Source organism: Odontesthes bonariensis, chromosome 1 (genome assembly GCF_027942865.1).
Source record: "Odontesthes bonariensis isolate fOdoBon6 chromosome 1, fOdoBon6.hap1, whole genome shotgun sequence".
NCBI classification, from domain to species: domain Eukaryota; kingdom Metazoa; phylum Chordata; class Actinopteri; order Atheriniformes; family Atherinopsidae; genus Odontesthes; species Odontesthes bonariensis.
In genome coordinates, this window is record NC_134506.1 from 40315142 (window position 1) to 40387230 (window position 72089).

The window sequence follows — 72089 nt, forward strand, 5'->3', positions numbered from 1 at the left end:
CGATTCATCACCCTGAATAGATTTCTGTGTGTTAGTGTGTGTGTGTGAACAGAGAGTAAGAGTTTCTGTGTGCACACTACAGACCTCATACCTTTTATAGTCTTCCTACAATACGCTCATGTAGAAAAAGATATTAAACATTAAACTGTGTTTTAGGTGATTGTGTTTGTTTACGCACCATATATGAATGTCCAGGCTCATGTTTTACTGTAAACAATGTAGGACTAGCCTTTAAAGTCTATTTCTACTTGACGTAATAAAGCTATGAATATATTAGTCCACTAATAAGAATTAAGATCTATGAATCATGACATGAAGACACATCTGAATGTTGGTGGTTTACTTTATCAAATAAGAGAAGAAAAGGGGGGTTTTCGCACATCAGCTTGTAGGATGGGAATTGTTAAGAATTTAGAAATTCCGGTTCCATTATCAATATCAATTTGGTTCCTTTATCGGTTCTCTAATTGAGTTATATATATATATATATATATATATATATATATATATATATATATATATATAGTACAAATGACTTTGGTTGCAGTAACGCTTCAATTTCAAGTTTGCACCAACATTTGATCTATTTTCACCTCTGTCATTTTACTTGTCCCTGCTTCGATGGAAGGTGTATCTACAGGTATATGGGAGCCTGCCTCTGAGCCTGCTTCACTCTCGCAGTCCTCGTCAACAAAATATTAATATCAGATGGAAATTATTCATACAGCATGTCTCTAACATTATTACAACCAACCGGACCTGGAAGTTTTACGTTACCTGGGACTTTTGAGACAGAAGACACTGTGCCACCAGCTCCCCCGCGACAGTCGCCGCCATCACTTAGCAGCGAGTCAAAGACTTTACATTTGTGCAGAGTAACTGCATGCTGTGTGGTCAAATGTTTCAGCATGTTGGAGGTATTTCCCCCTTTGATGTGATCACAGCTCTGCATGTGTTGCAACTGGCCCTAGTTCTGTCCTTTTTGGTGAAATATAACCAAACTTTGGAGTGCTTCTGCCTCGACGCCATGTTGGAAACATTCTGAGCCAAAATACGAAGCGTGCACATGACGTCATCGCGCAAATGCGTCAGACGTTAGCAGAACCTATAAACGGGATCGTGAGGCAGGCGGATCAACGATTCCACGGAATCGAACTACTGGAGTCAGCTTGTTAATGCATTAGAAGGTCTTGAGCAGGGTTCATGGTTTCAGTGTGAGCGTACGCATCTGCACATCTGAGTACCAATCAGTTTGTGCAGGTGGATGTGGAAAAGAAATAATCAGCAGTTCAGTTCATACAACCTTTAGGGGAGGTATGGAGGTGTTTAAAGTGCATGGACATGTAATCGGTTTGCAGTAGATTGTAGAGGTGAGGACAACAGCAATTCTACAGCACAGCCTCTCCTCAAAAAATAATCCATGAGGTTCTTCTGCAACTCCTCTTTTTTGTCTGGTATATGTTTTTCTTTCTTAACTGAGAGTGATTCAGGCACAGGTGTTGGTGTGCTCAGCCCACATTGTTACGAATATCTGGGTTGCATTTGAAGACTGGTGGGGATAATATTTATGTGACGGAGACCTCACTGCTGAGCAGACACAGAAAACACGCATTGCCTTTTGCACACAGTCACCGTAAAACTGTTCATGAGCTTCTGGGGATTTCAAATTTTCATACACATGCAAAGTGAATCTGTGCACTCAGTTCAAAAACTTAATTTGCAGGAATCTGAGCAGTGGTACACCATCAGGGTCAGTAATCTTATTGCTTGGCAGTGCAATTCAATTTCCCTCAGTAAGGTCCATTTTCTCTCTCTTTTTCGGTCTTCGTCTCTCCCCTTCTCCATCAAATTTGACCATTTGACCAATCTTCGAGCTAAACTAAAGACAGACTTCAGACAGTGGAATACCTGCTCAGGGTTTTAAAGGAAAAACATGGTCTGGCACTAAATATAACACTTAGATAACCTGCACTTTCCTCATACATCATAATGTCACGTGGTGGCAGGGACACTGTTCTCCTTTGGCTGAGGAATGTAGATATAATGCATAATGGTTGTTTCCAGAAATGTAAGAAGGGCTGCCTAATTATCAGGGGACTGAGCTGTACTTTTATTTCTGGCAGTGATTCCTGATGTTCAGGAGCAGGTTGCAGAGATTCTTTGAGGTATGAATGTTCACTGCATTGTGTTGACATCACAGTTTGCACGTGTAAGGACCAATATGTTAAACATCACCAAAGCTTAAGCAGCTTAATGAAGTTGTCAAATCAACTAAAACTGGTTCAGACAACTTTTCAAGATATAATTTATGCATTACCTGTGTTTTATGGGCTAAAACGCATCAGACTGACAAGCTCTTACATTTCGAAGTTACATTATTTATTCGTCCACGAAATAAAAAGATTGACTTGCCTGAAAATTTCAGCCCTTATAGAATTCATAGAAACCTTTCATGAGTGGTTCTGTTTCTGGTCAGTTGTTGAGTCAGAGTGTAAATCCATCTGCAGATCCTCTGAACTAATTTGGGTTGTGTGTGGTGTTGTAGTTGTGTATACTTTTAACTTATAAGATTGCAGTGCAGATTGAATGCCCGTAATGCTGTTATTCATCTAATTAAAGGAACTGCTCATTACAATAGCCATAAAATGTCAAAATGATTGAAAATCAGCGGTACCCTGGAACAAAATACATCCATATTTGTAGAGGAAGAAGATAAATGTTCAGTTGTTTTGTGCAAAGGATAATCAGCTTGGGATAAATAGGATAAATCATGCAAAACTGGGCAGGTTCTTTCAGCATTTCTTTGTGTGAATGTATTTGTTTTTCTCTTTTGATCACAAATGTGTCCACCAAGGGCATCATTTATCCACCAGCCCAGGGGCAAAAACAACCTGCTGCCAGTATTGATGGTTGCTCCTGCAGTACCTGTGTGGATTGGGTTCAGAGGTCAGCAGTCACAGGCAATCAGGAGTAAATGGAGCCTGTGTAACACTAGACAAACGACTAAGAGCTTTAGAACAAAGCCAAGGCCATCGCTCTGTGTGTGCTTGTGTGTGTAACTGCAACACACCCTTATTTCACTCAACCTTAGCCACTGTAACAGGATTAATTCTTGTTTATTTCTGAGTGTCTGACCTTGCTGGCGATCCTTTTATCTGGACTTTTACTCCAGACTGGAAAGCTCACCAAAAAAGTTGCATCTTTTTTTTTATATTTAACCCGACTGAAATGACTGCTGGATGAGGCGCCCGCAACACGTTTTCTGATCCTTTTATCTCAGCTGTAAGGTTTAACACCATCAGCTCTTACAGTCAGCTCATCCAACAGGCTAATCCAAAACAGTTTTATTGTCTTATTGACCCGCTGGAGCTGAACACTAAGATTCATAACAGCTTGTGGGAAGTGGAGCTGCTGGACTCGGCATCTTGGAGCGGGACGAGTCGAGGACGGGCTCGCTCGAGGAGGACACATCGAAAAAGATTTTAAATGCACTGATCCGCATTGCCTTAACTCACTCTTACATCATCATAAAACACCATCCAATTTACCACCACTGCCAGAGAGGAACCATAACACATTTGCATAATGCAGTGTCTTCACTATGTTAATTCTTGCTCATGCAAAAGGACTCTTCTTTCTTTTTTTTTTTGTGTGTGTTCAGACTTATTTTATCTCTTCACTCTGTCCATAGAGTGTGCATGAGTGCATTACACCATGCAAGCATGTCGAGGTCTGTGAGAGATTATGGAGGTAAATGAGGCTCTCCAAAGCCCTCCAAGCTCTCCGTACAGCGGTGTGATGGGCAGCGATACCGCGGGGCATCGCAGGAGGAGCAATAGAAACGCATTACTGCTGAAATCACATTGCTCTCCTCCACTGAGGGGTGTAAGTTACAGGGGAAATGGATGCAGTAATAGGGGGGAGGTGAGGGTGATTAAGGTGTGTGTGTGTGTGTGGGGGTGGGGGGGGGGGGGGTGTTGAGGTTCAGCGTCTCTACAATTTGCACTGACACATGTGATTTCTTTTTAATTTTCCGGCCAACCTGAAATATGGAAGATGACTTGATTAAATTCTACCTCAGCTGGATTCAGATCCTCACTGACTGCGCACCCACCTCCGGTGAGTTTGCGAGTTCAAGTGTGTAAAAAGGAAAAAAAATGCTCCTTCAGACGCTCTGACGCCATTTTATAACGTTGATTTATGACTTTCAGTGAAGAGCAGGAGTCATTATGGGATGAGTTATCATCTTTTTGCCATGCTTTCCTCAAGGTATTGTCATAGTTGTCTGTCGGCTACTGATGAATATGGGGATTCAAGTGTTGACTTCCCATTACAAACAGGATCGTTTTGTTTTTGCGACATCACAAAAGCAACCTTTGTTTTATCATTTTGATCTCTGCTTCAGTTGCAGATTGAAAGGGAGACAATACTGATTAATGTGAGGGTATTTCTCCAAGGTCATAGCGCTAGTAGGTGAGATCGGCTCTACGTGAATGTCTAAATATGTACAGTTTTGCAGCAGCAACATGAGGGAAATCATTTTCATGAAAAAGAGGTTCAGGAAAAAATGTGTTTGTGATGCTCAGAGGTCAAATCTGGAGGACTTTTGTGAATTTGAAATGTTTCTGCATGTCTTCAACTCAAGGTTTTCTCCAAACCTCTTAGTTTGCATAAAAATGTGCCTGGTCATGCTTCCCACAGGAACTTATATCGTGGCTGAGATTTGTTGAAGGGACCTATCACACGAAGTGTTAAATGGATTGCCACCAAATTTGGTAGATTTGTGTAATAACATTAAGTTACGCTGCCTTTTCGTTAAACATCACCATGTGAGTGCAGTCTCAGAGCCAGCACCATGACTGTAGTCTTCTGAGACATTTCAGCTCAAACTGACTCGACTCTTCGCTGCTTTGTATAAAGCTCTGAATGGTCTAGGACCGGAATACATCAGTGACCTCCTGACCCAGTATGAACCTTCCAGACCCCTCAGGTCATCTGGATCCGGTCTTCTATCAGTTCCCAGAGTCAGAACCAGACATGGAGAAGCTGCATTCAGCTTCTATGCTCCACATGTCTGGAACAAACTCCCAGAAAGCCTCAGATCAGCTGAAACACTCAGTGTGTTTAAGTCCAGGCTGAAGACACACCTATTTTCAGCTGCATTTGAATAAAGCTCAAAACTTAATCACATTTTAACTACTGATTTTATATTGTTCTTATTTCTTTCTTTTTGTTTAAAATTTAAATCATGCTTTTCATTTCTACTGTTTTAATGTATCTGTAAAGTACTTTGAATCGCCTTGTAGTTGAATTGTGCTATACAAATAAACTTGCCTTGCCTTTGTTTTCCACCTCGGACAGTTTCCCCATGACGGGGCTTATGCAGGCTGATCGCTGTGGAAGCTGGAGTGACGGAGACTAAACTTTTCTTGGGTCTGGAGTTGTGTTAGTGCGTCACTGGCTCTGATTACGGAGATGTCTGACATATTTGCAGATGGAGCGTGCCAGCTGTGCAGAGCAGAGCTCACCTCTGGCCCGTTGCGAGTGAAGAGTGATCTATAAATACGTGTTGAATGGTGGGTTGCAGTCGTGTATTCTACTAGAATTTAGGCAAGGCTCAGAGCTAATAAAAGGGGGTGGGGAGCTCACCTGGGTCTTGTTCCTGAACCGCTGAATCAGGCTGATATCTGATTCATTCTTTGTGAGGAGCAAAGACAGAAAGTTTGCCAAACAGAGAATCATAAAACATTTTTTGCAGATGTTCCTTGAATATTTAACACTGACTCTTATACAGATTGCACCCATCTGTATGTCTTTGAACAGTTTTAACAAGGCATGTGTATATTTTATTTATCTTTTTTTCTGTTCATTTGTTTCTATTCATTGTAGCTCTTGAAAGGAGACAGCTAATCTCCCCCTGTTTTCATTTTAATGTGCTTTTAGCTCATCAAATATGTTTTTTTTGTGAGACTTCCTGCTATATCAAGGGGAGGGACTGAGGAGAGAAATCATTGTGCATGCGTTTACTTGTGATTTAAGGTACTATTGCTCACTGTGAATCGAAGATTTGTCCCGTAGACCAGGTTTGAACCAGTCCAAACGTGTTTGTGTTTAGTAGTGTTAATTTCCTAATCTGCATGTATGCTGATAAGTTTCTTCTGTAACACATGACTTCCTGAACCTCACTGATAGCCCTGTCCAGTCCTACATTGTTTGTTTCCTGCTTTTTTATATATTTGTTGCCCTTTTACTTTGTGCATTCTGATCAAATACATAAATACATACTTGGTTGGTTTATGATTTTGCTCATGGGTCCATAATTAATACATATGTTCGTGCATGTGCTCAGATGGAATATCTTTGTCTTATGTTATGCAAATGATTTCTCTTCTCTGAAAACAAGTGTGTTCGGGACTGTAGTGCTGCTGCAGAAGCGTTTTCGCCCACAGGTGAAGATTCATATCACCATTCAGAACCAGCTGAGGTTATTAAAACAAAGTACCAGATAAACATTACAACTGAAAGGTAAAAAGTCACCATTTAGCTGCAGAATAAAGCTAAGTTGTTGGCAGGTAAAAAGTCTTTTGTATATAGAAAACTGAATATTGGACAGAAATACGAATCCTTTTATGCGGCTTTGCATCTGCCGGATGTGTAAATAAGCAGCGGTTAGTCTCTAAATCAACAATATTGTTTCTACAGCTTCACCAAAACAAATACTTTGGTGAACGTTTGGTTAAATAACGGATAACTGAAACTTTAGAAATATACAAAGCTGTATAAAATTTACAAGGACATTTTTTTTTGAAGATTTGACGTTTGGACAAGAATTTCTAATAAAGTTCTGTGAATTGGAGCGAGGCTTGTCATCACAACATGCATTTGCAGAGACTGACCCCTGGTGGCAGAAATAGTCAACTAATGGGGGGTTTCTAAAGGACAATGCCAAATATTTCAGAGAGCAGGGGCCTCATGTACAAAGCGTGCGTACGCACAAAATAGTGGCGTACGCACCTTTTCACGTCAACGATCAGATGTATCAAGAACGAAAAGACCGTGGAAATGTGCGGTGCCTCACGGCAGCTTCAGGGCTGGCGTACGCACGTTTCTGCAGCTGTTGATTCTTTGGCGACACCTAAGGTGATGTTGGGAAACTGTTATAATAAATACATGTGAAAACAATTTGTCGTCAGACAGTGATGTGCACATTTGAGACACATGAACAATTAATACTGATAAACAATTAATACACCCATGTGTCTCCATTTACACGAGTGGATATAAAAGCAGCGCAAAGTGGTGCAATGCATACCATTAAAAACAATGGCTGCTTTAGCAGTATTAGAAGACTTTGCAAATGGTGCAATTAGAAGAGAGCGTGTGTTCACTACAACAGAGAGGATTTGTGGCATATGATGGCGACTGGCTCATCAGCCGTTTTGAGGGAAATCCTCCTGGAACTGTGCGCAGAGCTGCGGCCGGCGTTGGAGCGCAACACAGCGAGGAGCCATGCGCTGCCTGTGCTCACAGGTGATGTGCACACTGGGGTTCCAACCGGAGCATTCCAGAGGGAGCTGGCCAACCGATTGGGACTGTGCCAGCCGAGCCATGCCAGCCGAGCCATGCCAGCCGTGTGGGACAGAATTATCCGCATCTGAGCCACGTATATCAAATTCCCAACAGGCCAACATTAAAGCTCAATTTGCAGCGAGAGCCGGTTTTGTAATCGGGGCTATCGACTGCGCACACATTGCTATAAAAGCGCCATCACATGATGAATTTGTATGTTAACAGGAAACATTTTCATTCGATCGATGTACAGATCATATGTGATGCATAAATGCAATTAACCAACATTGTGGCGAGGTGGCCTGGTTCAACGCACGATTCATACATTCTGAGTAACAGCATCGTTGGGAACAGACTACAGGGTGGCACTGTGCGTGATGGTTGGCTTCTTGGTGTGTAACTTCATTCTTGTAATGGTCCTAATATTATTCCCGTGACGCGCATTGAGTATGTGCGCCCCCAGTTTCTATCCCGTCTTCACAGCATCATTATTAGGCTATATTATATATATTAGTCGGTGGTTAAAGTTAGTTTCTTGCTGTTTTTTGCTGGTTAAACTTCAGCTTAAGATCTTTCTAACAAGCCCCTGATCGTCTCTGTGGGCATATATCAATAACCCCGTGCGTAAAGTGTGAAATATCTCAATCAGCCTTTTCCCCGGCGCACTTCTGCACGTTACTGTATGAACACGTTGTTGTGAGTTACACAAAAACATCGGTATTTACCTTGGGGGTAATCAGAGTGACCCACATGAGCTCCCACCACCCCATGAGAGAGCAGTGTCACCCATAGTTGCGCCGACTCTCTGTTCAAACCGGGTCGGTCACCCCCCCACCCGCCTGTTTTGGCCACACTGCAACGGTGGGCAGCCAGTCTCCGCTTCACCTCCACCTTAATGTGGGACCACTTCTTCTTCACCTCTGCTTGTGAGGCTTCTCAGACCCCCCAGCATTAACAGCCTCAGGCTCTCCCACCCACTCCTCTTGCGTTTGCTGCTTATGCCGGATGACAGCGTACCAAAGAGTACATTTTTGCGCGCCTCCACTTCGGACAGTAGCACTTCCAATTCACTTTCAGTGTAATTTTTCTTTTTTCCCGTCTTACTCATGTTTTTTTTCTTTATTTTCTGATCGTACACAGAGGGGAATCGCAGGTGCAGGGCTCATTTAAATATGATTTGCGTATTTAAGTAGGGGCGTGGACAGGGAGGAGTTGGGTGCTCCGACATGTGCGCTCAATTCCACGTTGATTGGGATGTACAAACGAAATGTGCTTGGATACATGCGTGCGCACATATTCGTACATCCGACGTTGGAGGTCATTTTGGTTTGGCCGTACGCCATGTTTCAGTAGGAAATCCACGCAAGTCTTTGTACATGAGGCCCCTGGGCTGTAAATGGCAGATATAAGATATTGTGATAAAGTGTTATACCGTGTGTGTGTTTGCATCTGATGAAATTCAACAGAATGATAACAGTTAATTTAAAAATATTACTGAGATACATATATCATGATCAATACATTAGGCACTGCAGTTTTTTTGCTTTAGATTAAAATAATGATTGTAACGTCAACTAAACAATCATCCCCAATAATATACTATTCTGCAGCTGCAGCCACTTAAGAGGAACGGCTGATTATTTTTGCAGTGTGATACGCTGCAGTCAATGCCATGGATTGTATGAGCACTGACGATAACCTTAAAAGACAAATAATGGGCCGGCTGATTAAACACTGATATTCAGGCGGCATAAATCCAACAGAACCGGCTGCACATGTTGGTGTCAACAGGCTTGAAGGTGGAAATGCTCTTCTTCAAAGATGTACGACGCTGCAGGCACATGAAACAATGCAGATAAAAGGCAGCAGCAAGTTCTGGAGGTAAATGGCAAAAAGAAGACAGTATCAATGTCCAAAACTCCTGAATTCTTTCTGATAAAAGAGTGAGCTAAATGGACAGACGTTAAGTTTCTCCGGACAGTCTGAGATGATGAACAGTTTGATGTGCTTCTGCATTTTCTTTGACTAAACGGATTACAGCTCACACAAGATTAAACTACTTAGTTTGTTCTCTGATAAAGCTGCTTGGTGTAAATTCAAAGCATGTTTGTAAAGAAGAGATGATGGCGGCTCCGAGTTAAAACCTTCCACATTAAAGAACTGTAGCGCCATCTGCTGGAAAATGACACAGACATGGCAGAGGATACAGAAGAAGGTTTTTTTTTTGCTCCACACGTCTTAAAGGACCATATCAATCATGTTTTATACATTAGTAAAAACACATTTTAGATTTGTTTTAGTCCAATTCTACGAATGCACTATTTGTGCAACTACTTTTTCTTTTCAGCTACACAGCTCTTTGCTTAATTCATTCAGAAAATGTCTTATTTTGTCCAAAAGACATTTTAAAGTAATTTAAATTGCATTAAAAATAAAGCGCTTTTAAAACCCATGTCAAAAACATAAATCATCAAAGCAAAGATCATGGCCCCCTTTTTAGGATAAGTGTACAAAGCCTACTGATGTTTCTATCATGGCATTTTTTTCCTTGTGATATTTGAAGGCGTTCTCTCTTCTCTTTTGATTTGTGCTAACCTGTATGATGTTATGCTTTTGCCAAATGTCTGCACATGCATTGAGGTGTAACCGCACTGTTGCTGCTGTCTTGGCTTTGCATCGAATGAACGGGAACAGTTGCTGCCTGCTGATTAAAAGCATGCCTCTCCTTTGATTAGATGCCATATCAGATCTGCAACCAGGCCTCTCTGCTGGGGAAATGAAAGGCGCCATGTCCACATTAGCAAGATGGATCAGAGGCTGCAAACTAAATGCAAATAAGCAAAAATAAGTGTACGTTTTAAACCTCTGTATAACTTTAACTGTATTTTTAGGACCCAAAGCTATCAAGGAATATTTTGATGTTATATAATGATTTGCTGCCACCTGCAGGACACAGATTGTGTTGCTGCTGCTGCTGCTCAGGAGTACATTTCAGACATCTCTGAGGCCAAATGCATTACAGGGACATCAGTTTTGTTTTATTCTGTCTGAAAAGCTGATTATTTCAGGCAATTTCAGGCAATCTCTGGCTCCAAATATCAGTGACCGGCAGTGAGGTTAAAAAGTATAGACAGAAACTTGAGTTCAGTCAGAGAGAATAAAGGCTGGACAAAGATGCAATACCAAAGTAAATAAATAAATTAAAATTATTATCATAATAAGAACTGTTGGACTGTAAATACAAAGGTATCAGTTAATACAGAAAAATGGATGCACATTTTCTCTTTTTTCATAAATGCACAACCTTTTCTTATGCCTTTCTTAGATATATTCCTTTTCTCGCTCTGTATGCATATTTCTTCACAGGCAGAGAACTACATTTCGCTGCACATTGCACAGTGTATGATTGTACATGTCACAAATAAAACTCAAGAAACAAGCAAAAAAACAACATAAAGCTCATGCGATCGTGTATGTAGGGTTAAAAAGAGCTTCAAGTGTCAGTGAGCATCCAATCATTTCATTAATCTGTCTTCATTTGACACAAAACAGGAGTAGAAGAAACTCAGTTGTCCAGATTGTGATGAGACTGCAGGCAGGCTGATGAAGACGACGATGGAGCATCAAAAAAGAGTTTAGATCCCACCTGATGACCCCAATGACATGTTGGTCAGCACTGCTCACTGGTCTTTATTGGGATTATGGGGATCAGGAGGTTCTTCATTAGGTATTGAGCCAGTATTAGAAGGTTAATTGTTGAATTTAGGGAATTATTCACTGAGTCTGGTCCATTTTTTTTTTTTGTAGCACAAGTTTCTTGTGTTTACTTTGAATTTGAATTAGATCTCTGATTTCCAAAAGGCACAAAATTCAAGCTGATGGCATTCACTGCTCCCTTTAGCTTTGTTCATGTATTTTTATTGCTGTTTAGATAAGGTCACCGCAGCAACACATTCACCTCTTAAGACAATCCGTCATGTCTGTTTAGGATCATTATTCTGATGTTGGGGCCTTTATATCTTACATCTTAAGTGTGTTTGTTTTTTTACTGGTGGTTTAATTGGCCCATTTACATGTTTCTTTCCAAGTGGAATGTTCTCCGTGCAGCTGGCTGCAACAGGAACCCCGAGCATGCTCTGACCACCGTCATGCTTTACAATTGGAGTGGTGTTCTTCTTTACGTGAAATAAGTTTCTCTGCTCATTAGCCGCATTCGGACAGAGTTCTAAGAACGGTCCACCTCGAATTTCGTTCTGATAACTGTCCTTCCCCAGAGGAACTGTTTCAGTTTGCATTCGCACATGAGTCGGGACCTGACAGGGACTGATGCGACGCAGCCGTCTGCGACAGCAACGTGTTACTTTAAAGCAGTGATACTCACTATTTTTTTCACAAGAGCCACATTGGCAGAGCAAAATCAAGGGAAGAGCCACTTTTACGACAACATACTAAAGTTCCCTTTTGCAAATAGGCATTTCTACATATAAAACATCCCACAAAAAAAGAAACAACACAGCCAATACATTTTGGCATGCATGTCCTTGACTTTCTTCATGTTGTATTTGTAGTTTGTTGTTGTAATCATAGTGAGACATTCAGGATGAGCATGGTTTTTGTGCTGGTTTTTGCCCTTTTTTAATTAAAAACCGATCCATTGTGCCTGCATCTCGCGCTGGCTAAAGGAGCTAGCGTGCTCTGCGGTCAAGTGTGACGGTGGTTTAAGCGGGCTGCATTGCCAGGTTTAACAAAGCCCCCTTTAGGAAACATCATTAAGCCTTAATTAATACTTAATAAAAATACTTAATACTACAAAAACGCAAACTTAATAAAAATACCTAATACTGGGAGGTATTTGCTGTATGTTATTTGAAAAAATGTTTTGTTATTGTTACCATATTGTTATAAGCTACTATGCGAGTGCGAGCCGCCAATTAAAGCTTGAGGAGCCGCACAATGAGTATCTCTGCTTTAGCGCCACATTCAACAACAAAACAAAACAAAACAAAACCCGGTAAAAGTAAGGAGAGAAGAAAAAAAAACACCAAAAAGCTAACATGGAGAGCGGGGAGGCCACCGTGTTCATGGTCTGCATGATGGTGATATTAATCATGGACGATCACATCGGGCGTCTAACATGGAGGCTGGAAGAGCTCACAGAGAGAGTCAGGAGACGAAGGATGGAGCGCAGGCCATACTTCTTCGTTTCATGAAGGAAGGAGAGCAGAGCGCCGCAGACAAAGGAGACCACGTGGAGGTTTAACTTATTAAACACGTGCCGGTTGTGTCCGTGTCAAACATTTCAGCCTGACAACATGATAAGGGGCGGAGCTACCGACCACCAAACACCTCCGTCAGAGGTGTTCCTATGGAAACCAGAACAGACCCAGCTGAGGAGAAGGACCTAAAAATGGTTCCAGGACTGAGGGTCGTGGTCCCTAGTTCAAGTCAAAGTCAAGTCACCTTATTATCTGATCTTAATAAAGTGAAAACACAAAGCTATAAGTAACTGTCAGTAAACATCATTGGCCAATGTGTCCAACCTGTCCACCCCGTATCATATCAAGCTAACGTTAGCTAACTACCGACTAGGCTAACAGGATAATATTTGCTAATTTGACAAGCACTTACTGGTCAGAATGGATCTTCAAATGACGAACAAAGTTGGAAGTTGTCGTCTGGCTGTCTGAGATGTTGATGCCGCATGTCTTATACTGTGCTGTTCGTCTTTTGCCGTCAAAATGGTAATTACGAAAGCCGAAGACAACGACTCTCTAATATGAGTTTATTCTCTCCAATAAACACGTAAGGTATGTAGAGAGGGCATGACTGATTGACAGGGTAGTGATCCAATCATGACGCCATTCTCAGCCTGCGCTCCTACCGGGTAATCAATATTTTTTTTTTTTAATAAATTTATTAATTTTATATTCAAACTGAAAACATGAACTGAATAACACTCAAGTCATTCAAGTCATCGTGTCTCAAGTCAAGTGCCGAGTCTTTAACTTCCAAATCCGAGTCGAGTCTCGAGTCTTTTATTTTTTGTCAAGTCAAGACACAAGTCATCAAAACAGAGACTCAAGTCGCTGTGACTTGGACCCGAGTCGACTTGAGTTCCCATCTCTGATGGTTACAGACTGCTTATGGGCTGTTCAGATGTTCATTTGCAAACATTTAACGCAGAATTTCCTGCTGAGGGCACAGGAGAGAGTTTCTCTGAAGATTCTTCTTTGAAAGTCAAATATGTGCAGTAGAACAGTGCACCACGGATCAAGAGTCTGACAAATCCCCCAGAAGGTGCCCTGCTGTCAAATCTTTGGGTCTTAATTCACATGTTTAATAATTCTAACTCTAATCTTCCTGTTAACTGTCATTTCTTCAGTGTGTTACTGAGGAAAGGGTGACCTGAAAATGCTTTGTTATGCTTTGTTATACATTTGTCTGCTTTGTTAAGGTCACGTAGAGTATTTAACTGTTCGTTGGTTGGCAGCTGCTCAGGGGAACCTGTGGTTGTTAATAGCTGAAGAAAGGCTTGAGGAGTCAGAATATCTCCAAAGCTCTGAAACTTGTTCACCTGTCCTTTTCCACTGTGAACTGTGACCAGAGCCCGAACAAACCGATTCAGGTCTAAGAGCACAGATACTTTGGGCTGCTCTTTTCCTTTTTTTCCACGGTAAAATGATGCAAAACAAAACTAATACATCCATCTTTTGTAAAACATTGGGTGTACTAATAGAGATCAGTTTGTTTTCTACTTGTATAACTATTCATAGTAACATAGGAAGGATGCTCGAACCTTTGCATGCCGGATATTTATCATCAAATCAAATCAAATTAATTTGTAGCACATTTCATGTACAAAACAGTTCAAAGTGCTTCACATAAAATAAAAGCATTGCAACAGGCAGTGGAAGAAGCATTAGAAATGCATAAAAGAATATAAAGAGAAACAAATAAAATAATTTAAATGAATTTAAAAACAAGCAACAGCCTAGATAAATTAAAAGATATCGTGCAGATTTTATGCATAGACACATGAGAAAAGAAATGTTAAAGTTATTTGGAATTAACTTCTGCAATTGAAAAAGAAAGCTGACACTCAGCCTCATTTTGGTCAGGGCTATAACAAAGCTGACTTTTTTTTTTTTTTTGTCTTTAGCCGTTAGCCATTTCTTGTAAGGCAACATTAAAGGCCGTTTCCCCTTTAAATATTTCGGGAAACGTGGATGTGGTTCCGTCCAGAGCTGAGAAGGAGCAGCAAGAGAGACCACAGCATGACACAGAGCGGCTGATGTCCACAGACAGGAGACGCACTCCGGAGCAGACACGCGTGTTTTCATCGTGTCAGCACGCTGATGCAGGAACTCAGCTCCAAACTTCAAACAGGCATGTAGTCCGGGCTGCTTGGACTGCAAACATCAGCTGAAAAACAAATCGGATTTTTCTACAGAAACAAACAATCCCACAGAAACGCAGGTAAGCTCCTCACGCAGTTTTTAATCTACGAAGGCGGAGGCGTGGGATCTTCTTTCCTCCCCGCATCAATTTTTCATGCGCGACCCTGTCTCGAGATCTTTTATCACACGACGAACTTTGATCTTTTATGTGTCAGGTTACACCGGCAGACGTGATGTTTGTGTCTTAGACTAAAGAGAGGATCCCTGCGGTTTGCAGACAGCTGGAAACAGACGTGCCTTTCAGCACCAAGGACAGAGGATGCTGCGCAGTTTGAAACCAGAAGCTCGTGTCAGCTGCACGACCTGCAGCTTCACGGCTTCTCCATGTCAAAGGCATCTTTAAAGATCTTTAAATGAACCGATTTGAGTTTTCTTAAAATAAATTATGCCGTATGCCTTTGTAAGACGCAAACAAGTCATACAGTCACAAAATCCCGACATATTTAAGATCAGGAGCCTAAGCCCTATGAGAGTTGAGATAAACGAGGTCCATCTTCAAGGAGAGTTGATTATGTTTTATGCACACATCTTTATGTGTGCATAAATGTGTGCTTTATCTCTTTCATCTTTATTATTCTTATAGCAGGATGATTTCTTTAGAAAACAAACACATTTCTGCAGCATTAGCTTCTCTTCAGCTCTCTATGATCAAAAGTTTTTTTCTTTTGTGCAGATTTAATTTGATATGAACAACATTTCTTCATACAAAAAGAGGTGAAGCGATTTTTTTTTTTTTTTGTGACTTGTTATTAAGGATAACCTATAAAGCCTAACGAGCCAGAGTTTTCATTTGGAATATTTCTATGACTTTGCAATCATAATTGGGGCCGAGTAGTAAGAAATAATCAACCAAAAGTTATCCTTCACTCTCTTCATATAAGATACTGTTTGTTTTATTTTCATGTTGCATTTAGCTTACACGCAACTTCTTCAGTGAAAAACCAAAAGCAGTAATAGATGTTTAGAGAGCTATTTTATACTGAACTATTCTATTTTTTCTATACGAATCCACATCAAGTTATAGAGCTAAAGACTCAGTTTTTAAATATATATATTAAAATACTACCCAAGGGAAATTAAATCACAGCTGCTTATAATAGACGGGGCTAGAAGTGAGACATTTTGCACTTTAAATGTAGCCTAAACCAAATTAGCAGCAGTCTGAGCTAAAATTGAAGAAAAGGTCTGTCTGCAAAGTATAAAAGTCATATTGTAACCGAGCTTTACTTTCTGTGAGAGACTACAGATAAAATGTTTGTGCTATTTTTTAGATTTTTGGCTATTTGCCTTCACAACGTGCCCTTTTGTTCGTTGTTGGTTTCACCCCATTGTGTTCTATTTGACTTTAATGCATATTAATGCATTTCTAATGAGATAACTTTACATTTGCACACATGAACATAACATTTCTAGAAATGTTGAAGTCTGATTGAATCTCTGGGTTAAAATAGTTCATGAACTTTCCAATAAAAATGTTTGATTTAAAAATCAATCAATATTCTGAGATGTTTATTTATGGCCAGATTTTTCATTATCGAAAACACGATAATGAAAATGATTTTTCTGTCTGTTTTCAGTGTTTTCTGATGAATAAGGCAAAAAAAAAGGGATCTTAAATCTCCTCTTTTGACAACAAGTAGTAACAAAAATTTTGAATGAGGCTTTTCTTTTTTGCATTCCATCCTGTTCTGGACGTGTTAGGAGACAATAACTTGTGCGTTTTTAACTATAACCTTTTATTCAATAGAATTCATATAACATCTAGTGATCATTGTAGTACTAAACAGACAAAGTTTCAAAGTTATATCTAAAAATGTGGCATTCTGCACCTTCATGCCCACACCTGTTTTCTTTTAATCTACTTTTAGCATAACTTGTGCTAATTAAATACGTTTAACATACCCATTGATAGATGGTCTATGGCTCTGTGTTACAGGAGCAAAAAATGGCAGCTACAGACATCTTCCTCTTGACTTTGTGGACTGCCACCATCTTCACTTCTGCACTCGGCTGTCCTCAGCTCTGCACTTGCACAGAAAAATACGGTCGCCATTTTGCTGAATGTTCTTACAAACACTTAACTGAAGTCCCAGATGGCCTCCCGCCCAACGTCATGACCGTGAGTCTGACTGTAAATAGGATCAGTGTCATCTCACTGGGCAGCTTTGACAACGTCACCCAGGTGACTTCTCTGTGGATGGCCCACAATGAGATTGTGTCCATCGAACAAGGGAGCCTTCTGCCTTTGGTTAATCTGCTCAACTTTGACATCAGCCACAATAAAATTGTCGACTTTCCTTGGGAGGATCTGCAGAACCTCACGGCCCTGCAGCTGCTGAAGATGAACCACAACGAGATGGCCGACCTGCCAAAAGACGCCTTCTCCAACCTCAAAGATCTCAGGTCCATCAGACTCAACAATAACAAATTTACAACCCTGGCTGAAGGGACCTTTGATGGTTTGGTGTCTTTGACGCATTTGCAGATTCACAACAATCCTTTCGGTTGTACCTGCTCCTTGGACTGGCTCAGAGACTGGGTTTTAACAGCCACCATCTCAGTTTCAGAGCAGAGTTTGATCACCTGTGCAACTCCCGAGGAGCTTAAAGGACAAGTGATCTCCAGACTGCCTGAGTCAAAGTGCACTAGCCCAAATGTCACAATACGAATTGAGCCAAACGTTCATACCACAAGTTTCTATGAGGACAGTAAACTGGTCTTGACTTGTGAATTTAAAGGAAACCCAAAGCCGCTGATCATGTGGAGCATTCACAGCAGAGGCCAAAAACAGGAGCTGGCTCTGTCGTTCACCGAGGATGGCTCTGCAGAGTCTAACGAGGACTCCTCGATGTCCTATTACTCTGTCAAAGTCTTCAATAATGGAACTCTTCTCATTCCAAACATCAAGAAGGAAGATGGCGGAAACTACAGCTGCTCTGCCACAAACGAGTTTGGTAGCGCTGAGGATTCGGTGTTGGTGGAGGTGGTGGCGACGCCAAAACCAACGCCCATAAAGCAAATAACCACAGCAATGCCTTACACTAAAACCAACCCATCCATCCAACAAAACACAGACAAAATATCTGTTTTTAAGTCCGTGCGTCTCCCTGACTTTATGAAAAAAGACATCCTGACCATGATGCCCACTTATCATCCGACTGCAGACATCAAGTCTTATGAGGACACAACGAGATATCCGCCACGTTCAAGCAAATGTGGCCTGACAGCTAATACAAAAAACATCTCCAGCTATGCCTTGAACAGGAGCCTGGATGATGTGAAGCAGTACACATTTGACTTTGGCGTTATTGCATTAGGGGTGTCAGAAACCGAGGCAACAGTGCGGCTCAATCCTCTGCTTATATCCAGAGACAGGAGCACCAAGCGTGCCGGCGCTGCCACATCTGAGAGCTACAACTCTGACAGTGAGGAGAGCTTTGGACTTCCCGACGTCTTTGAAAAAGTCCACTCAAACGGCTTGTATCTATGCATCGCCGCTGACAGCAAACACTCTGCTGTGCAGTGGACGAGGATCAAGGCGGGCGTCAACACATATCTGTTCAGCGGTTTACGACCCGGCACCAACTACTCCCTGTGTTTGACCTACAGAGGGGAGGACTGCGAGGTCCAGGTTCTTTTCACCACCAGAAGGAGGGTGCCAAACCTGCTCATCATCATCTCAGTCAGCATCTGCCTCCTTACCGTGTCTACCGTGCCTCTGCTGGGAGCAACGTGCTTCCACCTGGTGTACAAATACCGGAGCAAGACCTACAAGCTGATCCTGAAGGCCAAAGACCAGTACCACATGGAGAGGAACCTGACGTCCAGCTTAAAAATGCACGGCCCTCACACCGAGTCCCAGAGGAAGATTAATTGCAGCCAGCTGGAAGAGGAGGACAGGGAGAGCGCGGACGACGGGGAGAAAGAGGCAGACACGGAGGAAAGCGTGGTGACTGATTCTTTCACTTTGTCTCAATGCAAGGGGAATTTAGACGACTGTGAGATGGGATCCGAGTGTAGTGACAGGCTGCCTTTGGGAGCTGAAGCTGTTAATATTATAAGCAACTACAAATATCCTAATCAGTAATCTGCAGCTTTCTTTTACATGTTGTCTTAAAACAGTTATGTTTCCATTTGAGTCAGCTGTTTAGTTTCTCTTCAGCACAGCAGATGTACCGCTCTGCTTTGCACTGATATTCATCAAAGTACAATCACTGCGGGGCGGTCGGTGGCGTAGTGGGTTAAGCAGGCACCCCATGTACAGAGGCTACAGTCCTCACTGCAGCTGGCCCCGGTTCGAGTCCTGCACCGAGTGGCCCTTTGCTGCATGTCTTCCCCCTCTCCCTGCTTCCTGTCTCTCTCCAACTGTCCTCTCATTAAAGGCATAAAAAGCCCCCAAAATTTTTTTTAAGTACAATAACTGCATTCGCTTTAAACCACAAACACAACAGCCCCAACATTCAATGACTGGATGGGAGGGCGGCCACCCAGGCTCCGTTGATTGTCACTGAATGTTTTCCAGACAAACCTTGTGGAGGGAGCTGAACCAGATCTGGTTTAAAGGGATAGTTCGCCTCTTTTGACATGAAGCTGTATGACATCCCATATCAGCAACATCATTTATGAACATTTTCTTACCTTCTGCTGCGTCCTGTGAGCAGAGTTCCAGCCTCGTTTTGGTGTTGACGAAGGTAGTCCGGCGAGTTGGCTGGGGTCCCGAAAATAAAGCGTCTTGCTTCTCAAAACAATATGCGTTCAAAAGAGTAATACATTTGCATCACAAAATCGTTGGCCAGAAAAAGTCAGACCTCACAAGCACTTGGCGCTATTTTTAACTCCCTTCATATCAATGCATGCAGCCACCTGCCAACAGCCGCGCCTGTTACGGTGTTTACTGCTCGGTCTGCACTTCGGTCTACACAGCACGCAGTGATACGAAGGTAGAGAAAATAGCGCCAAGCGATTGTGAGGTCTGACTTTTCTGGATGGACCATTTTGTGATGCAAATGTATTACTCTTTTGAACACATATTGTTTTGAGAAGCAAAACGCTTTATTTTTGTGGCCCCAGCAAACTAGCCGGACTACCTTCGTCAATGCCAAAACGAGGCTGGAACTCGGCTCACAGGACGCAGCAGGGTTCATAAATGATGTTGCTAGGATGGGATGTCATACAGCTTCATGCCAAAAGAGGCGAACTATCCCTTTAAGCCCATACTTTTGAGTGACTTGAAATGCAATTTTTTTTACTGCCACAGAGAGAGAAGATGGGGGCTTGATGTCAAAAATAGCAAAGAGCTGTTAGAGCATCTCTAGAAAAGTTTGTGAACCTTAAAACTATGTGTTTCTGACTCGCTTTAAAGAAGGTTTACTTTTGTTATACACATTCCCAGGCCTGCAGAGGGCTGAGATGCCTCAGTTCCCCGTTTTGCTTTATGGCGTCTTTGTGGCATCTTCAACATCACCAAAACTAATTCAGTTTGGCTGTACATGTGCAGGGCTCACACTGAAATGAATTTTTATGACAGTGGTGTTTCATTCTGCAACTGAAGGTAAAGCCAAAGAGCGCCAACATTGGCTGAATTTTCTAGTGTTATTTTAGGGTAGAAAAGGAAGTAAAAAGTAGTTCATATCTTCTCATTTGCAGAAAACAGGCTGACGTTTCTGGAAACACTTTCATTTGCTATCTTGATGATACACTTGTTGCTTTTGTGCCAATCTGCTACATTTCATGTGTCATTCCTCTGCAATTAATGCTTTTTTGTGCATAGTTTCACAACAATACAGAGAACACGAAAATACAGAGAATCCCATTACATTACTTTACATTACGGTCATTTTGCAAACGCTTTTATCCAAAGCGACTTACAATAAGTGTGTTCCACATCGGTAGGCATAAGAACTTGAGGTCACAAGAAATCATAAGTGCATTTCCTTCCAAAACCAAACAGCCTAGAGCATAACTCGCGCTGGAGTAAATGTAATAAGTTAGGTACCTAGCCAAATGGGAAAAAGACAATTTAGGACACAGATAAGTGCGTAGGAAGCTGGCAATTCCCCTGACAATTCACACAGTAATAATACGTGACATTTTTCTTATTTCAACTGCAGATAATTAAGATCATTTTCAGATGTGTATCTTGTCTCAGCTGTACCACAACTCTCATAGTGATAGACAATCATGGGATGCGTGTACCTCAAGTGCAATAGTGGTAAAAATACAGATATGCCAACCGACAAATACTAACGTTTTGTCAAAGCCTCTGACAGCTCACACGAGGTGTCCTTTGTTTTTGGTGTTCTGACACACCGCCTGGTGAACAGCAACAAAGTACTTGGTTTTTGGGAAAAGATAGTTGTCAGGTTTAAAATACACCGCTTTACAACGTTAGTCCAGCGAATGGGATCATGTGGCCATGATATACCATTTCAAGATATCTCAAACTCATAGCTAAAAGTTTTGTTTTGCTAGTAGCCCACATCGTGAGGTTGAAAATGCCTTGTTTTCCTGGACACTGTGAATAAAAGTGAATCTGGCCATGTTCTTCTGCTCATGCTCAGTGCACAAACCCAGTTTTACAAGAACATGTGTTTTATGAACATTTGTCTAAGGCAGTAGTGTCACAATCAAAGGTTAGAAATTGTGAGCTTGAGACATATTTCCATGCTGTTGTGTTGTGTAGAACAGCTTCAGTATCACGTGATGGCAACCGTGAGTATTTACATGTCTAAGCTATAGAATTGTGTGCTTTTTTAAAGTCTAACCTTGAGCATCTAATCCTAATCATGACGTAGTAAAGTGATAAAAGTAGAAAAAAATAGGAACATTTAACCTCACAAGAAAAACTATATATATATATATATATATATATATTATATATATATATATATATATATATATATATATATAAATATCACAGTCAAGATGAAGGCTCAGTGTTACTCTGTGTATCGTTTATGATAAGCGATTTCTAATTGAACACTATGAGTTACCTGCATCCTGCTCTTTACCACCTTTTCAAGTACACAAACCATATATGACCATATACTGAACCCCAAACTGTTCATGGTGAGAAGATGAACGAACTTCCCCTTTAATTAGTACCTCCATTTCTTGTTCTTTTAATCATTGCTATTCCTCTTAGAGAGATGGTAAATGGAAAGAAGCTGATTATTTCCGCCCTCTGGCATCAGCATGAAGACTGCAACCAACATTTGACATGAAATATGGTGTGTCTTAAAAAAACAATCAAAGAATTGTGTTGCTGTTGAAATTTGTGGAAAAGTGGTAAAATCTCAAGTATAAGCAAAAGCAACTACTAGTACTGTAATTACTCATGTTAGGATAGCATTAGCTTAAATACTTAAATTTCATATAAGACAGTTTAAATGTTGTTTCAAAGACAAGATAAAACTTTGTTGTGTTCTGCTAATATGAGCTGTTTGTCCAGTATTACTGTGAAATCTTTCTGTGAACATAACTGAAAAAAATCAGTGTTGTAAACATAACCTGCTGTGGATGTAAAGTGTGTACGATTACTTCAGTGCTACCCACCATCAGCTCGAGTCTACTCCATGTGTCCTCTGCCCATGATGGGGTATTTTTCCCGCTGGGCTGCTGTGTTAGAGGACCTGCATGCTGCCCGTTGTTGTCAGTCGCAATGTCTTGTCTTAAATATTCTCGACTCAATTAACAACTCTGAGTGACTGTTTCGCAACGTTTTTCTTTCTCTTTTATACCCCTGTGATGAAGGAAATAGATGTTTTACCAAAGTGTTTCAAAATTCCTAATCCCGTGTGCCTCAATAAAGTTCGAATATAAGAAAACTGACAATTCTTTTGAATTTTTCTCTCTTTTTTCCCCCCAATGAACTCCCCAGTAAACGTTTAGGCCGCCTTAAATGAAGAATAATTTCAATTAAACATGATAATATATGATCATTGTAATTACGATATTTGCAACAAATTAGCAAAAAAAAGGTGCTAAACCATTAAATCATATGAACTGTTTGGATAATAAAATTATCATTTAATTAAATGCTTTCATGAATCAACAAATTAACTGTATAAACTGAATATTTATGGAGGACTAAAAGCACCAAAATTAAATAAATAAATACATCATTAAATAATTGTTTAAATGTGTCATTAATTCATTAAAATTCAATAATTTGATGTAAAAAAACATATATAATTATTTCACAATTTAATTCATTATTTCATGGTTCTTGTGTTTCAGTGCATCATTAATTTATTTTATCTGTCAAACTTGCCCATCAAAGTCAGTGGGCGGGGCTAATGCTCATCTAGTCTGATCCATTGCCTATGTCTGGGTCTGAAGCAGCATGCCTGGAGAGGGATGATGGAGGACCTTGATGAAATTTCTCGAGTGTTGGTGAGAGACATTTTAGAACTAGCAGAAGATGCAAATAAAGTTTTGTTTGATAGAGTATCTAAACCAACGTAGAGGTGAATCGATTTGGCTTGACTTGATGTGCAGGGTAACCAATCAGGTGTTAGGAATCCGCCCACTGACTTTGATGGGCGAGTTTGACAGATAAAATAAATGAATGATGCACTGAAACTCAAGAACCATGAAATAAATAATTGAATAGTGAAATAATTATATGTGTTTTTTACATAAAATGAATTGGTATTTTAATGAATCAATGATACACTAAAAAATTATTTATGTATCCAATTTTAATCAATTTAAGGCACATTTAAGTAATTATTCAATTATTTATTTATTCATTTAATTTTGGCACTTTCACTCTTCCATAAACATTTCACAAATGTATAGTGAACAAACTGATGAGTTGTGGAATTGAAAAGAGTCATATCTAAAATTTTAGAAAAACTGTTTATTTGGAGGAAATAAAAGGCATTGATGTGATTTGACATCCAAATATGTGTTACAGTGATACATCTGTATTTAGTCCAATGATTCACCCTTAATGTTTACACAGCTGAGATGAAAGTAGAGAGTGATAACAACAGTTATGAAGATATTACACCCGATTTATTTTATTTATATTATTAACAGCAACTTGATACTAAAAAAATAAGTATGTTTTAAATATTCACTCTATACGTTCTGCCATCCATGGTCTTAATAAAACCCTCCCATGCTGCAGAGCACTGAAAAAACATGAGAATCTGTTTGTGCTGACATGTCTACTTTAACCAGATAAACACCATCCCATCGATCTTTTACTTCTGCTCTGATGCTGACATTGATCAGCACCGTCTCTCTGTGCATTGTGCACATCAATACGGATTTACCAAAAGGCTTTGCAGGTAGTATGCTGTGATGCAATCAAGCTAACACGTCAGTCAGCAGCTGATTGTTATTCAGATTGTCATGTAATCTGATTTGACTTATCAGGAAATGATAAAACAGAGAGTATGGTTCTTACCGGGTTTTAAAATGAGATATTTTCCAACTTCAAATGAAAAACACATTACATTTTTCACCCTGTCGATTTTCATTTAACAAAAAATAAGCAAAAAATGTGTGAAAAACTCCACCCTTACTGCTTTTATAGGAATTAAGAGGGTAAGTAGCAGCCAGGTGCAGCTAATCAAATACACTTGACTAATTGTTGCTAGCAGGTGTTAGCACCTCTTTAAAAGCAGATGTTTTGGCAGTTGGTTTGCTGGTTTGGAGCTATCAGATGGGTAACATAATACCAAGGAGGAAAGACATCAGCAGTGATCTCAGAGATGGAATTGTTGCTTCCCATCAATTTGGGAAGGGTTATAAGGCCATTTCCAAACTATTTGGAGTTCTACAGAGAGAAAGATTATTCACAAAAGACGTTTGCCAATCTTCCCAGGAGTGGACGTCCCAGCAAGGTCACCCCAAGGACAAAAACCCAAGAGCTACATCTCAGACTCTGCAGGCCTCAGTTAGCATGTTAAAGGTTAAAGTTCATGACAGCACAGTTAGAAAAAGGCTGAACAAGTATGGCTTGTGTGGAAGCGCTGCAGGAGAAAGCCTCTTCTCTCTAAAAAGAACATGGCAGCATGGCAGTCATGTGTTATTGCTAATCTGAGGCTGGATTTACTGTATCTCATTTTATGACATGGTAAGGACCGTATAGATATCTCATATCTGTAGAAAGATTTTCGTAAGTGCAGTTGATTGTTTCTTTTTCTTCTGGATGTTGATTGATCGAGGCGTGGAGGGCTTACCCATATAGATTGTAAAGGAGAACACATGCTTTAGGAACAACATCTGTCATGTGTACACCAATATGTTGCAGTGTATTTGATTAGTGTGCCGATGGAGTCTGTGAGACTTTGTGCACTGATATGAAAGTAAATAATTCAGGTTGAGTCCCCAGTTCAGGCTTAAAACTCAGCTACTGACTCTGCGAGGGCAATGTTAGAAATGAACATCATATCTCTGAGAGTGACGGTTTACTCATAACAAGATCACACTGGACCAAAATACCAGCTCAACATTTGACAGTGATCAGAAAACCCAGTTTTACAATCTTGCCTAAACTTAACCAGATGTTTTAACTGCAGAAGCCCTAATTATACTTCTATACTCAATCGTTTCCTATTTGAACAGAAAAAGTAGTTTGAGTTAGATGAAGTTATCAGCTAAAAAAAGAGTTTCTAAAACAAAGCAGCGTTTGACAGAAGATACACGCCGTTCTGCTCAGTGCGATACATTTTGTTTGGAGCATACTGCCAGCTTCGGCGTGTAGATAAAGGATCTCACTCAGTTTTATCTTGGCTTGACGGGGTCTCGGAGGACTGGACTGGCTCTGCAGCCGGCTTTCCAGCCTCCTTCCTGCTGCCCTTCTTGGAGCTGCGGTTGGGGGTGCCGTTCAGGACGCTCTCCGACTTCTGCAGCGACTGGAAGTGCTTCCTGGAGCCCAGCAGGGAGGGGTTGTTTACCAGTGTGTACAACAACTGCCAGCGAGCGCAGATCCTCCGGCTGCTGGTTGCCTTGCTGGGCCTGTTCTCCTGAATCCCTGAAAGCATGCAGGAGAAGCAGGCTGAAGGCAGTATAAGATGGCAAACCAACGGCCCGAGGGTCCAGGAATATATAACACTGTGTGCAACTGTAGATGCATATGATTTAATTTAAAAGACACTGTAGGAATTTAAAAAATGGCAGCTTTCTCATGCAGAAATAGAGGAAGATGTTTTCACCTGATTAAAAGGGACAGAGAATAATAGTTTTGTAGTTATGATGTTCATCTATCCATCCATTTTCTATACCTGTTTAAGCCAATTTAGGGTTCCAGCTGGGCGAGAGCTGGGGTACACCCTGGATAAGTCGCCAGTTCATTTTATTTGGGGACACCAATTAAGCTAACATGCATGTTTTTGGACAGTCAGAGGAAGCCGGAGTTTCAAGTTACTATTCTGAGTGTAGAGTTGGTTTGTAGGTTGCTCAAAACAGGGAGCTATATCATTCATTACAAATCCCCTTGTAATCTTTATACAGATAGGTCAAATCTTCTCAGAGGTCAAAATGTTTAAGACACCAACGCAGTCTGTGTCTTCTTAGTTATTCCTCCTGAGCGGCAAAAGATTTAAAATGGCTTCCGACAGTCGTCTTGAGAACTTAAAAAAATCATAAGTGAAAATAACCGTCAACAAAAGGCTGTTGGTTTCAAAAGGGATCTTTGAAACCTACCAAATTATTTGTGGATGACGGACAAAAACATCTCGTCCCCAAATTGGGTTTGTTGATATTTACATGTACCTCGTACTTTTGCCAGAAAAATGTCCTTGTAGAAAGGAACTTTAAGTCTGGATGTCTGGTCGTACTTAAAGAGGAATTTGTCAGCAAAATTAGGGCAACAAAGACTCCGACTGGCATTCAGATTGTATAAGACTAAAGAAGATTGTAAAAAGAAAACCTTGACTTCTTGTACAATCTGTTGATACATCTGATAAGAGCTCTTCAGCATTTGAGGTCAGACTGTCCACTGTCATTGAATTTCCTCTTGCCTGTAGGAGAATCTACACTGGGCTGCTAAACACACATCGATAAAAAATGTAAAATCCTCTCTAAATAGCTGACGTTATGATTAACTATTTGGGCTCCTGTAGAAACAGGGTATCTTGAAGATAACCAAAAGCCATCCGTCCATTTTTCTATACCCACCTAATACAATTCAGGGTTGAGGCGACATTGCTAACCACCACATCATATAATTCTTCACTTATAAATATCACATCTGTACAGATTATATAGAGGCACAGCTGTTTTGGATGTGTATGAGAATGTTTGGGTTTTTAATTCAGGGTCTCTACCTTCCTCTGCGTCTCGTATTCTCTGTCCAGCTCTGCCACCCTCGACCATTATGTCCAGCAGCAGCCCACAGAAAGCCTTCAACACGGGGTGCGACTGGCTGACCTCCACCTTCAGGAAGTTTGTGTAGTAACTGTAGGCTGGATGAGGTGAAAGGACACAAAGGACTAAAGTCAGGCTGAGACCAATCAGTTCAAGCTGACGTAGCCTCCAATTAGGGCTGAGCAATTTTATCGATACTGCGATATATATCGAAATTTTGTTTCCCGATAAAGTATCGATTTTTCAGCCGCGAGTATCGATTTTAATTTTTTTTAAAGCAAACTTTATTGAAAAGTCAGACGTTACAATTAGTGAAAACACAGAATATTAAGGTAATAAAACACAATGCCAGAGGGTCACATTATACAAAACAGTGATAAATTAGTTCATAAAAATGTTATAAAGTGCACAGCTCTCACGTTTGTGACATGTTGGTTTGTTTCTGTTTGTCTGGCGGTGTTGTCCTTCCGGTTCAAAGGTTGGACCACCAGTCCAATCAGCGACGATTCATGTCAAATCACACTGTCCCCTTTTTCCCCCCATAAAATGATGTAAAATGATTGAATCGAATCGAATCGCATCGTATCGAACCAAATCTTATCGAACCAAATCATAGCGAATTGAATCGTATTGAACTGAATCGCATCGAATCGAACCGAATCGTATCAAACCGTATCGCATCGTATCGTATCGTATCGAATCGAATCAAATCGAATCGAATCGTATCGTGAGATTAGTGTATCGCTACAGCCATACTTCCAATCCTTATCTGATCGGTAATATTTATGATTAGATTTTGTTATCATTAAATTAAAACTAGTAGAAATGCAGCAGGACCGTTAAATGACTTGGTCACCTGGGTCATAAAACTCTGCAGTGCGATGGAGGAGACTGATGTCAATACGACCAAGATGGATGATGTTGTACAAAGCTGTTATCACCATTCTCCATATTGCGACAATCAGTCCCACCACGATGTTGACCACAAACAGCAGGTATGTCAGGAGGAATAGACTCTCTCTGAAATATTTCAGAAAACCGAATTACATTCAGTTGATGTTAGACACTGAAAACGGGTGAAAATGTTTGCATTAAACATATTAGTATGTGGATGTAACAACACAATGCAACTTGAATTATTATCAAATTATAGAACATGAAACAAAGGAACCCTGTACTGCTCATATGCTGTCATTCAAGTAGATTTCATAATAATTTAGCACTTAGCACACTGGCCACTTTATGCTAATTTCCAATGATGCAAGCTGTTGCAGCAACTCTTATTAACAAAACACATTCCAAAAACTTTCAGCTTTTAAATCTTTTAAAGGAAAAATGTCTAATTATCTGTACTGGTTAGATATGCTCCTTTTAAATCCTGAAGATCCCTGAAATGGAATCACTTACATGTTACAACAGAGCATCTTTACGAGCATCTCTAGGACAACGGATGAAATTTACCAACTATGCTAACTCCGGCATATTTACATTGATGCTTTTGCTGATATGTTGATTAATGTGCATGGTCCTAATCAAATGAATAATAAATAAATAATTAGAAAACAGCTCCAAACAAAGCTTTAAAACTTCTTTCTTTAATTTTTCTTTCACTGTTTTTTTATGTAAAGCTCTTTTATTTGCACACAAGAAGCTATAACACCACATTTCAATTAATATACTCTGTCTATTCCATAACAGATTCAGTTTTCTATTATATTCTATTATTTATTGGCCTAAAAATTCTACATAATAGAAATAATGTGCTGTCAAAATTCATAGTAATCAACCTAAAAATAAGTAACTGCAGCGTCACGTTTTATCTTGAGTATTGCATCTTATTCTCGTTGGTAACCAATGGAGAAAAGTATCCATTTAAGAGGGATTATTCAACAAATCTTTAAATGCCTAATCAATGCACAATTCTACAGTTTATTCCAGCAAATAAGCCGGGAACAAACCAACATACCTGTTCTTCAAATCTCTCGTACCAGCTTCCTTTTTGATGAAAAAAAACTGGGCGGTCACATGTTGAAGAACTGTAACCAGTGTGAGGGTGACCCAGACAGGCCTGAGACGTGGCAAGAATGAAATAATATGTATTTAATTTGGTAATAAATTAATAGATTTTAAAAGGACATGCACAAAGCCTGCTGCTCACCAGGCCTTTCCTGCAACCTGGAACATAATGATGTTACGGCCATGAAAAACGGGAATGATGATCAAAAACACGAGGAACAAGAAGCAGATGAAATACACGATGGTCTGGATCGCCATTCCTGCCAAGACAGCAAAGAGACGTCTTAATCTTTGAGTTTATGCCATCATTTCTCTAAAATCCGTAAATGTGACAATTTGAGGATTTGACTCTTCTATACTTGATTAAACTTTCTGACTTCTTTAATATTTCAAGGCCCCCTGAAGTTGTAAATCTTTTCAAACAGCTTGACTCAGTCATTCTTTATCACAGATTTTGGACACCAGAGGAGCTTTGTGGTGCAGAGGAAAGTTATATAACACAGAAAAACATCCTGAAACCAGGTTTTTAACGCTAGTTTTCATGGTTTTAAGATGATTTTGCAGTTTATTGAGCATTACCCAGGCAGACGATTGCAGCCTGGTATCCCGTTAGACCCATCCAACAGACCACACCAGGTTTAGATGGACGGATGGTCTTCTGGCTGTTATAAATGCTGTAAACATCTCCCTTATACAGTCCCCGCAGGTTTGATCTGAAAGAAATTAAATCAGAGATAGATCAGTTTCAATCTGGACATCCTATATGTCAAAGATGTGTGGTGTACTGTATAAGGGATGGTCGCCTTCAAACAGCCGATGCACAGATGATACAGGAAGAACTCTGCTGACCAAGACTTGGTCGAACACAGAAGTATTTTATTGGCCACCAGGTCCGTATCAGAATTACAGATTGATACATCAAATCTGGAAATTTGAAGTCTTTGACCATCCCTTGTTTCTTTATATGTTGCCAGGAAAACGTGGAATTGTTGCAGTGTTTTACTGAATTGTGCAAACATAAATGGAAATACAGAATAAAAGGCAACAACAGAGGTTGAAAGTCAGTATCTGCTCTGAGCTCCTTTATTCTCCAGCACAGCCTGAACCCTCTGAGACGAGCTTTCTGTCCTTTCTTTAAGGAGTCTTCAGGAATAGTTCTCCAGGCTTCTTGAAAGACATCCCAAAGCTCTTCTTTGGATGTGGGCTGCCTTTTGTTCCGTTCTCTGCCAACATGATCCCACACTGCTTCAGTAATGTTGAGCTCCGGGCTCTGGGGAGGATTCATCCCTCCATCAGACCTGCTGCCACTGATTTTCAGCCCACTTCTTGTGTCCTTTGGCCCAGCTCAGCCTTTTCTCCCTGTTTCCCTTCCTTAAGAACGGCTTCCTGACAGCCACCCTTCCACGGACCCATTTCTGATGAGGCTTGGGCCGACAGCAGATGGATCAGCTGAAGGTCCAGATGCATCTCTTAGCTCCTGTGTCAGGTCTTTGCTGGATTTATTTTTTTTATTTTGAATGCTAAAAGCTTTGAGAATCACTATGTTCATGCAAAAAATACGTTTTTATGTTTGTCAAATTGTCTGTTTTATGTAGACACAACCCTGATTCATCCCTTTTTTCATGCCTTTTTTTATGCACAAGAGTTTATTAGATCAGAAGTTTATTAGAAGTTATTGAGAAAGGAGAAGCAATATTTAGGTTATATTTGAAACAAAAATTTCAATTGAAGCAAATAGTTGATAAGGTACACTTTTCTGTCAGCATCAACTCGTGTCTGCACCTACCTGTGAAGAACCATGGACCTCATGAGCATCACGAGACTGACCACACAAGACAGGGTCATCGCACAGAGGTAGCACACTAACAACACGAGGGAAAAGAAAAAACTCATTAATATCTTATTCTTCAGGTTGCATTCTCAGATTTTGTTCAAATGCAAAAAATGAGTAACCCACACACCTTCCAGCAACCAGGTGTAGAAAGTCACAATTTCGACGACCTCCATCCTGTCTTCTGAGAGGACAATCCCAAACCCCAACAGCAGGAAGGCAATGTTTTCATCAATACCAGCACGGACAATGTGTAGAATGGGAACCACCAGGACGACTAACAACAGCGCCGTCTGAAGGCCGAAATAAAGAGCAGACGGGAAATGTTCACATCCCACAAAGGCAAACGGCTATAAATGCATTTTGACTAACTTACATGATATATGGCCACACCGGTAATGAAAGATGTTACTGCCAGTTTGAGTGGGAAACGAAACACTGAAAAACAACACAAGATAACAATTATCCACAACCAAAGCCAGGTTTAAACATCCCTGCAACACCTGAAAGCTTTAAACAATAAGCAAATGTCACTGTGTCGTTAAACGTGAAAGATTGATTTCAGTTTGAGGACACTCACCCTTTTCAGGTAAATAAATGTAGCCCTTAGGCAGCTCCAGTATTCTCTTTATCAGGGATGGCTTGTCTGTAGTGGAAGAGCTAATGTACCATAAACAAACGGAGAGAGGATCATGTTGTCACACACAATATCAATGCTCTTCTTCTAATGTGAACAAAATAACAGGAAAGTTACGTTTTATTTAGGGCTGGGCAACGATTAAAATTTTTAATCTAATTTAATCACATGATTTCCCTGATTAATCACGATAAATCGCATTTGTACGCAGAATCCAAAAATGAATTCAAAAGTAGTGTATAGCTTTTAGGATTTAGTTTTATTTGAAATGTGCTGCCATATGAATGAAAGTGCCATAACATTTGTTGTGCAAACACACTTTTAACATCAGCATCTTTCTGTAGTTTTTATGTAGAAGCCTCGCTCCACTGTCTGTTTCCTTGAATGACTTGCTGCTATCAGTTGTGTGTTTTGCCTTTAAGTGATATTTTAGACTGGAACTACTACGCTGAGAAGACAATTCAACTTGGCAGTGTTTACAGATGACTTTGGTTCTGTCGACTCCGCCGTCTGGAAGAACTTTAAAATGAAAATGGCCGAGTAAAAGTTCCGTACCCTTCTCCATGTTTGTTGGATCCGCCGATTACATTCTTTTTTTCGGATCCGTAGCAGACAACAACAGACTTTTACAAAATAAAAGACTGTGAGCAACAGACTTTTACAATAATAAAACCTGCGCTAATGCGCGATAAAATATTTGTCAACGTTAAATAATTGTTGAGTTAACGCGATAATAACGAGTTAACTCGCCCAGCTCTAATTTTATTGTAATTAATTTAGCAGTTATTGAGGTCATTAGACCAAATTTTCTGAGCTGGAGTCCAATCATCTGAGAATGAACCAACAAAATCATACCGACCTTCATGTTCACTTCACAACCTTCTCTGCACTTTAAAACCCTTTCAGTTATCACCAGCTTTGAGTCACACAACCCCTAATATCCGATTTTTGGTTATAAGATAAAGTTACAGTGATTAAATATCTTCAAAATGTTATTAAACAATGAGAGGCGGGGTACACCCTGGACAGGTCGCCTAACATGCATGCTTTTGGGCGGTGGGAGGAGCCGGAGTTGGACTAAAACTAACCTGATTAAATATTATTTATGTAGGAAAAGAAAACAAAGATGTGTTTTTGCTTCTGTGCTGACTTCAAGTTCATTGCAATTCAGTGTGGAATCAAATGCTTACCAAGTCTTTGCACCTGAGTAATTAAAAGAAAAAGTCATGTATGTGATGTGGAAATGCTACTAACCAGGACAGGTTTGGCATTCTAAGATAAAGGAGTGACTGAAACATCATTAGGAACCATAGATATCGACAGGCTCACGACAGCTTTATTGTCTGTTTTATCTCCACTCACCTGGAGGACGGGGACTTCTTTTTAAGAAGAGATTTCACATAGTTGGTGTAGTAGCTGCTGTCGAGGTCCTGCGAGCAAGAGCATCGTCAGGTGTCGTCAAACAGTCAGAAAATGTGACAAGATGTTTGATTTCTTTGTATAGTTGCAAACGCACGTTTATATCTGGGGTCTTGATACTTGCAAACATCATGACATGAAAAGAAAACTGCTTTTTAATCAATGAAATTGAAGGAAAAAGAGTCTTGCCATTGGCTCAAAAAACCACTCTCACCATAATCTGCTCCTTGGAGCCGAGTTAAACCCACTCTGCTCTGCACAAGCTGCTTACTATAATCGTGGTTATGTTTTACATACTTGAAATTCAAGTTCTTTACTGCAGCCGCACCACAAAGAGCCCAAGATTAGCAGAAACGGTGTTAGCTGCACACATAGCAGAAAAACACGTTGAACTTTGTGTAAAAGCTCACCTCATCAGCCTTTGGTCCTTTGACAAACAGCACAGGAAACTGAACACAGAGGTATGCGAGGCAGGCCAGCTGAGGCAGACTGGCAAGCAGAGTGTAGTACTTATAGAGCTGTGGAAGATGGAAAAAAAGATAGAAGTTTTAAAGGATTAGTTCAACCAAAATACATCCTCAACTGCTTTGGTTTTTTTCTGCTTTGTTGCCAAGAACTATATTCCTAAGTAACGTCAAAAGAAATTAATCAACAAACAAAGACGTGACGCTCCGGTTCCTCCTGATAATCTATCCTCAACCGCGTTCACTATTTTCTGCTAAAGATTAACTTTTAATTTGTATGAGAGAGTGTCAAGGACACGTTGAGAAAAGACAAACGTGTTGAAATAGTATCGAAAAATTATTTAAGATTATTTAAGATTATTTAATGATGAGAATAAAATCAACCTCTGGTCCATCAAATCAGAAGTTTCCTTCTTCAGAACGGGCACAGTTTTCGGCACCAAAGAGGTACAAATACTTGTTATCATTCTATCACTTCTTATCTTTATGTGGTAAAAGACAAAGAATTTCCTTGTTGCAAAAACCAGCTGTAAAATACAGTTACAGCTAATTTAAAACGGAAGACTGCAAGACCAAATTTAAACCTCGAATTAAAGGGGACATAGTTAGGGATGGGAATCGAGAACCGGCTCCCAGTAGTTAGATTCCGTGGAATCGTTAATCCGCCTGCCTCACGATCCCGTTTATAGGTTCTGCTAACGTCTGACGCATTTGTGCGATGACGTCATGTGCATGCTTCTTTTTTTGGCTCAGAATGTTTCCAACATGGCGTCGAGGTAGAAGCGGTCCAAAGTTTGGTTATATTTCACCAAAAAGGACAATACTAGGGCCAGCTGCAACACGTGCAGAGCCGTGATCACATCAAAGGGGGAAATACCTCTAACATGCTGAAACATTTGACCGCACAGCATGCAGTTACTCTGCACAAATGTAAAGTCTTTGGCTGTGTTCGAAACCGCATACTTCTCCTACTACTCCTACAATCTTTAACTTTTTTTAAGTTCCCGGATGCATACTAGATTCTCCGAAATGTTGGGTATGCATCATGAGGTTTCTTGTCATACTCAAACTACCCAAGATGCAACGTAACGTGACGTCGCCGATCGTCATTTCTTGTCAAAACAGCAGTTTCAAGCTAGCTACGAGGGTAGGTTCACTTCCTGTGTTCAAAACAAAAGCACCAATTGTATCGTAATGGCTTTCCCTGTGATAAAAGGCAACGGGTATTTTATTTTGTGAAAACCGGAGGTACGTTGCTCACTGCGGCTAGCTTTAGTAGCACCGAATTTGTGGGAACAAAATTGTAAATAGCCGGTATTTTGTCAGATTTTCAACACGTTGGGGATCTAAACGACTACTTTCTCGCCTGAAAATGTGTCAAATGTCTGCTAAAGTTTACAGAGTTTAGAGCTTAAGTGAAATCAGCTTCAGGCCGGCTGATTTCGGCAGGAGCAAAACGCATTGTGGGTAAACGCTCTGCATACTGTCTGATCAATGAGTACGCAGAATGGAAGTATGTAGTATGTAGTAGGCGGTTTCGAACACAGCCTTTGACAATCTGCTAAGTGATGGAGCTTGTGGCACAGCGTCTTCCGTCTCAACAGTTCCAGGTATCGTAGGGCTCTCAAGTCTCACGCATTTAGCGTGACAGTCACGCTTACGCTTTCTTTTCGGAACTTCAAGGTCCTGTTGATTGTAATAATGTTAGCGACACGCTATATGAATAATTTCCATCTGATATTAACATTTAATTGACGAGGACCGCAAGAGTGAGGCAGGCTCAAAGGCTGTAGCTCCCCTTTCCATCGAGGCAGGGAAAAGTAAAATGAGGCGAAAATAGATAAAATGTTGGTGCATACTTGAAATTAAAGCGTTACTGCAACTGTATAAATATATAACTGGATGAGCATTGATAAGAGAACCGATAAAGGAACCGAATCGATAAGCGACATCAAAAATGTAACCGGAATTGCTAAATTCTCAACATTTCCCATCCCTAGACATAGTCATACTAGACTTTTCAGATTAGACTTTTTCATCAGGATGTCGATACCGCATAAATATTTAGATATTGATATATATTTACACAGCGACAGGGTTGTTGTTCATGCTTTCTCTGCTGCCTCAAGTGGTTAAAAAATAAGATAAAACCTCTGAACAATCCAGTCACCAAGAGTCAATATTTGAACAATACCTGAAGTTAGGGATTTATCTAATTTAAGACATCTACAGATAAAAGGGCCCAAAATGTGCACATTACACCTATTTTTGATATCTTGAAAACTGAAATGGCAACGACTTCTCCTGGAGATTAGACTGCCTGAAAATACTAAAACCAAATCACAAGATGTCACGACTTACTCTGAATAATGCTTAATCAAATTAATCAAATCCAAATTAGGCAGGCTGACAAAAATAATTTTAGCCACAATCTCACTGTTTCACATCTGTTCACATCATAGACGATTCCAACATGGAGTGAATATCAGTGTGCTGTCGCTTCACCTCTGGAGTCTTTGGACAGTCAAACTTCTGCCACACCAGGACCCCGAAGTGACTGCAGGAGAGGAGTGTCCCGAACACGTAACCTGCTTTGTGCTGCAGAGTGCCACAGAGCAGCAGAGGATAATACAGAACCGGATAGTAGAAAATGGCAATTATCTTCATGTACTCTGGAGACAAAAGAGATTAAAGGTGTGTTTAAATCTCTTGGCACTGAAAAAAAACAGACACTAAAAATCCAGAAAAATTCAATTCTTCATCACTTTAATGTTCCTTTAATACCTTTAATGTTCTCTGGGGTATCTTTAGAGAAGGGCAGTGGGTCTGGGGCGATCACCAGTATCGTCAGCTTGCTAAACACAAGTCCAAAAACTGCCATGACCAGGCCCTTTTTCTGAGTCTGGTCCAGGAAGTTAGCTGGGCTAAAGGGGGGTCAAACCGAAGCAATTAGGTTATCTTTAAGAAACAAGCCGGTCTATCGCTATAGACTTCCCAAATTCACCTGAAGATGCTGGAGGATCCTCTTGTGAATCCCTGGCAGAGTTTGTTTTTCCTGGTGAGGACCGCCAGGATTAACATGACCACCAGCTGCAAGAAAGAAAGACTCTCATCAGGATTTATGTCTCATCTGAAACCACGAAGCATTTCCACACCTTTTTTTCAATATGTTAGCACAGAACAGGATTTATATGTACAACAAATACTGGAATAAAGTGGATTTGGTGGTAAAATCAACTCTAGTTTCCTTCCAAAAAATGTCGAATGGGCAGAGATCCCAGCTGCTGCTTTAACACGATGACAGACTGAGTTGTGTGGTTAAAAAAATCTCAGGCCTAAAATGAGAAAAGGGAGTTAAAGCACTGAGACTCAATGCAAAATACATGAACCGGAGTGGTGTTGTAGCTCTGGAACCTGAAGCATCATAAAAATCACGTCAAACTTGCCATCTGTAAGTCACCTAAAGAAAAATCTCTTTAAAGGCTCAGAAATAAAGGTTTTAGTGGGCAGAGATAATTAATTCAGGAGTAATTCAGAAAACCCTGAGCTCTCACTGAGCTTTTTTCAAACAGCGCTGAGGTCATTTTGCCTGAAGAATCTTGACAAAACTTTATAAATTTCTTAATTTTTGTGCAACAGCTTTTCATTTTAAAACTAATAAATAGATTCTGCTTTGTTTTGCACTGAAATCTGAAGGTATAATTTAAGTTTTTAAACAAATAAAATTAACTTAAATCTCAAATTGAATATAGTGCTTAACTTGCTTTATTGCGCTTTTGTTTAATTTGCTGGCAGGACTCCAACTGAGCAGCTCTGCGCATCCTCATCTCACAAAACCCCCTTTGAGTGCTTTATTTGATCGAATCTTTTTTTCATCTATCGGTTCATACTGCTCAGAGTGGATCATTAAGAGCTGCGAGTCCACTAAGTGTAGCATTGTATATTTAACTGGAAAAGGCCTATCAGTCAGGAGCATCTCATTTACAGAAGCTTGTTTTGAAGGAAAACATTTTCCAGACTACAGAGTCTTATTATATCTGATGAGCAGCCGTGACCCAGCTGTTGCAGATTACTTCACATTGTCAAAGTGTACAAAGAAACGGGGTCACAGCCGTCATTTTTGGAGCACGATGGTATTTTCTTACAACTGAATGCTTTGTTTTGCCATTTTACGTTTTAAGTCATAAAAAATTTTTAAAAAATTAAAAATCACACCAGCTGTTTCTCGTGTTTGGTCATTTCTTCAGTAGGTTTCCTCATCTTAGACCCCAAGATGAGTCCCAAACAAGACTGGACCACTGCATGCCACCATTCAAACAGTATCTGGGGTTACCATAATTGCATGTAGCCACAAATTCAGACCATTATTCCATGTTTTCATATTTGACACACCATTTTATCATGGTTGTGACTCCCTAAGTGTGCAGGTTAGACAAAGGCTGTGTTCGAAACCGCATACTACATACTTCCATACTGCATATTCATCGATCAGACAGTATGCAGAACGTTTACCCACAATGCATTTCGCTCCTGCCCGAGCCGAAATCAGCCGGCCTGAAGCTGATTTCGCTTAAGCTCTAAACTCTGTAAACTTTAGCAACATTTGAAACATTTTCAGGTGAGAAAGTAGTCGTTTAGATCCCCAACGTGTTGAAAACCTGACAAAATACCGGCTATTTACAATTTTGTTCCCACAAATTCGGCGCTACTAAAGCTAGCCGCAGTGAGCAATGCACTTCCGGTTATTTTCACAAAATAAAATACCCGTTGCCTTTTATCATAGGGAAAGCCATTACGATACAATTGGTGCTTTTGTTTTGAAAACAGGAAGTGAACCTACCCTCATTGTAGCTAGCTTGAAACTGCCGTTCTGACAGGAAATGACAATCGGTGTATCTTGGGTAGTTTGAGTATGAGTAGTAATCTCATGATGCATACCCAACATTTCGGCGAATCTAGTATGCATCCGGGAACTTAAAAAAAGTTAAAGTTAGTATGAGTAGTAGGAGTAGTAGGAGAGGTATGCGGTTTCGAACACAGCCAAGGTCATAGAGTGTAAACCAGTTCTAGCCAGAATTAAAGTGTACAGTGGCCCACATTCGGTTGAGTGCTGGTTTATTTGGTCTGTTTTTGGTTGACGTCTGGCATTGTGATGGCTTGATTGTGGCCCACTTTTGGCAAACATGAGCGGACCGCCCAAGTGCCATCAGCCCATGCCGTTTGTGGGCCGTATGAACATGTCAGACTTCAAGTTTTCTGTGTTGGTTGATTTAGTTCAAGTTTGAGTTTAGTTTCATGTATTCTTGTTTCATTTCCTCAGTCCTTACTCCTGAGGGGTATTCCACGAAAGTAGCTAAAGAAAGCCAGGCTTTCCACTAAGCCAGCTTCGTGGAATACCCCTCAGGACACCTATCAGTTTTCTAATCATCACCACCTGCCTGACGGTACTTATTAACTCTCTCAGTAAATATCCTCCTGGTTTTCCTTTGGTCCTTGCCAGTTCATTGATATCTTCCACTTGTTCAGTCAGTTTTTTCTTTGTTTCCTCTTTTTATTGGTTACCTGCTCATTCTGCCTGGGCTTTTGTTAAGTTATTAAACCATCGTTAGTCTACCATCAGTCTCGCCTGCTCGTCTGTACATCTTGCATTTGGGTCCTCCACCTTCTGCCTCATCATGACACATAATTTATGCATCATTCAATTAGAACTGTTGAATAAAATAAGTAACATGTAAAAGGTAATATGAATGGAATAAACACTATAATCGGAATATCGTCTCCTGGTATTTGATTTAAGGTCAATAGCTGGAATATAGTTGTGTATGTTCTCTAAGCCAATGTGTGACATCGTAGTACCTATACTGTATATAGCAATGCCCCATTTGTCAAATTATTAAGAAAGTGATGTAGGTTCAGCGCAAAGTTTCAAAGGTTATGCCTTTAACCAGAACTTATTTAACCTATTTTACAAAATTAATTAAGACTAAGATGCATTTCAATGGTAATGAACACATAATTCCACCTTTAACTCTTGCCTCAGCAGATAAATGGATCCAGTTTGGGCATAAGAGGCAAAAAACAAGCAAAAAACCAAACTGTGTCTCCTTCATTTTCAAGTTCTATGAAGTGACACGTGGAGGATTTTTCAGATTCAACCACCTGATCAGGAAGATTATGTCAATTTTTTATCTCTGCACCCCCAAAAACCAAGCTGAATTTTAGGATTAGGCCTAAAATACACCCATGAGTAGAAATTTCCCTCGGGATTAATAAAGTATCCATCTATCCATCTATCTATCTATCTATCTATCTATCTATCTATCTATCTATCTATCTATCTATCTATCTATCTATCTATCTATCTATCTATCTATCTATCTATCTATCTAGTCACAGATTTGAGTTGAAGTTGATGTAGTTTCGTTGTCATGGTTTAGAAAAATATATGTCGGTTTGTTCCTTCAGTCAAAAATATTAGATTTTAAGGCAGTTAATTTACTGACTGATGCAGTCACATCCTTCGCTTATTATTTACACCTAACAGCAATATGCCTTTACCCTTAACAATCACATTTCTTTTGAACACGAGTATACTTACAGATATGGATAGTATGCATATATTGAAGAGCTTGTCGTCTGCTGTTGGGTCGCATGGTAAAATCACTCTGAGACGAAAGGGAAATTACATTAAAATACTGTAAAAATACAAAGAAATGTAAACATCACTATAGAAGTGAAGAATGTCCAAATTAAACAAATACAGAATATTATATTAGAGCTAAATCAGATTTAGTTTATGTGCATGCATTAGATATGCCCTTTTCTCTCAAATTACATTAAAAATGTGCAAATGAAGCACAAAAGTAAATCACAGTCATTCTGTTTCAGATGCCAGAATACAACACCTCGACTCCAGCTGTTCATACTCACTCTTTGGGTGGTTTGGTTGGCTCTGGGTTGGAGTACCAGTCCGCATAGTCATAGTAGGAATATTCAAAAGGCTCTGGTTCAACAACCTTGCTGTGGTTCATTGCAGCTGTTTGGTCAAGTTGAACAAGTGAAGAAAGAAAAAATGCAGATCCAGAGGACTCCTTCTGGGCCTCCTTCGGTCAGCAAACCTCACTCAGCGATCTGCCGGTGCTGCAATGTGTCTGGACAGTTTGGCCCAAACACTCGGACACATTCCAGTCCGACCGAGAGCTCAACACAGCAGATTAACAGCTGCTCAGAGGGGAGGGAGCGGGCAAGAAAGGTTCAGGAAATTAGAAAAGTGGCAGAAGAAATGAAGACATTTCAGCCTAAACATTGCCACTTATTTAAGATATAATTCAAATGTCCTTTATTAGAACAGCATCATATAGAAGTCATCATATTGACATAAAAAATGCCTTTTCAAGTAAAAAAGTTAGACAGATGTTAAAACCAATGTAATATTAAAAGTAGACACATATCATTGTGTCTGGACAAAAGTAAATATGAAGGATTTGAACTTATACCTTATGATTCCTTGTTATAGAGTACAAATACTGAAGTTTAAGCATTATCGACTCCGTAAAAAAAACACTCCCAGTTAGAATTTCTCAAATTGAAATGACAGGACTTTGACCTACTGAGGCAAAATGAAGTGGAGACTGAGCCCAGAGTTTAGAAACATGCAGGTTTTGTTTGGTGTAGGTAACCACTTCAAATCTAAATGCTTACAATGCAAACAAAAACCACAGCAAAATAAGGCTAATGCTAGTCCCTCTAGCCTAAAAAGACCCTTTACAAATGGACTTAATATCAATCAAAGATAATTAAGCACATGCAACACTAACATGTTTCTGAAAGAACGGTGGGAAATCAGAAGGCTGTGACGGGTGGAATTCAAAGAAGAATGTGTGAAGACACCAGACACATCTGATCGCCTGCTGCTTTCATCTCCACAGTAAAGCACGGTGATGGTGGTGTCATACTAAGGGACATACTCAGGAGCGGGGACAGTTCAGAGCTGAGGAAATAGTAAATGATGCATCCAAAAAACGGAGATCCTTGAGGAAAAAACATCTCAAGTATCTGACTGTATGCAGAACATGGGAGTTCACAGACGTCTCATCTGAGTGCTCTCTGGAACTGCTGGAACTATCCTGGTAATTTATTTATCAAATTTTTTTGTACTTTATTTTTATAGAAAGAAACAACATACAGAAAAACATAGATCAAACAGTTGGTCACCTACACATTCATACAGACATTATACTGATGGAGATACAAGTCAGTTTATACAATAATGGCTCAGTGAGCATCTCTTATGGCCACAAACACAAACCATTTTTCCCAGTATTGCAAATACTTATCGCTCCGTAAACTTAGTGAAAAGGTCATCCTTTCCATGTTTTTAATGTTTCTCACACCATCTATCCGGTCCGTCTCTGTTGGGGGTGAAAGCCTGCAGCCATTTCCGGGTTACAGCTTTCTTGCTGGATGCTAATAATATTTTTAAAAGATATTTGTCTCGCTTAGGTAAATGGGGTGCAATATTGCCGAGATATATTGTGGAAAAAGAGCCGTGAATTTGATCACCAAAAATATTTTGGATTATCCTCATGAATAGCTGGGCAGCTCCAGAATATGTGAAAATGGTCTGCCAGCTGTTCTCCACAGTTCATCCAGCATAAACCTCTTACTGTCTCCCCTGTCTGCACATATCTTAACTTAGGAGTTATATCCTGGAAGTTTAGTTTCAAATCAGGACTATCGTCAGGCATTACTTTAAAGGTATCTTCACAAGTAGGGATGGGAATCGAGAACCGGCTCCCATTGGCTCAATCCTATGGAATCATAAATCCGCCTGCCTAACGATCCCGTTTATAGGTTCTGCTTTATATTTGTACTATACATAACTGGATGAGAATCGATAAGGAACCAAATCGATAAGCGACATCGATAATGGAACCGGAATTGCTAAATTCTTAACAATTCCCAGCCCTGTTCACAAGTGTATTTACTTGTTTTCTTTATCTAAAGTATATTTCTCTGACAGTAGATACATTTGGGCAGCTGTGGCTCAGGAGGAAGAGCAGTCGCCCACCAATTGGAAGGTCGGTGGTTTGATTCCTCGGGCCACATGTCGAAGCGTCCTTGGCCAAGACACCGAACCCCGCGTTACCTACTGATGCATCCACTGATGTGTGTGAATGTGTGTGAATGTGACAGGTAGTGTTAGAAGTGCTTTGAGAAACACCCAATACAAATACAGTCCATTTACTTGAGTAAATCTTTTAATGTCTCTCAAATGTATGTTTAGCTTAGTTTTTCAAACGAGCGTGGGACTTTACAGCCTGAGGTTTTAGTTGTAATACCTTTTATATTGTATTGTGATACAGGTGGTCTGCTCAGGCCCCACATCCTGGGATTTCTCGGTGAGATTAAGTAATGTCATTCGTGCCGCAACGTGTTGCCCTCCCAGCTGCCTGTTGCTTAAGAGACTAATCTTATAATAAGAAAATCTCTTATTTAAACAAAAGCAACCTTTGTGCGAAACGCGTCGGAAAGGTCAAATCGAGAATGTCGACACGTGAGGTGAGGTCTGAGTCGAGGATCGCTTTTCATAAAGCGAACCTGAGACAGAACTGTGGAGAGTGTTGCTGCTGCAGAGATTTAGGTTATGAATTCAAACGAGGACTCAGATATCCAATTAGAGCGATCGCGGCACATTTGTGTGGTTTTGTTTAGACTTTTGTTTTGTTTGCAAAATCAGCTGAATTTCCTTTGGGCGTTCACGGTTTTCTTAATCTGGATCAGTGAGCTCGCTCATATGACAGAGGCTGCGGCGCACCAGCTGATCTGATCCCAGCATTTTCCCAGTGTATGAGCCTCCAGCGGCCTGGCATGTGACCCACAACACGCAACTGCTGCTATTCAAAACAGACGGGCCAATAACGTGCTGGGTGCAGTTATTGGCTTTTTAAACTCCTGAATTTTAGCTTAGAAACGTATGAGAAATAACACACTGGAAAAAATCTAAATCTTACCAAGTATATTTGTCTCATTAAGTATCTAACTACACTTCATATAAGACACAATTGCCTAACAAGTACTATTTCAGCCAGATATAGGGACTTGTTTTAATACAATACATCTTGAATATCTTGTTAAGTGAAAAAGTCTTGAAAACATCTTGTTTTGAGTCATATGTCACATGAAACAAGCTTTTTTTTTCATTTGAAGAGGTTTTTTTTAGCTAATTTCAAGATCACTTTTAACTCAAAAGTCCTAAATATCACATCTTATTTCAAGAAATCTTGACAAGCCGATTTTCACTAGTTCCATTGGCAGATTTTTTTGCTTATTTCAAGCAAAAACGCCTCGTATTTGTTGTTTTTTTACTTATTTTTGGAGGGGCATTTTTTCCACTGTGGTGTTTGACCCTGAGCATGCGTGGGTTCAACAGGTGCCAACCTGGATGGGTTACATGCAGATGAGTTAATTTCCTGTATCTATATGACAGTAAATCTGATCTTAATCTTAATATCTTAATAACGAATTAGAAAAAGTGTCTGAAATTAGATTGACAAAATAGCTGCAATTCTATATAAATTTAAAGATGTTATTGACCAAAAAATTGCTTGTTTATACTTCAATATATGAGATACTGTGTGGACGTTTGAAAAAATACTTACAGAACAAACAGTGTAAATACTGCAAATAAAGAGCAATAATTATCATAAACAAAACCGCTTTAAGAGAAGAATATAATAAAAAAAACTGAAATGTAAGGACTATTCTGACCTCAAAACAACCCAAATTATGTAAATTTGTTCTAAATAAGACAGAAACGTCATGAACTGAGAGGAAATGACATGCTCTGTAAGAACTAATGGAAAATGTCACAGTATTTGCAGTTAAGGGAGTCTGTGTGTGGAACGACTTCATGTTTAACACTTAATAAATTCACAGAACAGTTTAAAACCAATATATTAAGAAAATAATCCCAAGAGGTGGTCAAGTCAGAAAATATGTGGTTATTTGTCTAATCCTGGTAATGTTTATAGGATTATTACTGTCTAAATTATAGTAAAACTGTTTCTCTATGCATAGATACCACGTTTGCATCATCTGTAGGAAGTTTCCTGTTTTCTTTTCTCTTCTTTCATATAATATATTAGATTATATGTTCGAAATAGGCAAGGCAAGTTTATTTGTAGAGCACAATTTGTACACAAGGCAATTCAAAGTGCAAATAGACAAACTAAAAACTTGAGCTCAGTGCAAGTAGGTCAAAAAGCTGTGGATTTCCTTTCTTTTTAGCTGTGGCTTTAAGCTTATGAGGCTTAAAAAAAACCGTCTTGATATCTCCAAGAATTCAGCACATGTCCAGTTCTGCTCCTCTGGGTTTATCTGATGGTTTCAGGGTCTTTGCTTCAGTGGGTAAAAGTAATACTGAGTGACGTCTCCTATCGAGCTGACATTTAGTTGAAGTACACCAGCATACACTTCAGTCACTTATGCCAAATTTCATATCTCAGTTCAAGCAGGAGAGCACTCAATTTTTTGCCAATAAGCTTTCTGTACAGGAGTCGGCATGAAGATGTGATGAGGCGTGAGCCTTAAAAGTCCCTCCGGATACTTTCTCCTCAAATGGAGATAACATACGAAGGTTTGCTTCTTGGCAAATTGAAGGTAAATTTTGGTTAATTAAACATATAATTAGGATAAACTAAAGCTCTGTAATAATGTTGCATACTTTGGATTGTGTGTGTCTTGTTTTTATAACCTCATCTGGAACTTTTATCGTTTATTTGCCCGGTCCTGATGAGGCAGGGCATCAATTCTGAGTTCCTGCATGTGAATTGAGGTCAGGGTGTGTGTTTAAATGATTATGTCATTTTAATCTCTAACCAAACAGTCCCACTGGATAAAAGTTGGTCTTTTTTTTTTAAAGTTTTAGTAAAGTTTAGGTACCAAAGCTTATTTAAATGTCCATCCTCCACATTATTCAATGATCAGTTGACAGGCTGTAAACAGAACTTCTATGGGCCGAGTTTATTATCCAAATACGAGACTCCAGTGTGTCCAGAAAAGGCCTTTAACAAGATCTTGACTCGATGCAGTTTGTCTGCACCAAGCAGCAATTGGAACACATCAGCATAACCATCAATCATATATCTACTCCCCCCCCACTGTCAAAAAAATGAGGAAACTCCTGTATTTATTTCTAATTGGGATCCTGTTTAATGTGTGTGTGTGATTTGATGTTTTTTTTTTAATGTGATCCAGACAGAAAGAGACGCTGTTTGATAGATTTCATGAAGGTTTTTGTGCAGCAGTTTTTTTACTTTATAAAGGCATGACACCAGGAGTACACATTCGTGACAGAAATTGTACACAATCCATCTATCAGAGACAAAGGTCTGCTTTGTAAATGTCACATAAAAAGATGATAAGCAAACAGGACACACTAGAGATGATCAGCCGAGACATAAATCAACGTCTAAATATGATACAGACCGAACCGCATTTTCATTATCCAGAAATGACCCGATGTTGCAGCAACAAACAAATAATAATAAAGTGGCTTTACAAAAAAATCACAACATGCAGAATCTCTGATATGTATTCAGTAAGACAAAGATCATCCGATCCAAGCTAGAAGATCACCGATGACCGCCCGAGTTCCTCTGTGGTCGATTCAGTTTTTGAACATGTCGCACAACAGTTTCTCCATCGGAGTGTTTCCGATGGTCCTGTGGAAGAACAGCAGCTCTATCCGCTCTGAGTTCACGAACCGCAGGGAGGGAAGAAGAAGAAGCAGCTTTCCGAACCTGAAAGAAGAACCAATCCGAGAATGAGATCAAAAGCAATCAAGCTCCTTAAAAATTCTTTATCAGTCATTTAGATTTATACATTAATTATAAAAACAATTTGTAACTAAGTCAAATGTTTTATGCATTTAATGGAAATAAATTACAACAGCGATGACCTCAAAGGGGATGGAAAAAGATGTAAGAAATAAGAAATATGTTACTCTTAATTTAACTGAATTGCACTTTATCAATCCCATAAAGGGCAATTATATTGTTGCAGTGTAAAAAAAAAAAAAAAAAAAAAAAAAAACAGTTGTTAATCATTTGCCCTGAGTCATAAACTGGCAAAAGTTACAAAAGTAAAACCTAAAAGAAACTTAAAATGGTTCGGCTTGTGTTTGTCGCCCCCTGGTGACCATAAAGGGAAACAAATCTCAATTTTACAATTTAGGACTTTCTTTTAAGTCTCTATTGCAAACCATATAGTCTTTAGTCTTTTACAGTAAGAGAATAGGGTTTTTAAAAATGTCCTATTTGATGAAATATGGAAAATTATTTTACATGAAAGTACACAGAAAACTTCAAATAAGTTAGAAAAACAAAATTTTTTAACAGCACACAAAAATATGAGTTTTTTATTTGAAAGATTACTTATTTTAATAGACTATTAACTTTTAAAAAGTGTTGGCTGATTAAAGATATTTCCCCATCCCTTTGCATTCATTTGGGAAGTTTACCTGGCTGGTTGACTGGGGTAGTGCGATCGGATGTGTTGTCCCAGCATGACTTGAGACTGATCCTGCAGGTTTTCGACCTGTTCTGGATCCTTCAGGCCTCGAGTCTCTGTGCGGGAGAGAGGACCACGACGTGAGTCACACAAATACAGCTCGGAAAAAAACATCATCTGAAAGCCATCCACATAAGCACATTATAAATAAAGCTGCTTAATGTACTATTTCAACTCATAAGCTATAAAGTTTCCTTTCTTTGCATCTTTTCAGTCATTTTCATGAGAAAAAGTTGACAAATGTTTCTTAACAAAGGACAGAAAAATCTAAATAATTTAGCGTACATGATGTACAAGTTTTCTATGTATAATTATCAAGTTTGTGTCCAATTTATCTCTCACCTGGTTTGACAATAGAAGCACATTTGTGCAAGGATGATGTCTAATACACTGCGTAACTTTATGAACTAGGAACACACGATTATAGCTTAGTTTTTTTTCTTTATGGAGTGAGCATTGTGTTCTAATTACAAATTTAAAGGCCAGTCAGGTGGTTGTCATGTGACTGAGCGACCAGTTCCACACCTGGCTTGAAGAGCACGATGGCCTTGAGGCAGGCAAACTCGGTGGGATCGACGGCGAGGGCCTTGAAGCGGCTGAAGACCTCCTGCAGGAGGCGCAGGTCCAGGCTGGTGTAGCTGGTTTTACCCTGCATGCCGGGACACAGGTCGGGCAGAGAGAGCAGTGGGCAGCTGTCCAGCGGCAGAGACCACTGGATGGCGCAGAGCAGGAAGAGCTCGCTCCACGCCTCCTCCAGAAGGATCACCTGGTGAAGGGAACAGATCCGAGGGTTAAAGGCAAGGCAGCTTTATCTGTACACCACAATTCAACTACAAGGTGATTCAAAGTGCTTTACAGAGACATTAAAACAGTAGAACTTAAAAGCATGATTTAAATTTTAAACAAAAAAGAAAGAAATAAGGACAATAGATCAAATCAGATCAAATCAGTAGTTAAAATGTGATTAAGTTTTGAATGTGATTAAGTTTTGATTTTGTTTAAACTCTAATAGAGCTGAGAAACGTCCTTTGGTTTGGAGCCTCGATGCTTAAATAAAGACGTCACAAGCTCACTTGCCAGAAAAATGATAATAACTGTTATGATATTTGAGGAATTTGAACAGTGATATAAATAAATTAAGGGAAAAACTGATAAGTAAGTTGTAAAAAATCAAAGCGTTTTAACATAATTTATCAGTAAATAACAGCTAACAATGAACAGAATTACTAAATAATTTAAAATCTATAAATAAAGAAATGCATTCACATTTAATCTTAATCTTAATTTAATAAGACTTCATATTGTAAAACTGTAATATGGAAATATTATAAAAGCATATAATAAAATAATAATAATATAATAAAATAAAAAGAGTTATTTGGTTGGAATGGAATCTTTAAAAATAATTTATCATGAGTTGAAAAACATATTAAAACAGATTAAAACAAAAAGAGTTGTATTATAATTGAGAAGGAGGAAATAGTTGCACATCACAGCTGAATGTGTGAGATCTGACCCACAATAAGTAAAATAAGTAAAATGAATCTAAAACAGAGTAAATAAGCTGGAAGAAGATGCTGCTTCTCACATTTTTTAAACTTGCACCCTTTCCTTCTTTTCTGTAACAGTTCAGGTTAATAATAACGGTAATAATGGTAATAAAACTGTCTCACCTGGTCTCTGAAGGGCAGGTTGGAAAACACCGGCAGGTTTTTTGCCCATTTCACCGACATGAACAGCAGCCTCGCCGAGGTCTCGTACACGTTCTCCGAGCTGGACGGATACAGAGCCATGTGGTACTCGGAGGACGCTCTCTCCGGCTCGTTGCTGGTCACATCGATATTTTCATCAACTGGCCCAGAAAAGACGAGGTCAGAATCAAAAGCTCTCGCTACAACGAACCCACTTTGTGTCACATTCAGCCACCAGAACGGAAAATCCGGAAGATGTTATTACTAAGAATTATTCCTAAATTTGATGTATAATTCATTCTGACTCCTTGGAAAGCCACTGTATTAGCACGAATAGAATCAGCAAATAAAGACATAAAACATCTTTGCAAAGATGATGAAATATAGACGTTTAAAAAAAAAAAAAAAAAGGTAGTTAGTGCTGAGAGGATGAACCTCAAACATCTCAAGTTAACAAACAAGTGTTCAATAACACTTGAAATAAAAGTGCCACTCTAAAGTTAGGCCTAACATTTTGCAGTACCAGGTTTTAGTGAGGTTTTTACCCCATTCTGTTCCACCAAAAGGAGAAAAAAAACCTTCAAGAATGCAACCATTTCCCAGTTTAAAAGAATAAATATTGAGTTTTCCAGGCTGCTCACCGTCCTCAGGCTCCAGCTTGGCACAGGTCTCGGCCGTCATGAGGCTGGCCATGAAACGGTGGTTGTTCTGGGGACTGACGCAGCGCTGGGGGGCCACAGAGGAGGTGATGGACATGGAGGAGGAAATGTGGGGCCACGTGATGACAGAGCCGCCGGAGGAGGAGGAAGAAGAGGAGGAAGAGGAGGAGGACGAGGAGGTGGGCTCCCTTGTGGTGGCCAAGTGCTCCTTCTCGGGGTCCACATCGATGGAGTCCAGACGGACCTGAGCTGTGCTGCGGGGCTGCCGCTCATTCTGCACCGCTGCAGAGGGGAAAACAACAGGTTCTGACTTTAAGCTCATACGCCGTCGCGTCCTAATCTGATGGCAGATTGGATGTTCGAACCGTCTGATGCTGTGTGTGAAAACTCACCGTCCTTATTCATGCCCGCCTGCAGGCACTTCTTCAGCCGACACGCCTGGCACTGGTTCCGATGAGCTTTGTCCACTGGACACATGCCTGTACCAGCCTGGCACCTGCTGACCCAAAGTCAAACTCTTAAAGGGAAATTCCACTCAAAAGCAACAGGAAAAACTGCACGTTTCATTTATTTATCATATCTTTAAGTATCAAAGGCGTAAAAAACACACTGAAAAAAGTGACTTTTTGGTGAAGTAAACTCTATTAGAGTAACTGTCATCATTTCTACCTTGTATTTTTAAGACTCAGTAAGAACTAGAGCTTCTTAAGTAAAATTAAACATTTTATTAACGTAATACATGAATTATGGGGGAAGAGTAAGTTTTACTTAGGTTTCTTCATACAATTTAAATGTTTAATAGTTGTATGTACATAAACTAGAAATACTACATTAACTTTACTCTGAATCGTTAAAATCTACTAAGTTACTTCATAACAGCAAATACTACAGATATATAAAATTTACTTAAAATTCTGAGTAAAATGATGTTCCTGCCTATGAAAAACAAGTAGACTTTACTTAATTTGTTTAAATAAATATAACTTAAAACTTAGATGTAATTAAGTAAATGTTACTTAATATCTTCAAAACTGTTGTGTTTTATGGTAAGGAAAATTGACTTGATACTGGCAAGTGAGTGTTACTTGATATTGCAGCATTAAATATTACTTAAATCAAGTGTCGGCAGACACTTAAAGTTATATATATATAAAAAATAACTCATAAGATTTACTCAGTTTTGAAGATATTAAGTAAATGTTACTTAATTATATCTAAGTTTTAAGTTATATTTAGTTAAACAAATTAAGTAAAGTCTACTTGTTTTTCATAGTCAGGAACATCATTTTACTCAAAATTTTAAGTAAATTTTATATATCTGTAGTATTTGCTGTTATGAAGTAACTTACTAGATTTTAACGATACACTTTCAAGTAAAGTTTATGTAGTATTTCTAGGTTTATGTACATACAACTATTAAACATTTCAATTGTATGAAGAAACCTAAGTAAAACTTACTCTTCCCCCATAATTCATGTATTACGTTAATAAAATGTTTAATTTTACTTAAGAAGCTCGAGTTCTTACTGAATCGGTAGAAATTATGACAGTTAATTAACCAAAAAGTCACTTTTTTTCAGTGTGACATGTAAAATACTGCATCTATGAAGTTTTTTCCCCTTTTTCCCATCATGCATCATATTCAGAAACTTCCTAATGTGAACATAACACGACGAGTGTTTCGTGTGAACAGGTGAGCTTCCCCTTGCCTGTAAATGAGCCTCCTCCTGACGCTGCGTTTGAAGAAGCCGCTGCAGCCGTTGCAGGCGTAGATGCCGTAGTGTTTCCCGCTGCTGGTGTCTCCGCACACTTTGCACACCAGAGCCGGGCTCAGAGCCTTTCCTGGGCCTGGACTCTTGGCTGCGAGTCAAACACAGTCACACACAGGCAGCTCGGTGAGTCTCGTATTGTTTCGTACACATAGGCAGTCTGATAGAATACGTGAGTCAATGCTGCAGCAGGCATTCAGGTCTAAAATGATGCAGAATGGCTGAAATGAATCCAAACAACTAATTAGGTTTGAATAGATCTGAACAAATTGGGCCTTTTTCTGCTTAGAGTAACTATTTGTATTTAAGTCTTGTTGTCATGTGAGCTTGGAGCTTTGTGTGTGCATTCATGATCTTCCAGTTGAATGGTATTTCATTAATAATAGTATAGTTTTCCGATTGAATTTGTGTAAAACACAAGACTTTTCTTTCGACTAAAGGCCCAGGTTGCGTCCCATCTTTAGACCTCACGGACACCTGCTGCTGCTGGTGGACATGCGGCGCTCTTACCTCCTCTACTGTCCTCAGTCCCGCCGCTGCCAGATGATTCCGTGGGGGAAGAAGATGGCATCATGGGGATCTTCGACAGGGGATCGTCCATCATTTTTGTTTTGTTTTTGCTGAAAATGCCTTCTTGAACGATAGACGATTGGAGAGACTTCAAAATGTGTGTTTCCTCTTCTGTTGGGTTGAAAAAAAAAAATGTCCAGAATCAAAAGGTTTTGGGTGGTTAGGGTCCCGGGCGGACAGATGGCAGCCTCTACTGTGCAGCAGCCTGTGGTGTGGGGATGCAGATGGGCTGGGGTCCTGCCATGAGCTGGATCCAACACTTGTTGCACGTCAACAGGTTGTGTGTCCTCTCTGCGGCCGCCGGGGTCTGTCACTGTCTGTGGGTTCTCCTCGGCAGCAGGTCCTCAAAAGGGAGCCCGGGGGGTGGAGGGGGAGGATTAGCCCCAAGCGCTGTGTAAGCAGCATGCTTATTTGTCATCCTCTTAATCTTTACTGTTCATCTACTGGATCAATCAGTCACATTGCCAGAACATTGGTGCTGCTCGGACGTGGATCTTTACCGGGTCTGCAAACAAGAAACAGAACGAAGGAAAGAAAGAACTCTGAGGCTTCTGCTCGCCAGCAGAAGAGTTGTAACTTTAGACCGGTTCCCATCCAGCTCCGTCTCCTCATGTCTCCACTGTCCCCATCAGTCAACGCTTCTCTTCAGTATCTGCATTTAAAGGGACGATTACAACAGGCACACATCATTATGTTTACCAGCCTCTTCAATTTGTATTTCCCCTCCTTTTTTTTTTCCCCTTTTTAGCCTCTGAATTCCAGCTCCATTTTCCCCTGCTGTATATTTGATCTGTGTGATTGCCTCCCATTCATAATAACATCCAGTGTTTGCAGAGAAGCTGCCTATTAACTCCAATTTCCCTCTTTTTTTTGACAAACTGGGGATCATCATCCACTCCCCCCCCCCCCCAGCTGCCGCAGAGAAAGGTCACAGGGGGAATAATAGAGTTTTGAAAGGGCTTTTGTTTTGGCCGACTCCAATTTAGCTCTTACATTAGGATCTGCCATCAATTATTAAGAAGCTAGAAATATCGTCTATGTGGCATTTACATAGGCAGGAGTTCTTAGTTGCAGCGTATATGAGACGTAATATGAAGAACGAGAACAGCTGTGAAAGAGCAAATGAAAACCGCGGCCTCGTATTTACATTCAAGTTTGGATCTAAATCAAAAGCATCCACGGATGACTCCTGAAAAGCTGAAATGTTTTTAACTGTAAAACACAAAGCAGATGTCCAGAAACCATCACCCACTAACTGCTGAATGCTCATTCAACTTTCTGTCCATTTAAATCATCTGTTTCTCGACACAGTTGAGCGGTTTAAGAGGACGCGAGCTGCCACATTTCTGTACTTAGGCGTTTGTTCTGGGCTTGTCACACGCTCAGACACGAGCTTAGATTGGCTGTTTAAATGCTTCAAAGCTGCATTAATAGATGTTTTATGCCTGTACGCATCTTTTTTTTGGCATCTATTTTGGCCAGAATATGAGCTGTTAGTCCTATACTGGAAAAAAATCAAAGTCTTACCAAGTATATTTGTCTCGTTTCTAGTCAAAATATCTCATTACACTTAATATAAGACACAACTGCCTAACACGTACTATTTCAGCCAGATATAGGGACTTGTTGGAAGACAATACATCTGGAATATCTTGTTAAATGAAAAAGTCTTGAAAACAAATTGTTTTGAGTGACATGTCATTTCAAAGAAGCTTTTTTTTTTACATTTGAAGAGGTTTTTTAGCTAATTTTAAGATCTCAAATGTCCCAAATATCACATCTTATTTCAAGAAATCTTGACAAGCCGATTTTCACTAGTTCCATTGGCAGATTTATTTTGCTTATTTCAAGCAAAAACGTCTTGTATTTGTTTTTCTTACTTATTTTTGGAGGGGCATTTTTTCCACTGACTCTAGTTTTAGGATTAGCTCCTTTAACATCAGTATGTCAGACTGTTTTTCCTAGAATGTCACTTACAGCTCATTGGTGCTGGGTTTTTAGAGCTTCCTTGCTAAAAAAAAAAAAACAACAGCAATATTAATACTGAAGGAATCTGCAAATGATCTGAGGCAATTACAAAAATAACCTAACGGTTTGTTAAAACTTTCTAATTACTCCAGAAGCCTGAGCAGCACCTTGAAAACTGCAGAAACTATAGTTTTGAATTAATACGAATATGTAAATAGGGAAAAAATACAGATAATTTCTGTTGCATCTTAGAAATATCAACTCACAACCTCAATAGCTTCTTTTACTCTGAGCTGGACATTGAAATTAAATATGTCACGTTTAATTAACTAATTAAGGAATGAATTTAAGGGCATGGTCTTTGTCAATTGTTTCCCAAAAAAATGCATAAACCAAACCAAAAACTCGAGTTTTAACCTCTCCGACCTTTTCAAAGGGACTTGTTTGGTTATTCATAAGGACGACATTAAGTCTCGGCAACCAATGTGTCCTGTTACCACCACTAAAGGACACTTGATGTGTGTCCCAGCGTCCTCTTTAAATAAATCTGACAGCAACTGAACATGTCTGGATGTGCCCCTGGTGGTTATCTCATTAATCGTGGTGCCAATCATAGAAACATTTACTCATCAAGACGTGGTCCTGGAGACAGAATATCCAATGTGAGGAGAAATATAAGACTTGTCTTGAGAAGGCTGATATATTCTCATACCAAACTCTTTCATTTTGACACTTGTTCAAGCACGCTTAGCAACTGTTTTCAACATGGCGTCAGAGGAGAGGACGATGAGAGTCATCTGACTCCCAAGCACAGGAATTTGAGTCCACTTCTTTTCTTTTTGTTTTATTTTGACTTCCTTCTCTCTGCTATACCGTTCCACTTCATTACATATTAAAAGTACTTGTTTGGAGTTAAACCCAAATGCACTGTCATCCTTGACATGTGTCGCTATGTAACAAGATGGGAGTGAGAACGAGTTGAGATGACAGCAGCGCTGTGCTGCTGCGAGGCCGGTGAAAGCCAGTCAGAGACCTCATTCAGCATGTTGAAATAGTAGAAAAAAAAGGCTTTTTTAATTGCTACCTGTTCCTTAAAACCTGTTGCTGAATGACAACTCTTAACTCAAAAGACTCTGACATCATGTCCATAGCTGCACTGGAAAAAATCAAAGTCTTACCAAGTATATTTGTCTCATTTGTAGTCAAAATATCTCATTACACTTAATATGAGACACAACTGCCAAAAAAGTACTATTTCAGCCAGATATAGGGACTTGTTTGAAGACAATACATCTTGAATATCTTGTAAAATGAAAAAGTCTTGAAAACAAATTGTTTTGAGTCACATATCATATGAAACAACCTTTTTTGACATTTGAAGAGGTTTTTAAGCTAATTTCAAGATCACTTTTATCTGAAAAGTCCTAAATATCACATCTTATTTCAAGAAATCTTGACAAGCCGATTTTCACTAGTTCCATTGGCAGATTTTTTTGCTTATTTCATGCAAAAACGTCTTTTATTTGCTGTTTTTCTTACTTATTTTTGGAGGGGCATTTTTTCCAGTGTGAAGTGCTGCTCACTTTTGCACATGTGACAAATGCAATGCTCATATATCATGACTCTCTCTGTCTTTTGAATAAAAATCAATGTAAAAGCGACATATCTGATGGTTATTTAACAGATTAATGAAGCCATTGATGTTACAGGTGCCGGGTCTGAAAAAGGCAATATATGATACCTGCTTTGAAGAAGCAGCAGTGTTTGATGCCCTGGAAATGAAAACTGAGCAGGAAGTGTGTACCTGAGGGTTTTTAACTCCTGAAAACTACAACATGAGAACAGTGAGAGTGAAAAACAAACAATCCCTCACTACATAGCTCTAAAACCTCCATTTATATGCTCTTATTGTTTTCATAAAGTCATTTGATAAATAGCTATTATACTGTAATCTGTATCTAATCTATATTATTTAAACATCTGTCTTCCCTATCCGGTTCTTTTTTTTTTAGTTAAACTCCAAATTTGCTTGGAGAGCAAATTTAATGTTGATGTCAGCGTATTTCAGTCCCAGAACAACAAGCCCTGGTCATAATTGGGAAAAACAAAGTGGAAAGCAGTTAAGTAGATTAGACTTTGACCACATTTTGTCTGCCTGGGCACCAGCCACAGTCACCAGAAGACTGGACGTGGGGGGGGGAGACACAATTAGCTCAAAAGATTAAAAGAGCAGTGAAGACATACTTCTTCTGAGCATCTTTAGCCATATGGTGGCTACTCTCTTCATCCTTGGTCAAGACACTGTTGACCTTTGTAAGATTTAACAGTTAATTAGTCTTCTAAGGTCAGCAGTCTGGGGGCTTTCTGTGAGGATTCACCCAATTAAACACTGATCACTGATGTGAGTCAGTCTTTTTCTTCTTAAGTAGATGGCCATATACCTGCTTCCATTCATGTTTTATGAGCATAAAATGCTTTTGTCAGCTTTATAAACAAAAAGCTGTAAAACTTGCCTTCATTATCTACAAATTTGTGAGGTTTGAGTAGTTTTAGATGGTGAAGACTCCCTGTTTCTCCTCACAGACAATGCTCTGACCTGCTTCAGGTAACAACTCGTAATTTCCTCAGACAGGTTAAACCCCTCTGAAGAATAAAACCAGAGCTATCCCTTTAAATAAAGACGGCCACCTGAAAACCTTTAGGCCATTAAACCTGCAATTTAATGGCCTAGAGGCATACAAACTGCTCCTTTAAAGTATCATTAAGATTTTATTCTAAGAATGTAATCTTAAATCAGCAGATCTGATCAGATGCCAATTGAGTTGAATTTAATCTAATTTCATTTTGATCATGGGGTGAATACAATCCTTGAGGTTAAACGCCATCATTATAATTCAAAGACACACTTTGAACAACCAAATCTCATATATATGGTAAATGGACTGTACTTATGTAGCACTTTTTTAGTTTATTTGACCACTCAAAGTGCTTTTAAACTACAAATACCATGTTTTGTGCCACCAGCTCATGCGATTAGTCCCTTTCTCATACATTATGCATCTTAATTTACTTATAATGAGCCGGTTGGTTCTTTTTGATATTCAATGAGCAAAGGACCTTAGTGAGTGACCGCAATATTGCTTTATGACTTATTAAAATCAATGTTTACTGTGTGAGAAAGAGGGAGGACTTTGGAAACCCCCCATTATTAACTTGAGGTATAAATATTAAAAATCATAAAAGAAGAGGAATGATCTAAATAATTCATTTACCCTTTTCGGCTGCTTTTTTTTACGTCTTCTTAAACTGAGCCATATTCAACCTTTTTGCTGGCTTGGGTCATTTTTATGAAGCTTTTTGCATAAATTAAATAAGGAGGATCTGCACGACTAATATTTACCTTCGTTTCATGCACGGGCAGCTGCTCTTTTCTGTCTCTCCCACTTTCCCACGCTGTCAAACCCACCGCATTCTTAGTGGTGTTGTCTCTACTGTGGTCCAATAATCTTCATGCACTAATTATGTGAGTGAATCAAATGTTGCAGCCATTCTTTGAATTTCAGAGACTTTTGTTGAATGCTCCTCGTCCACCTCAGCCTGACTCAGAGATACCTCTGGTTTTGTCACATGTTCTTCCCTCTAAAGATTGCTCTCCAGCATCTCTGCTTATTGAACTGTTTTCACGACATATACTGTATTGACCCTTCCCACTCACGTGACCTTCGTAAAAGCGGCGGCCATTTTGGACATGTAGTGGACTGCAGTTTGAATGCAATCTAAGTCTTACCAAGTATATTTGTCTCATTTCTAGTCAAAATATCTCATTACATTTAATATCAGACACAACTGCCTAACAAGTACTATTTCAGCCAGATATAGGGACTTGTTTGAAGACAATACATCTTGAATATCTTGTTAAGTGAAAAAGTCTTGAAAACAAATTGTTTTGAGTCACATATCACATGAAACAAGCTTTTTTTGACATTTGAAGAGGGTTTTTAAGCTAATTTCAAGATCACTTTTATGTCAAAAGTCCTAAATGTCACATCTTATTTCAAGAAATCTTGACAAGCCGATTTTCATTAGTTCCATTGGCAGATTTTTTGCTTATTTCAAGTAAAAACGTCTTTTATTTGCTGTTTTTTTACTTATTTTTGGAGGGGGCATTTTTTCCAGTGCACCGCTCAGCATGGGGTTACGATGCCTTGCTCATGGGCACCTCAGCCGCGGCAAGGAAGTGGACTGCCACTCCTCCAGTTGTCAGTTTCACCAATCTTTGAGTGGCGAAAGTGGCAATTTAATTTCCCCATGGTTAGGAATAGAGTTAGAAAGAGATAACACGAAAGATGGAAAGGCTTAAGATTTTGACTGCATATTTGGAAAATCTGAGCACCCATCTAGTCTCAAAATAAGATCTGGGTCTGGAAAGCCAAATCAAACTTGGATTGGATTGGATTTAGTGACACCTTGAGGCAAAGTTGTACATTGCAACCAACTGAATATTCCTGAACACCTTTGATAGTTTTTTTGTTTAGTTTAAAGCCGAAATATCCACCGATCTGTTAACAGTGTGTATGTCTGGCTTACTAATTAACATGAAGGCTAAAAGAAGGCTCCGCTCCCCCTGTAGTGTTCAAAGTTGACACCTGCTGCGTAGGTGTTGAGCTGCAGATCGGATCTATTTAGAAGATGACTCTGCCGCAGAAATGACCGGCTGTAGCCTGCTGCCTGGGCCAATAGCAGCATTGTGACCGTTTACATAATAATAATACGCTGCGGTACACAGTGACACCATCAAGTTTTAGGTGAAGACTTGCTTACATGAGCAGACCATAGATTATGCCAAGACAAATAGATTAGCATGGGAGCAGTCTAATATTAGGATTCAAAGAATGATTAGAGGATCCATGTTATGTAATGATATTAATCAGTCTCTGTTCTGCTTGAGTCTCCATCAACAGTTCTGCTTCTGACAAACCTGGAGTCTCATTGTGTTTGTTCATGTACATCAGTTCATCACGGAGAATTTCAGTAACATTAACAGATTTAACAGTTTCAGAGCTAAATTCATCCTAAACTACCAAGATAAAATGTCCAATTTTATGTTTGCTACTTTGAATACTGCACAAAATAAATCAGAAGGATTTCTATCTATCGACTAAACTAATAGTGTCTTAATCAGCAGTCTTGATAGAGTGATAATAAATGGTGAAAACAGTTTATCTGTACAAACAAATGAATGCAAACCAAAATGTGTTGTGTTAATAATAAATAAATGCTGATAATCATACGAATAAGACTTCCTATTTATGAGCAATGCAAGTCTAAATGATACAGTCTGTCACTGAATTAATGGGTAAAGTTGAGCCATTTGTCTTCCAATATAAATTAGACTTCAAAGCACATGCTTTTACTGGGGCTTAGGAAGATATCTCCGGGTTTCATTAATGTAACGATGGTTCACGTCTTCCTGGGGGACATCGTCATGGTAACCAGGTTTACATTCAAGATAGGACATCCACACGCTGGCTCAGTCTGGTAATTTTGCAATTACCTAAAACAGTTGGCTGCAAGCACCCTGAACTCTGAGGGTTATACGGTTGCTTTATGTGTCACCAGGAAACAATCAAATCATTGCAGACACTCCACAAAAAGTGGATCGATGGAATGTCAATGCACTATAAAAGGTTTTAATAAACATGTTACATGGCAATGTAACCCATGCAGGCAACTTTTAGCTAGCTGCAGTGGTGGAGGCAGAGCCTGGACAGATGCTGATTCTGGTGAAGATGGCTGCAGTATAACAACCTCAAAGAGAAACTTTACCTCCTACATGTAGCTTCCCCACAGCTCTACTCTCTGAATACCCCCCCCCCCCTTTAGGGAAAAGATCCTACTTCATCCCAGCTCCTTTGTGAGCCCACAAAGACATCCACACACCGCTCTTAAGTCATGATAAGCGATTAATACTTAAGTTAAGTAGTCCTAAGTAAAAATTGCTCCACTGAGAGGTTGATCTTTACTGTACACACCTTCCTCTCACTTTCCGGGCAGCTTATATGTTTTAAATTCCTTTACATTGCAGTGCACATATTGGGGGAAAATGGGACGAGCCCAGGCAAAAATAGCTGGGGATGAATTCTTTGCCAGTCCAACCCTGTCCGTACATATCAAAACTCCAACTGCTGACCAATCAGCTTCCATGGAATATGAAAGAGAATGAATTATCTTAGCATGTTGATACCGAGATGGTCTCTTTACCCTGACTGAACCCTTTCCCTGACAAGATGCATCAGCAGAGGGAACTGCTTATTTAACAAAGACCGATTAAAGCACTAAAGGCTTGTACTTGTTGATAAGATTTGCAAGTAAGCCTCCTGACTGGTTTGAAATATGTTTTGTGTTTCTCTTTTCCAAAGGCTTGCAGCTGACAGAATAAAGCTTAAACTGTCTTACGCGGTGTAAGAATTCACCTGTAACTCTGAATGAATAATTGTAATTAAAGTCAGATTTACTCCTGTCTGACTGATACGGCAGTGAAGTTGATTTAGATCAAATTAGCCAAATGTATCAAGCTGATAACATCCACTGTGACTTCACTTAAAGGGGAACTCCGGGGCATTTGAAGCGCAATCCCATTGCTAGAGGTTGTCAAATACTGATAGTAGGACACAGACAGGTGCAAATCTGCGCTCCCTGTGTGGAGATCACGCTGTTCGCTCAGCCTGTCATGCGAGGCTAATACGTGGTGGCTAAGGGGCAAGCGCTAACCCTTCCACGTAAAACAACAACTTGCACACTGCAGAAACGTCACACCACTTTATAAACCATCCGACAATAAAGTCACAAGCCTTACCATCAAAACCATATGCATGGTTCTCACATTACTGGCATGGGGATGTTACAAAACAACTTTATAAACAGCATGTCACTTACCTCTTGTTGGTATGCTCGCGCATGTGAAAGCCCAAAAGAGTCAATGGACGATAATCCCATATACAAAACAATTATCTTCTCTAGAAAAACTGCGTTCAAGTATTTAAAACATTTCAACAATACGTAATATTGCCGTCGGCAGGCGGCAGCACGCAGTGATATGAAGGGAGAGAAAATAGCACCAAGCGATTGTGAGGTCGGACTTTTTCTGGAGAAGGATTTTGTGATGCAAATGTATTACTCTTTTGAACGCATATTGTTTTGAGAAGCAAAACGCTTTATTTTTTAAACCCCAGCCAACTGGCCGGACTACCTTCAACGCCAAAACGAGGCTGGAACTCGGCTCACAGGACGCAGCAGGAGGTAAGTCAAACTTAATAAATGATATTGCTAATATGGGATGTCACACAGCTTCATGTCAAAAGAGGCGAACTGTCCCTTTAAGCTGAAGAAGCTTGGAGGTGGTTCGAAATTATGGATGTTATTTGTCATTTGCTGTTATTTGCTATTTACGCTTCGGCACGCACTCCGCCCACCCCTGAGGGTCCCCTTTGTACAGTGGGAACGCAAGCTGACCCGTAACGTTCCGACCCGACCCATACCGTACTGCATAGTAGAAACGAGGCTTTAGAGTCATATTTTGTGTGGCAGAAAGCGCAGATATTTTGGGAATATGCGCAGGAACTCAATCAAATAAGCTAATCTTTTGTTGTTAGCTTCTCTTTCTATTCTTTTATGTATTTTTAATGCTTCTTTCACTTCCTGCTGCAATGCTTTTATTTTCTGTAAAGCACTTTGAATTGTTTGTACATGAAATGCGCTATATAAATAAATTTGATTTGATTTGATTTGAAAAAATGCAACAGAAATCCGAAAAAAGAGGCAAAGACAGACAAAAGTTTATGGAACATACGAGTAGCACCATTTTGGAATATCTTTCGATCAGCAGATGTATTCCTAACAGACGAGGGTGTCAGGATTGAGTATAAAAGGAGCATCCACCAAAGATTAAGGGTTCGGTTAAATGTTTCTTTTTTTTATTTAGGGAAATGACCTGCAAGTAGCTTCGTAGCAGCCATGATAAGAGCTGTTTGAGTTCTCAAAATTCTAAGGAAACATAAGGAAATCATTCCATCCCACAATTCCTTGCAGCTTAGTTATTTTGCATATAACTGTAGTAAAGACTACAGTGTGAGTGGGTGTGAGCATCCTCTGACAAAACTATCCTTCACTTTTTGTGGCTTTTTCTTTACTTTTTTGAATAACCAACCCTAACGATAAGGTAAATTATTTTTAAACATATTGTGTATCTATTCATTTATCTATTGAATCAAAACGACTGTTGTGTATTCTCAGCTGTTCTTTGTTTCTATTGTTCGATCACTGCGCCGCTAAAAGACGTCAGACCTCCTGTTATCATGTCTACTGTTCAAACATTACAACACGCACTTAATTACATCACTGACCTCAGTAACCTCACTCCTATGAAAGAGGATAATGCACACGCACACGTGTTCGCACTCACAGAGGAGGAGTGTTACCATGGATCATGAAGGAAACTCAAGGAGGAGTGGAGAGTAGAGTTTAGGGTTGGGTGGGGGAGGTTAAATCTGATCTGGCCAGTGCTGACGACGGCAGTGTGGCTGCATCCTCACATCAGCCCTGCATCAGCGTGTGTGTGTTTGTTATATAACAGCGTGATAAAGCTGCCTTTGGGATCTGACTGTGGCCGCTGAGCCTCTTACCTGTGTGTCAGGTGGAAAGCTCTGGAAGCAGATCTTCATCTTCCATATCATCATCATCATCACATCAGTGGACGTTGAGCAGAAAAGTCCCCAATGTGTCCATCATGGGTCAGATTTTTTTCTTTTATCATTATTATTTAGGTTAAATAAACAAAAGTGACAGCTAATGTCAGATAAGGTGCATGAAGGGCTGAAAACGAATGAAAATGAGTTGTTAAAAAGGGTTTTATTTGTGGTCGCTGTATATCAGATCTTTATCCCCTTAACGCCTATTGTCGCATATATGCTACAAACCGTAGCCGGAGTAACCGCTGACTCCAAATTGACCAGGATGCCTGTTGTCGCAAATTTGCAACATCCCAAAATTTCTATTTATTTTTTGTGCAAAGGTGAAATTAATAATCTCAGCATTATTCACCATCTACTTAAAGGCTAAAACACACACAAATTTTTTTTTTTTACATACTGCTATATAAATTCAGACGTTAAGGGTTATATATCAGATCCAGCCACACCTCACGAGGGTAAATCACCTGTCAGAAATTGATAAGCATCTACTTATTATTCTTTTTAAATGAGAGCGATCTGTTCTAGTTGTGGAATATTGTTCAAAAATATTGTTCAAAATATATATATATAATATATAATAGGATTCTAATGGTCCCAGTAAAGCAAAATGAATTTCTTCAGTATATATAATAATAAGCTTTAATGTAAATTCAAGCATGCTCATATGTTTCCCATTCGGGCTTCTCCTCTGCCAGTCTTTGTCACCTATGTTTTCCCATTCATTCTTAATTCTGACGTCCCTGTACAGATCTAACAGTCTTCTTGTCTGCGACTTTCCAAGCCAATCAGTCTGTTTCCTGTCCTTTTCACATCTCACTTCTATTTGCTTTTTTTTTCCGTCCAGACTGTGTCTAGTGCAGCCAGCCTCCTTCCCATCTCAACTTCTTCCTCAATGCACTACAACGAGCCTCATCAGAATTCTGCACCTCTTAAATCCATCACCAGCATGCACTCTTCAGGAGTCCTATCCGAGTGTTGGAAATATTTCCACTACATTTCATCAAAGTACATTTCTAAGACCTCTTCCTCTTCTCCTAGGCCTGCTTACATGTTTTATAAGTATACAACATTATCTGTGCATACCCTTCTAAAACTAACACTTACCTGAAACCTTCACTGAAACCCTTTATGTCCAACCATCAAGAATCTATGTGACAGGTATAAAAGTGCATCATAAGAAGATCAAATTAGAAACTACAGCATCTCATGTCCTGAGTAGTTAAATGTGTTAAATGTTAAATATTTATTACCCCCTCTATAACTTTTTCATCTACATAGCCACAATTGCATTCAGGTTTTAGTTACAAATGTAGACAAATACCGAAAGCTCAACAGCAGTTCAGTCTAACAGCAAGGATGGTGAGTTTATGTACAACTCCATGTCAGGCTAAACTGTGTAATTGACCCGTTGGACAGCTACAAGGAACATCTCAAGCTCATTTTTTCAAGAAAATTGATGAAACATATGGTTCATGTCCTGTCCTGTGAGAGACCCGCTGTTTACCTCTGCTAAGGTTGTTAAGAGGTTATTACAGTTTGTCCAAGTCAAGGTAGAAGTTTGTGATTTTATCGATAAATATTTGTAACAAGGGTTAATTTGGCTGTGTATAATTCCACAAAATTATTGTTTTTTAATTGTTTTTATGACATTTGTAAGACTAGCCAGGTGGAACTTTTGTTTTCTTTTTCTGTTTCTGTACATTCTTTTATGGGGGAGCAACATTCGTGACAAAAGATACGGTCCCGCTTAAACTCTTCCTCTTTTTTCTGATGTTCAGTGAGGAAAGGAAAGAAAAATAAAGACCTTCGAAAGAGCAGCGGTGTGGTCTCCATTCGTTCTAACCTTAACACAACACAGAGGTTTCATACCGGTGACATATGTTCACAATAACCTCAGGTTAAAGAAGTACAGATTTGAAGATGGGAACCTTTGTGTCAAGCTAACCCAGTATCACAGTGAAATGGGAAATAGTGATGTGAATTTACTCTGTTGATTTGTGTCCACAGACAGTTTTTTTTTGTGCGCTACAGCACAGAAAAATAACTCTAGGTACTTGGTTAGGTTTTAAAAACGAGATGGTTAAGGTTAGCAAAGCATCACAGCTTGCATTAAAACTGACTGTGTAAGTGCTGGATGAGATGAAAAAGATGCAGATTTAGTCTTTGTTTCTGTTATATGACTATTTCATGTTCAACCAGGACACACCTGTGTTTGTTTCCATACATACTTTACACATGTTTTTATAATAAAGAGAGAGATTAAGGCTTTATTGTCATGTAGAGACAGGTCATTTACAAAATTACTCCTTTTTCTTCTGCTTTCGTTCTCTGTAAAGTTAGGTTTAGGCATTAGGTGGTTTGGGTTAGGAATTATATCATGGTTCACCATTAAAAAAAAGACTTAAGTTATTATACCGTCCCTTATGCAAAAGACACAAACACCAAAAGATCCTATTTATGAAAAAAAAAAAAAGCAAAAAAAAAATAAAATAAATAATAATAATTCAACCTGGATAGACTCACACGGAGAGATAGGGAGACAATTGCAAGGTTTATTGTCAATATTTCTTTGGCGCTCGGGCCCCGGCGGAGGACATGCAAGTTGAACCGCTGTGAGCTTGCAAGTCCGGCATAGGGAGATAGATGCTGAATATCTTCCCCCCCTTGGGACCCGAACCTGGTGGCGGAGTCATACGAAGGATGGAGATGTCGAGGACTTGAGACATCGGGTGGAGATGGGGAGGTGGTGGGATGCAGCTTGCTTGCGAACGGGGAGAGCCCAGGAAGGAGCATCTTATATGTGGATCTGGATGGTTGATGAGCGATTGCCAGCACCTGGTGAGTCTGCCATGTTGAATTTGCGGCTAGCCTTCATTATTATTATTATTATTATTATTATTATTATTATTATTATTATTATTAATAATAATAATAATAATAATAATAATAATAATAATAATAATAATAATAATAATAATAATAATAATAATAATAATAATAATAATAATAATAAAGATAAAGATAAAGAACAAGAACCCAAGATGGTGCGATGGTTTACACCGTCGCCTCACAGCAAGAGGGTTCCAGGTTCAATTCCTGGCTGGGGCCTTTCTGTGTGGAGTTTGCATGTTCTCCCTGTGTATGCGTGGGTTCTCTCTGGGGACTCCGGCTTCTTCCCACCTGTCAAAAACATGCATGTCAGGAGCCTCGGAGAAACACACCAGGGTGGGGGATCAAATCAAATTTATTTGTATAGCACATTTCATGTACAAACAATTCAAAGTGCTTTACATAAAATAAAAGCATTGCTGCAGGGAGTGTAAGAAGCATTAAAAATACACAAAAGAATATCAAGAGAAACAAATAAAATCATTTAAATGAATTTAAAAACAAGCAGCAGCCAAGATAAGTTAAAAGATACCGTTGAAGGATGCTCGCTTACGCCGAAGACGGATGTACTGGGCGTGAAACGGCCGTACAACACAACTACGTCATGGAAGAGACAAACAAGACAACATGCTGGATGTCATGAAACAAGGTTCAGATTTGTTTAATCAACATATGAATTCTTATCGCTTCACATGTTCGTTTGACTGTCAACAATATTTAAGCAAAAACTATTAAAGGGATACAAGGTAGTTTAGCGGCAGTATAGCGATCTCTACTGGTCAACCTGAAATTCTACACTGTCGTAAAAATGCCTTCCTCCCCCTCCCCCAAAGCGCAATGAATGTATGAGACCTCTGACCTATTCGTGCAACCTGGCAGATAAATGACGGCGACCATGTCTTCTGTACATTGTCCGTTTTTCCCATGATAATTTGGTTGTTTTGCATGTTTGTATTATACACATCCACTAACTAAACATTGTGGCGAATGCTGCCGTTGTGTTATTTAGTCAGTACAGTTAGGTCATCTGATTCACAAGTGCAGACTGCCCACGTAAGATACTATGATCAGAGATTTTCTAAAGAGAGAACTCAAGATAATATGCTATAATCCTGTTGCTGGAGGAAGTGGCCGGGGACAGCTCGTCTGGGTTTCTCTGCTCAGGCTGCTGTCCCCGCGACCCGATCCCCGGACAAGCGGCAGATAATGGATGTATGGATGTATGGATGGACTGTTGCTGATCTTGAATGGGATTCTTCCCTCATCATGGTGTATTCGTGGAGTGATTCCTTTGTATTAGCAGACACTTACAAAAGTTACATCTTAGACAGATGCGCGCAGGCACTACCAACACACGCCGCTATAAACGCAGACTAGCTCTACACTATTCCGATTACAATCATAATCCGAACAAATGAATCTATTTTCATGTGTAGATAACAATTCTTGTTCAGATCAAAACGCTATTCTTATTCTAATCAGGTCAGTCCGTGTATTTCTGAAGCTAGACTACGTCTCGAACTCAGGAGGAATTAGAGCACCATCATCACCTGTCTCTTTACGATCTAAAACGCAGATCACTATGGTAGATGAACAAGATCACGCTTGGAGAAATTTCACAAAGATGGGAAGTGCCAACATCGAACGTTTCATATTCAGTCTGTGAAAGGCAGAATATGAAACGCTTGGTGTTGGCTCTTCAACGCAAGCAAACACATAGCTACAACTACAGCTAGCATACAGTACCTAGCTAAGTGCCGTAAACACAAACGACTCTTCTCGCGCATCGCAAGACTTCAGAAGCGGGTCGCTCCTGCCGAAGTTACATATGGGATTCTCAGCATACAGACCCCTGTTGAGAGCGAGACAGGCTTCATTCGCTTACAATTGACTTGTTTAACCTTTGGTAAACTCCTGAAGGCTATAATTTTAAGTGAAAATGCTACCTAGTGCCCCTTTAAGTTGAATTTGATCAAACTTGGCTGAAAGTTGGAAGCAAAGAAAGAACTCAATATGTATATATTAGAGCGGATCGGGATCCCTTTCATGGTGAAGGATATGCTCTCTGAAAGCTCGTGTTTGTCAGCAGGATTACACACAAATTAAATGTAACCGATAATGCACCAAAGTTTTAGCAGAGGTGGACCCAACTTTGAAATGATTTACTTTTGGTGTCTAAATCTTGATCCAGGTCTTTATATTTGACCTTGATGGAGGTGGTAGTACTGTATATGGGATCCTTATCATCTTTTATTTTATACTTTGTGTTTAGATAGTTGTAGTATCTCCCTCACATGAACAATAACACTGAATCAACCCCGAACTTGTGTCCCTGCAACTAGATGGGACCCCGCTGTGGAATAATGGAAGACAACAGCCCCCACAGCATCTACAACTGAGGCAGGTGACGGATGAAAACAGGATAAAAACAATCTGGTGCTGGTCTCAATGGAACATGTCAGTCACTTTGGCACAATTAGGGTTCGTTGTTCCAAACTTATTTCAAAGTATTTTATCTATTGTTCTGATGCCAGACCACTCACCCAGTAATAAATGCTTTGCAGCGCAGTGGGTGGCGGTGGGTGCCAGGTGGCGGGGGACCCCTGTTGTTGCGGATTGCCAGGTGTTTTACACACTTTGACTGTTCTGTGAGAGCGCTTAGCTTGATCCACATAAATACCACAGTAAAAAACAGGTACTTTACATGTGAGGATATTATTATTCCTCTATAATAATCAAAATATATTTAATTATTTAGATGTTTTGTTGAGGAACTTTTAATTAAAAAGATATTTACTCTTTTTGGACACAGCATGTTTTACCACATTGTACTGCATGTCTACAGTGGGGTTTGCTCTGCTGCCCTCAGGTTAATTTTCTGGACTGATTTCAAATATCCTACAAAAGTATGAAAGCACTGACTCATAAATATGTTTTATCTCTCACAAGGCTCGGGGTAACTGTCCAGATTCAGTAATTCAGGAGCACTTACAGATGCACTGGAGGCCGTACTGTCTGTGTGTAAACTGTTAGCAGGAGTCTGGCTGGCCATGTTTCCAGCTCTTTCTCTCTGCCCTGACCTAGATCTCTGACAGTAAACAGCTGCTTCCTAAAGCGACGTCGTGCTGCCATCAGCAGAACGGGCTGGAGAGATAAATGTCAGATTGGAGCTCAGCTGAGCCTCTTGATGCAGCTCAGGGCCCTGCAGTTTGTTTAGGAGATCCACAGACACTTAGCAGCCAACTGTTGCTGCTGCTGCCAGCATTGTTTTTATTTTGTGTTTTTTAATTATCACTGTTTGCATTCAAGGCATACAATAGGTAAAAAAAAAACAATCAAAAATCCTATAAAACAGAGGCCTCAAATCTGCTTCAGTGAGCCACAAATGTACATGAGCGTTATACATCAAAGCAAAAGATTCATTCTAGGGAACTTGAAATCTGTCAATCTGGATATTTCTGCACATATGGACATCTTGTTTTCATTAAGCTGCTTAGATGAAGGCAAATATGTGTGAGCTTAAATTAAAGGAGCGTTTCCAAATTCTGCCTTAAAACTCCCTAATTTTAGTCTAGTTTTGCTCTTTGCCTTTGTTGCTCAACCTGCACTGGAAAAAATCAAAGTCTTACCAGGTATATTTGTCTCATTTCTAGTCAAAATATCTCATTACACTTAATATCAGACACAACTGCCTAACAAGTACTATTTCAGCCAGATATAGGGACTTGTTTGAAGACAATACATCTTGAATATCTTGTTAAATGAAAAAGTCTTGAAAACAAATTGTTTTGAGTCGGATTTCATATGAAACAAGCTTTTTTTGACATTTGAAGAGGTTTTTAAGCTAATTCAAATTCACTTTTATCTGAGCGGCCCTGTGCTGTATGTCTTCCCCATCTCTCTGCCACCTGCTTCCTGTCTCTCAAGCCTGAATCTATGATAACACGAAGAGATGGCATTATCCACCTCAGAGACTTCAGGCTCCCCCTCAAGGTGCTCAGGAACTTTTACACCTGCACCATTGAGAGCATCTTGAGTGGGAGCATCACCACATGGATGGATGGCAGCTGCAAAAAACAGGACTTCTTGGCCCTTAGGAAAGTAGTCCGCTCAGCGGACTATCAGAACAACCCTACCCGACCTGCAACACATTTATATCTGTCTGCTGAACACTGAGCGTTAAACTGGACTCCACTTCTTTCTGTTAATACTGTATATTTCAGATACCTTATACATTTTCTTTTATTCTTATTATATATTTTTCATTCATTTTTATTCATATTTCACGTTTAAGTTTAATTATCTTTTTATTGGTAGCAGGACAAGGAAGAATTTTACTGCACATTGTACTGTGTATGATTGTGTATGTGACAAATAAAACTATCTTGAATCTTGAAAACACTGTATCTTATAGGCAGTGGGACTTCTGGTCATTTCTGGTTAGCACAACTTTCTGCCATAATTATCCTAGTTTGGTATTTTGCATTTAGCTGAGGTGGTTCGGGCATCAGATCAGGATGACTCCCAGTCACCTACCTTTGGAGGTTTATTGGGTACAACTGAGCGGAGGCCCCTGGGAAGACCAAGAACTCACTGGAGGGCTTATATCTCCTCTGGTCTGGGATTGCCTTGGGATCCACCAGGAGCAGCTGGAGAGTGTAGTTGGGCTGTGGGATGTCTGGGTTTTCCTGCTGCCTCTGTGACATGACCTCGGATAAGCCGAAGATAATGAATGGATGGATGGATGGATAGTGTTTTTGACCCGACCACAGACTTGAGAATGAGCTTCCAGATTACTTATCAGATAAAATCAATCAGTCTCTGTTGTTGCTGTCAGTCAGAGAACCTACGCATGAGATGGTATATGTTAAATGTGTGTTTCCGTAAAGAAAAAAGCCGTATCCACTATTTTAGTGACAACTGCAGCAGCCTCATTAAAAATCAGTGTATGTATCTGGTTGTTATGGTCCCATCAATGCCAATCAGAGCCAGAGCTGATAAATACTTGTGACTAATGCAGAGTCAGTTGATATAGGTCTAAATTAAGCACCTTCCCATTGTACTCAAAGATCATAAATTAGAGGGTTTTAGTGGCTTTTTTGACCAGTGTTCAAGGGCTTCAGAAGGAAAAACTTGAATCCTTTTGTCTTACAGTGAGGTAATCTGGTATTTAGGTAGGGTCCACGGCCCAAGCTTTCCTACCAGGGTTTGCGTCCCCACCCCGCTGTGACTGGTGTGCAGTTGGCACCCTCTATACTTTCATTACCCCCTACCCGAACAAGGGTGTGAATCCCATTCCTACTTATCTTTACCTCTTTTATTTCTCCCCCTACCCGAACCAGGGTTTGTATCCCCACCCCGCTGTGACTGGTGTGCAGTTGGTGAGAGGCTGGGGTAGATTGTGGCTGTAAAAGATGGTTGTTGTGGTGTGAGGAGCAGTGTTGGCTGGCATTAGGGGGGTGACTCTGGGACGCCAGTGGTCATTGTCTAGCCTCCTGGAGGTGTCGTGGGCCCAACTAGACGAAACACTGATGAAAGGAGGTCCCCACCTGATGACACCAATGACATGTTGGTCAGCACTGCTCACTGATCTAATTAGGGAGTATAGGGAATTATTCACTGAGTCTGGTCCATTTTTTTTCCTTTAGCACAAGTTTCTTGTGTTTACCTCAAATCTGGATGAGCAGAAAGTTGTCCAGGGCATCACACTCCTTCCACCAATCTGCTTTCTTCCTTGAGTGCATACTACCGCCATCTCTTCCATAGACAAACAACAGCCATCCATCAATCCATCCCCATAAAATCTAGATTCATCAGACCACATCATCTTCCCTGCTACAGCTCTGTTGGTCATGTGCCTTTCACCAACTCTTTCTGCAGTGGAGAGGGGTCATCTGCTGACTGAGCTGCAAGTACGAAGCCCAGTATGTGATGAACTATGTGATCTGACACCAATCGGTCAAAGCCACGATCAGCAGTTTGAAGTACAGTGGAGAGCAGACCACATGTGCCAGTCTTCACTACCCATGTGCTAAGGCTCAGGCACTCTTTCCATCCTCGTCACCGCCTTCAGTTTGTAAAACCTCACCACAGATACATATTCCCCGCAGGAGCTAAGTGTTTGCTTGCTGCATGATATATCTAATCCCTTGACAGGTGCCGCTATAATGAGATAATTAATATTATGCACCTCACCTGTCAGTGGCTTTAATGTTATGGCTGATCACAGCGCAGTTCAGTGGTGAATCAACTTAAGCAGATTTAATTAATCCTTTTCAATGTCAGCTATTGTCAAAGGTATTCTGTTACTCATCAAGTATTACTGCAGCAGGTAACACGGCAAAACGTAACATCTATCACATGTTGACTTTTTACTATTGTATTATTTAATTCAGCATTGAAAATCTATTGAGATTTAGAGAAGAAACCTTTATATTATTACATATTTACTTTATTCATTTTGGGACTATGATCCAGTGAATGAGTTAGCAGGAGGATGACGAC

The 72089-nt window shown here is 39.8% G+C and overlaps 2 protein-coding genes and 1 pseudogene across 2 annotated transcripts; 1 reads left to right on the plus strand and 2 right to left on the minus strand.

Annotated features, from left to right (window-relative positions):
- The first annotated feature begins 14826 nt into the window (after positions 1–14826).
- LOC142380915 (immunoglobulin superfamily containing leucine-rich repeat protein 2 pseudogene) lies at positions 14827–22859 on the plus strand (annotated as a pseudogene).
- A 2897-nt stretch (positions 22860–25756) lies between these two features.
- On the minus strand, positions 25757–40748 carry LOC142385597 (receptor for retinol uptake stra6-like). Its single transcript, XM_075472259.1, has 17 exons — positions 40648–40748; positions 40316–40382; positions 36722–36807; positions 36502–36641; positions 36223–36389; positions 33664–33771; positions 33197–33264; positions 31778–31857; positions 31574–31635; positions 31328–31490; positions 31153–31228; positions 29946–30079; positions 29509–29626; positions 29317–29418; positions 28207–28370; positions 27311–27448; positions 25757–26016 (listed from the first exon to the last, which is right to left on the minus strand). The coding sequence occupies exons 1-17, from the start codon at positions 40746–40748 to the stop codon at positions 25757–25759; spliced, it is 2034 nt and encodes a 677-aa protein (XP_075328374.1).
- A 5639-nt stretch (positions 40749–46387) lies between these two features.
- LOC142385605 (photoreceptor-specific nuclear receptor-like) lies at positions 46388–52009 on the minus strand. The gene is made up of 8 exons (XM_075472273.1): positions 51919–52009; positions 51349–51499; positions 50032–50135; positions 49622–49921; positions 48963–49141; positions 47815–48055; positions 47240–47345; positions 46388–46520 (listed from the first exon to the last, which is right to left on the minus strand). The coding sequence occupies exons 1-8, from the start codon at positions 52007–52009 to the stop codon at positions 46388–46390; spliced, it is 1305 nt and encodes a 434-aa protein (XP_075328388.1).
- Between the last annotated feature and the right edge of the window lie 20080 nt (positions 52010–72089).

Coding starts and splice junctions, on each gene's coding strand:
- LOC142385597 (XM_075472259.1), bottom strand. CDS start 40,748: ATGAACCACAGCAAGGTTGTTGAACCAGAGCCTTTTGAATATTCCTAC. Junction 36,642..36,721: donor GGATCCTCCAGCATCTTCAG/GTGAATTTGGGA, acceptor ACCCCCCTTTAG/CCCAGCTAACTTCCTGGACC. Junction 29,627..29,945: donor GGCTGCAATCGTCTGCCTGG/GTAATGCTCAAT, acceptor CTGTCTTGGCAG/GAATGGCGATCCAGACCATC.
- LOC142385605 (XM_075472273.1), bottom strand. CDS start 52,009: ATGGACGATCCCCTGTCGAAGATCCCCATGATGCCATCTTCTTCCCCC. Junction 49,922..50,031: donor GGCGGGCATGAATAAGGACG/GTGAGTTTTCAC, acceptor TCCCCTCTGCAG/CGGTGCAGAATGAGCGGCAG. Junction 49,142..49,621: donor CAAGCTGGAGCCTGAGGACG/GTGAGCAGCCTG, acceptor TTTCTGGGCCAG/TTGATGAAAATATCGATGTG.